Source organism: Idiotropiscis lumnitzeri, chromosome 16, assembly GCF_059441095.1.
Source record: "Idiotropiscis lumnitzeri isolate Australia: NSW breed Sydney's pygmy pipehorse chromosome 16, RoL_Ilum_1.0, whole genome shotgun sequence".
In the NCBI taxonomy this organism is placed as follows: Eukaryota; Metazoa; Chordata; class Actinopteri; order Syngnathiformes; family Syngnathidae; genus Idiotropiscis; species Idiotropiscis lumnitzeri.
In genome coordinates, this window is record NC_142406.1 from 2,809,156 (window position 1) to 2,881,244 (window position 72,089).

General features: G+C 42.6%; 1 long non-coding RNA gene across 2 annotated transcripts; it reads right to left on the minus strand.

Annotated features, from left to right (window-relative positions):
* Positions 1 to 28,860: 28,860 nt before the first annotated feature.
* On the minus strand, positions 28,861 to 36,377 carry LOC148320841 (uncharacterized). Of its 2 annotated transcripts, none has more exons than XR_015847039.1 (7): positions 36,244 to 36,377; positions 35,466 to 35,585; positions 34,702 to 34,865; positions 33,265 to 33,453; positions 30,875 to 30,970; positions 29,762 to 29,914; positions 28,861 to 29,657 (listed from the first exon to the last, which is right to left on the minus strand). It is a non-coding gene; the product is annotated as an uncharacterized LOC148320841 (long non-coding RNA). The 2 variants fall into 2 exon arrangements; XR_015847040.1 differs by having other exon boundaries at positions 29,762 to 29,978.
* Between the last annotated feature and the right edge of the window lie 35,712 nt (positions 36,378 to 72,089).

Consider the following 72,089-nt stretch of genomic DNA (forward strand, 5'->3'; position numbering starts at 1 on the left):
TTCCCATTCCAACCATGAGACACAACCCCCATGCCACTCTCCATAGCAAGCCTAACCTCATGAGAATACCATCTATCGGCACAATGGACAGTTTACCATCACGTCCATGTTTTTATGATTCTGCTATGTGAGGCATTATCTCATAAGGGAAATACTGGACAATCAAATTAATGACTGTCCAGGCTTCAGGATGTCTTTTTCCACGATATAAAGGTGGAATCTTTCATTGGAAACGTTTGGTTTAGCTGTTATAGAAGTTTGGGTTTTTATTGTGCTGCAAATGCATTTTCAGCTTGCGCTGTGCACATTTGCAAAGTGAGGCAATATCTCATAAGGGAAATACTGGACAATCAAATTAATGACTGTCCAGTCTTCAGTATGTCAGTTTACACTATATAAAGGAAGAAATTTACATTGGAAACGTTGAATTAAGCTGTTATAGAAATGTGGTAGTTTAGTACTGCAAATGCATTTTCAGCTCGCGCTGTACACATTTTCTAAGTGAAGCATTATCTCATGAGGGAAAGACTGGACAATCAAATTAATGACTGTCCAGTCTTCAGTATGTCAGTTTACACTATTGTTAGGTTGAAGATATATTTTATCCCATATTTTACTCTATTAGTATTGCAAAAGAATTGTTCCACAGTGTGACCTATGTTTGACCATATGGATGAGAAGACTTCAAGAGAAGCGGATGCCTGAAGACAGGATCAACGTCTACAACATCAAAGGAGGTGTGCCGAGACACACCTCTGAACCAAAAGGACTGAGACTTTAGTGCCAGAGCACTAAAAGGCATATCTGCCTTTTCAATCAGTAAATGACTGCCATTGATGTCTGTCTTTCCTCTTGTGTCTGAAATGTTTACATGTTCCTGCTGGTGCTCCCCCCTTCGTTCCTTAGTGCAAATACATTGTATTGTTTAGGGACTTCCCAAATAAAATAGAGGGCTCGGCGGAGTGTGCTCCAGAACGAAGTTGGAGATGTAACTGAGCACACCTCCGTTCGTTCTCCTCGCGAGTAAAAGATCAACTCTTGTCTTCCTTTCATTCATTTTGCCTTTGTTCAGTGAATGCTTAGGTGATTGAACCTGACATTATTTTGGTCCTTCGAGCGGGAAGCCAAGATACCTGAGGATTCCAGCGGGTGTGGTGAACTCCAGAAAGACCATGGCCATGGCAGGCTCACTAGAGAGAGCCTAAAAATCCTTTTCCAGGACTGGACCTCACCCCACCAGCTGGGATCTGACGGTTGACGGCGATCCAATGGAGGGAAGACAACAGTGGTGAGATATTTTTTTTTAGGGGGGAAGTGACTGACTGGAGGTCATTGCGCGTTAAGAATAAATAAATAAGTGTTCAGAATAAATAAATGAGCATTAAGAATAAATAAATAAAAATAAAACATAAAAAAGAAAAAAAAGCAAAGAAAGACATGAAGTAGAGATGAAATAAGAAAAGAGAAAGAAAGAAAGATAGAGAAAAGAGAAAGAAATTGTGTATAGATAAGAAATCCTGTGCATACTAGTCGATGGCAGGTCCATGAAGGACAGTGGAGTGAGAAATAAAAAAACCCTGTGAATACTAGTCAATGGCAGGTATATGACGGCGGAGTCCGAGAAATTCCGTGGAGAAAGTAGGACGGCGGAGTCTGTGTGTACACTTAAATTCCGTGTGTGAATGTTTGCGCAAACCGTATGTAAAGTGAGTGAACGGTGTGATTGGGGATTACAAATACCACTTGGTATTTTATCCGATGTAATACAGTAGGGTTGTACACAGCAGACTGGTGTGGATGCAAAGGCAATAATTCTCCACCTGAAAAGGTTGAATTGAGAATTACCACAACAGGAAATTTGAGTTGCTGTCCTACTGATGAGAAACCAGTTTTTAGAACACCTTAGGTGTTGACAAACTGGTCCAAATTTTCTAAAATGGGGATATTAGGTAGTAAAATAAAACCCAGGGATATGCTGCAGTGTAGAGATTGGAAGTTCATCGAAAAACAGGATCCTGATAAAACTCAGTATTTAGATACATGGATAACTGAACATGGCTTTAATGGTCAGTTAAATACACAAAAAATAGCCGCATTGCAGGGATCAATCATAGGAAAGACGAAAAAGACCCCAAAAAGATGAAGAAAAATGGCTTTGAGGAAACAGAATATTGGATGAGGGTAGCCTTAAAAAGAGAAGAGGGATACAGGAAACAAAAAGAGAATGAAAACAAAATAAGCAAAGGAAAGGAATGCGAAAAGTCAGATAGAGCAAATTACACTGAAATAGGAAGAGTAAAACAAAAGGATGATGAGACTTTTGAGCAACACAAAGTGAGAATGACAGCTGTGTTTAAAAATCACAGCGGGCTACAGGAAAATGGTAATGTAAATGGGCCATTTCAACAGCAGTTGAAGAATGCTTTACATGCAGGCTCAAGAGAGGTAATTCATAAGTGGGTAAATAAACATTTCATTTGCCTGCCAACAGGTACCCTGGAGGAGTATGTAAATCACGCCCTCCATGCTGAGAAGATAGAAAATAAAAAGAAGCAGAGGTCTATAGACAGGACAGGTCAGGTAGGACAGGTAGGACAGGAGGTCTTTTATCGAGGTGGAAAGGGCCGGTAGCTTTAGAGGACAAAGGGGCAGACGACAGAGAGGAGGAAGAATAGGAAGAGGAGCAAACAGGCAAAATACATCAGGCTGCTGGCGTTGTGGTAAAGAAGGCCATATAGCAAGAGATTGCCCTGAGAAAAAGCAACCTTCAGCATGACTAGGATAGGAAGCATCTAAACAGGATTTAGAGGCTGATCAAGGAACAGATGAGTTTCTAGATGAAGAGGTCCTCCTAAATTTACAAGAGATATTGGCCTTTGATGAAATAACTGAGCTGAAATAACCTTATTGGTAAATGGGTCACCAATTACCTTTTTATGTGACACTGGTGCATGTAGGATTGCTTGTAATAAATTAATTCCAAATGATAGAGCAAGAGAAATGTGTCATAGTCAGATTTGCAAGTGGAAAACTGTCTAGAGTAAAAGAATTAGAACCTGTGTGGTTGAGGGACCCAGAAGGACACTGAGTTGGTTGCATGAATTGAAATTAGGTTTACTTTTACAGAACAATGAGAGCCCAAGTTGTGGGGATGTGATTAATTTACAGAAAAAGATTATTGATGGCACAATTTATACTTACATGATCCGACAGACAAGGTATATCATTCTGATGATGGGTTTTACTTAATTGTATACTTGTGTCTTTTTCAGAAAGAGAGGAGTAGGTGTTGTGAAATCTTAATTGAATGAAGAAGTGAGCATGAGAAACCCTTGTAGGAGCATAGGTGTTTCCTGATTTTGTAGTTTTTGATTTGATACCTTGATAGTTTTGAGTGGCTTTGGTAAGGCTACAGTGAATTTGGAAAATTAAAAAAAAAAAAGGAGTGAGGAAAGTTTGACAGAGGGCAATGGGTATTGGTGTAATCGTAACTCATGAGTGTGCTGTAACAAAGAGTTAACAGCTCTTTGAAGTTAGATGCTCGTTCCCAAGTAGGGGGAGGAAGTCAGAGAGAGAGTTTGGTGATTGAAGAAGGTGTGACTTGAACAAATGAATAAGGATAAGAATTAGGTTCTGCTGTAAGGATGATTTGAAGAAATAAATATGTTATGTTTCATACTTCAGTTGATGATCTTTCTATTAAGGTAACTGTAGTTAGTAACTGGAATGAAATGCACAGATGGAAATGACACGGAAAAAAAAGATGGTAATTTGATAAGAAGGGCTAGTATTTACATTAGAAATAGAAATAGAAATAGAAATAGAAATCCCTTTATTGTCATTGTACTCAAGTGTGCAACGAGATTAGAGGGCTCCCCTCTCCAGTGCAATACAACAATAATACAGACAAATATATAAATTAGATAAATAAATAAGACTGAATAGGGCATATAGAAACACATCACAATGCTGTTTTGCAAGGTTAGGGTGGTCTCGTGTGTGTGTGAGAGTTCAGTATGGAGATGGCTCTCGGAAAGAAACTGTTTCTCAGTCTATTGGTCCTTGATTTGATGCATCTGTAGCGCCTGCCAGAGGGCAACAGGTCGAACAGGTGTGAGTTTGGGTGGGTATTGTCTTTGACGATGTTGAGAGCCCTTCTGAGGCACCGGGCGGTGTAGATGTCCGACAGCGAGGGGAGAGGGCAGCCAATAATCCTTTGCGCTGTTTTGACTGTCCTCTGGAGCCTCACTCTGTCCGCCTCAGTGCAGCCGCTGTACCAGGTGGAGACAGAGTACGTCAGCAGGCTCTCGATGGACGAGTGGTAGAAGGCCAGCAGCAGCTTCCTGTCCAGGTTGAATTTCCTGAGGACTCTCAGGAAGTGCAGACGTTGGCGGACCTTCTTTACCACTGCTGTGGTGTTGTGACTCCAAGAAAGGTCATCGGAGATCTGTACTCCCAGGAACTTGAACGTGTGGACCCTCTCCACACACACGCCTTCGATGCAGAGGGGGGGCGGCAGCGTCTTGTTCCTCCTGAAGTCGACGACAATCTCCTTTGTTTTAGCAGAGTTAAGGTGCAGTCTGTTGTCCTTGCACCAAGTTGTCAGTCTCTTTACCTCCTCTCTGTAGGCTGTCTCGTAACCTTCCGAGATCAGACCGACCACTGTCGTGTCGTCAGCAAACTTGACGATGGTGTTGTTGCCGTGGGCCGGGCTGCAGTCGTAGGTGTAGAGGGCGTACAGGAGAGGGCTCAGCACGCATCCTTGGGGGGAACCGGTGCTCAGCATGAGGGTGGAGGACGTGTAGGGGCCGAGCAACACAGTCTGGGGTCTGTTGGTCAGAAAGTCCTTAATCCAGATGCGTGTGAGGGCAGGGAGGCCGAGAGTGTCCAGTTTGGCGACGAGGATGTCTGGGATGATCGTGTTGAATGCCGAGCTGTAGTCCACAAAGAGCATCCTTGCATAGCTCCGCTGTTGTTCCAGGTGGCCCAGTACAACATGCAGAGCAGTGTCGATGGCGTCCTCAGTGGATCTGTTAGCCCGGTATGCAAACTGGTAGGGGTCCAGAGTGGGAGGAAGGCAGTCCCTGATGTGCTGGAGAACCAGCCTCTCGAAGCACTTCATAATGACTGGTGTGAGAGCAACAGGACGGTAGTCATTCAGGTGGACGGCTGGTGACTTTTTGGGGACAGGAATAATGGTGGAGGTTTTCAAGCAGGAGGGGATGACTGCCTGAGCCAGGGAGCGGTTGAAGATCCTGCAGAAAACATGTGACAGTTGGTGGGCACATGCTCTGAGGACCTTGCCTGGTATTCCGTCGGGTCCAGTAGCTTTTCCTGGGGTTGACCGTGTTCCTCTACGATGAGTGGGGGGGAGTTGGAGCTTGAAGTGCGGGGGTGTGATGGTTGGGGCGAGTCAAAGCGAGCGAAGAAGCAGTTAAGCTCCTCTGCCAGCGATGCACTCGGGTCTGCAGAGGTCGTGCTGCTGCCACGGAAGTTGGTGATGCTCCGTTGACCCTGCCACACCTCCCGTGGTCTGTTACTGGCAAGGTGGGCCTCCAGCCTCCCCTTGTAGGTTGCCTTTGCTAGCTTGATGCCTTTGCTCAGGTCAGCACGAGCCACCCTGTACTGGGCTTTGTCGCCTGACCTGAAGGCAGCGTCACGGGCCTTGAGGAGAGCGCGAACCCTGCTGGACATCCAGGGCTTCGCATTTGGGAAGGTCCGTATAGTCTTTTGTTGGGACACAGTTTCCATGCAGAACTTGATGTAGTCCAGTACACAATGCGTGTAGACATCAAGGTCCTGATGATCAAAGAGGTCCCAGTTTGTGTCATGAAAGCAGTCCTGTAATTCACTCATGGCGTCGTCACGCCAGGTTTTCACAGTCTTTGTGGTAGGCCTGAATCTGCGCCTGAGAGGGGTGTACGCAGGTGCGAGCTGCAAGGACAGGTGGTCTGACTGGCCGAGGGGGGCGAGTGGGAGGGCTCTGTATGCGTGCTTGATGTTCGAGTACACATGGTCGAGAGTGTTGTCTCCCCTCGTCGGGCACTTGACATGCTGGTGAAACTCTGGGAGTACAGTCTTTAAATTGGCCTTATTAAAGTCTCCCGCTACAATGTGACCGCCATCAGGGTGCGCCCGCTGATGTTTATTGATGACGCACGCGAGTAGCGAGAGCGCCGTGCTAGTGCTAGCGTCGGGAGGGATGTAAACAGCTGCGAGAATCACTACCGTTAGCTCCCTCGGGAGAAAATAAGGCCGGCATTTAACGGACATGAACTCGATGTCGGGGGAAGAGTGCTTCTCGACGATCGTGCTATCGCCGCACCAGTTCTCATGCACGTAAACACAGAGCCCCCCGCCCCTCCTCTTACCGGTGTCCCTCGTCCGATCCGCGCGATGTAGCGAGCGCCCGGCCAGCTGGATGCTAGCGTCGGGGACGTCTGCGTGCAGCCAGGTTTCCGTGACGACGATCACACTGCTATCGCGCACATAGCGGTTTCCCAGGATTTGTAATCCCAGGTCGTCGATTTTGTGGACCACGGATCTGGCGTTGGTGAGGTGCAGACTCGGTAGTGGTTGCCTATGGGGCTGCCGTCGCAGCCGTTGCAAGACACCGGACCTGCAGCCTCGCTTCTGCTTCCTCTCTCTGCGTCGCCTGCGCCGCCTCCCGGTCCCGATGACCAGCCACGGTGAGCCGGGCAGCCTCGCCAGTTCGTTCGGAATTTTGCGATCATAGCAAAATTCCTCTGTGATGGTTATTTCGCATCGATATCCAATGTTCACGATGTCCTGGCGGGTATATCGATGTTGTGCCTCAGTTGATGCCAATAAGAGCAAGCAAACACTAATAAAAAGTAATAAGGAGCACTGTGAGGGGGAGCTGTTAGCCGCTGCGTCCATGCGCGCCGCCATCTTAACATCCAAGGAATTAAAGCAGAGAAGAAATTAGAGACTACAAATAACATTGATGTGTACTTGTTCACTTTGAGGTAGAACTGGTTGAAGTAAAATGAGTCATAAAGTTAGAAAAATAGGAAATAAAAATAAAATTAACATGCTTAAGATTAACAAATTATTGTAAAGTCTGAGTTCCAAATTATGCAGAAATTACTGTGCCACTGAGTAAAATGATGAATGAGGAAAACCTCTAAATGACATTGTCCTTACACTGGACTGATAAAGCATATTCAGCTTTTGTGAAAGGAAACAAGTGTTCGTATTAAGTATGGCACTGACCCTTTGTCCAGATGCAAAAGGCCTTAGTTTTAGTGTAGAAACATGGAGATAAGATGAAACCAATCGCATACTTCTATTCCAAACTAGACAACGTAGAATGTGCATTGAAGCACTGCATGAGAACAGTTAATGCAGTATCTATTGCTGTAGATATAAGATTAAGATAAAGATGGTCTTTTATTAGTCCCACAATCTGGAAATTGCAGAAACAAGTGCAACCATAGTTTTGTTCCATCCTCTGGTTTTGAGAGTACCACGTGCGGTTTCTGCATTGCTTTTGCTGATGAACATGACGTTTTTGTCACCGGCGGGACATTTATAGTGTATGAATACATTGTTATCAAAACCACATCTGATTATAGAGAGATGTACAACATTAAACCCGGCTGTCATTATTATGTCAGGAGGATGGTACAAAACTAGATTGTTATGAGTTAGTAGAAAAAAGTAACCAAAAGTAAAGGCATCAAAAAGATTCGCCTTCAGAAAACGGAGAAGTGCTATTTGTAGATGGAAATAAATAAATAAATAAATAAATAAAATACTGTAGTTGTATCAAATGACACTGGGAAAAAGAACTTAGCAGTTACTCCTCAAATTACTCAGCTCATGCAACAGAATTAGTATCTTAAACAAAAGCGTGTAAACTAAAGAGAGTAAATTGTGTTACTATTTACACATATAGTCGTCTTAAAATGTGTAGCGCATACATTGCATAAGTGTTTTCCTTGAATACACATTGCAGACAATACAGCTAAAGAAGCTGTTGCGGACATACACGTTTTAGTGATAGAAGTCCCAAAGTTAAACAAAGGCTTTGGAGGAAAATGGTGTAACATCGCTACGTGATCTCTGTATGACCAAACAATAATCTTTACAAATGGGCTGCTATATTGAGTCATGGGATAACACATGTCTCAACAGGGGAAATGGTGCATCAGATATTACGTTATTATACGGCTTACGGCTTTAATGCTTATTCGAAACATTTTTGTAGGGCATGTTTAACGTGTGCGAAACACAATTCACAAGGTAATTTGAGTCCACGCAGAGGACGCTTTCCTACACCACAATATCCATTTCAAATTATTCATATGGACTTATTTGATAAAAACCAAAGTGAAGAAAAAAAATAAAATAAATGTTTGGTCATCATAGATGTGAATTCGAAATGGTTAGAACTCTTTCTAACCAACAAATCCAGATGCATTGACAGTGGCAAAAGTACTTTGTAAGGATATCATTCCGAGATATGGTATTCCTGAAAATAATAAACAGTGATAATAGTACCCATTTTGTTAACTAACTTGTGAAAGAGATAGGAATGTTTCACGTTGATTTGAAAGATAATTGTGCTTACCACCCTCAAAGCTCTGGATTGGTGAAAAGAATGAACAAAAAAAAAAAAAGTGAAAAGGCTATGCATTGAGGAAACGGGGAGGCAGTGGACACAGTGTATGGAAATTAGTAAAACTGTTTGTAAAAACGACAAGCACTGTGACTTTCCATTGAATGTTATGCGAGTCGCCTCTCTGTCCACTTTTAAACCTCGCTTGAAGATGAATATTCGGGCCTTTGACTCAGCATGAGACTGTTGCTGTTCTGTTGTTTTTCTGGTATCTACTGTAAATGTGTTTATGTGAGTTAATTTGAGTTATATACAGAGAGTTGCACTGTATTGTATTTCATTGTATTTAGGACCGAGACGTTGTAAAACATTGTTTGGAAGGCCTTATAGAATACCTCAAATTTAAGAACAAATGGGAAATAGATGCTGAAGCAACTTTAGCTGACTACATGTGAAAAGTGTTAGAAAAACAAAGACAGGCACAAATTTAGAGTGGTGAGGATCTTTCTGTCTCCTAGCAGGGCACTAAACTAGTGGAGCCAGGAGACTGGATGCTTGAAAGACGTTTGAAGATAAGACATATGTAATTACCCAAGGGGGAATGCCATGTTTAGTTTTATTGACAGCTCTCACAGCTGTAAATATAGTAGAAGAGTCAACATTGGTTCATTTGACACATGTAAAAAGGTCATTTTGGTTGAAATCTCCTACAAAGGAGATGAGCGGAAGTCTGATGATAGGGTGGTCTTATTTCATAAGACACCAGACTAAGTAGAGGGGATATTTCAGACAAAATGACCCTGAAGTGGTTAAAAGCAGCTGTTCTATGTTGGATGTATACAATTTTATTCTGATATTTTTGTTGTTGTGTTATATGTGGGAACAACCCAGAGTTACATAAACAAACTATGATGTGACTATAGTACAATACCAACAGTAAGAATCCCAATTACTAATCAAAATGGATTTGCAAACACCAAGCAGATAATTGAAAAAAAAAAAGTGATGGGACATATTTGTGGAGCTTGGACGACATGTTGATAGATTTGAGTTGGAACCATGAGTAATACTCAAGTGGGCAACTATTGGTCCACAGAACAAAGTTACAGGAGAAAGTCTGTACTTTCGTGAAAAGATAGCAATTGGACAACGAGATATCCAAAATAAGCAAATGAAATTGTATTATTGATATTATATTAATGCTTATCTTGATAATACATGTATGGATTGGGTCAGCGTGTATCCTGTGACTAGAGTTGATGTAGATGAACATGTTTTCTATGATAGTTGCTCTTGAAAATTTAAATAGCATTAATGTTGCTGACAGAGCTAAGCGGTTAGGAATCTTTTCACCACCACTGTGTCTGGTTTTGATAGTGGTTGAAATAAACTTCAATCCACTATCAAGAGGGGAAATCTGGTGGTGGTGTGGATATGATAGATCATTTGATAAATCACCCAAAAATGTAAAAGGTTTTGAGACTTAGTGCATATCTGTATGTGTTTTTCATAACTAGGCCCTGCTTATAGATTATTGGTAGTTTCTGGAGAGTGCCATTTCACAAAATGTAATTGATTGATCGTAAATGGTATGTTTTATATTGTTTGTTAATAAACTGTGTGAACTGTCCAATGTCATGACAGGACATCGGTGACGTTAAAAAAGAGAAAGCAGAGTATCACGGCAAAAAAAAAAAAAAAAATGATTCAACATACATGGAAGCCATCTGTGTTCTCCTTAGTGTAAGTAAGTAAGTAAGTGTAAATTAACAGATCAAGTAACAGGATTTGAGTCCTCGAACGAAGAACAAAGAACGCAGACAGGTCAACTGCATCATCACAACGTGCAAAAATTAGGTAATTGGACGCAAAGTGGGTTTGAAACTGTGCATGAACGGCTATCAACCAATCTCTAATGGCATTCCGAAACAGGATGACTGTTGATGTATTGTTGGATGAGAGAGGTGGTGTTTGTGCTATGTTCGGTGAACAATGTTGCACATTTATTCCCAACAACACAGCGGTGGGTGGTCGTCTAACCAGGGCCATAGAGGTCTCAGGACTCTTCATGGTAAAATGAAAGGACAACTGGTCTGTGTATATATATATATATACACATATATATACACATATATATATATATATATATATATATATATATATATATATATTTGTTACTTTGGAATAAAGACATTAAATTGATGTAATTTTGTTTTAGAAAAATGCTGTAGTTTTTTTCTCTGAATACAACCTACAAACGGTTAAAAAGGACATTCTGAAATGTTTTTTTTTTGGGCTATCAAATATTTAGTTTGACACTCAAACCGCACACTATTCGTGTCAATTTGTTTGGTTCTATCTCCATGAGTATTTTTTTGTGGTGCATCAAAAGCGTGTTTTAACTTACTTAGGTAAGACAGGTTTAGTGGAGAGATGAGGCCAAACAGCATCACACATCTATGTGCAAGAGATGGCAACTGACAAAGAACCTTCACACCTACAATAACTGCCCCGATGTAATGTGGTGGCTGAAGATCCTCTTCCTCCCGGACAACAAACACCACCATGGTGCACTTGGCAGGCTCTTGATCCAATTCATCCTACAGACCACCATGATAAAAGACAAATTCATTAGAGTTATTTAGATTAAATTTTTTTCCACCATGAAAAAAAAACAAACAACATATATATGTGTGTGTGTGTGTGTGTGTGTGTGTGTGTGTTTATATATATATATATATATATATTTTTTTTTTTTTTTTGGAAGCATCTTTCAGGACACTCAAGGCCGCTGTACAGAGTAAAATACGAAAGTAAAAACACAAATACGGGTAGAAACACCAACACGTAAATCAAGCAGGATAAAATACAATAAAGTGGATGAGGGACATATCTGGAATTGGAGAGAGTAATTAAGGCGGAACAGATTGGTTTTGAGTTTAGTTTTAAACACAGGGAGGGTGGTGCAATTACAGAGGTCAGGTGGAGAGAGTTCCAGAGCTGGAGAACCGAATCGCTGAAGGCTCTGTCCCCCATGGTGGCAGGCAAGGGGTGGAGTGAGGAGGATGAAGACCGGAGAGCGCGGGATGGAGTGGGAATATGGATGATGTCTGAAAGGTAGGGAGGGGCGAGGTTGTGAAGAGATTTGAAAGTCATGTGTCATGTCATTATCCACTCCGCTTATCCGGTACAGGGTCACGGGAGGGTGCTGGAGCCTATCCCAGCTGACTACGGGCGAAAGGCGCACTACACCCTGAACTGGTCGCCAGCCATAGATTTGAAAATATATAGAAGAATTTTGAAAATGATTTGTTGATTGACTGGAAGCCAGTGGATCTGCTGAAGGATGGGGGGTTGATGTGATAGGTGGAAGGTGATTGGAATCCATTGCACATCCTTGAGGCACCCTAAAGCTCCCGTATGTCTGTCACTGAGTCTTGAATTTTTACTTAGTAAACTGAATTTGAGCATATGCAGTATTGAATTTTTGGTGAGGAGACCTTTTTTTTGAGGAATTAAAAACGCATTTTAAAGTCCTACATTCAAGTTTATTGGGATATAGTTCTCAACAAAAACATTATGATCGAAAAATTCAGAATCAAATTAAAAATATACAATTTATGTAATTCGAATTCAGTTTTTCAATTCAATAATTCAGTGTTCAATTCAAAACATTCAGGTTTCAATTCAAATATCAAAGTTAAGATATTCACATTCAAATAACCAATATTCAGATTTAGTTTCAAGTGGGACAAATATCAGACCATAGTCCAGCAATTAATCCAAACTCTGTGTCAAATTAAGTGATGATTGTACTGCCTTTATTATTTTAGAGGAGGAGTAATACCTGCTGCTGTATCTTCTAGTGCTGGACGATTAATCAAAATTTAAATCGTGATTTAGATTTCTTAATTTTGAAAATGTTCTAATTGAGGGAAAAATGTTTCAGATTAAGAAAGAGTTCAAACAAATTACATATGTTCAATTTGAGAGAACCTGGCTAACCAAGATGGAACTTTACACCCTGGAATTGAAGGAGATACTTGGAAAAAAAGGCCGAGTTACTGGCACTGAAATAAGACCTATGCTCAGTTCACTCAGTCATGTAAGAGGGTTGTGTTTTATTACTGCAAATAGAATTTGCATCAAACTATTTTGGATAAGTCCATCATAAGCATTAACAGAATAAAACAATAAAAGATCTGTTAGAGCTTATGGATATCTTGCTATTTTTTTTATTTAAAGTTGAGATGCACTTTTTGGGATGTAAGCAATGCATATGTGAGCTTTTATTTATTTAAGACACTTAATCATCTTGTGTCTTTTTAAATAGCAAAACGTTGAAGCTGGAAGGGAGGGCATAATCCATTCCTTGATGAAATTCCTCGGACAGTCTGCAGAGGAACTCATCACGGACTACCAGGTAAATTACAACAGTATTACGTTTTTAAAGCTGCAATTAACTCATAGACTGTGCAGCAAACATTTTTATTTGTCACAATATTCAAATAAATTAATTGCTGCCAGTATGTGACCTGCTCTGGCTAAAGGGTTGGCATTTGGCAAAGGTTACTTTCGGGTAATTGACAAAATAAATCAGAAGGTCCAAAGTTTCGATTTTGAGATTTCTACAAAAATCCTATCCTTGAGGTTGAGGTTTCTATTTTAATTTCCGTTTTCATTGCCCTTTTTATTTATTTTTTGATTCTCATATATGCTGTTATAAACATGTAATGCAGATTGCAAATACTGTCACATATCACTGGTGTCCGGCTGAAACATGTTGTCATAATTTGAGTAATTTCATGTTTTTCTAGATCTAATCTATTGGTCAATCCACACGAGTGGGTGTTACTTGTAAATATTACTGACCAATCTCAAATGTTGAAAATGGTTTGCTCTCTTTGGATGATGCAGTGTTAATGATTGCAAAAACGTGCCATTGGAAGTCTCCTGCAAGGTGAAGATTCTGGAGCTTCTTGGATACTGCCTGAAGACAGCGATATTCAGAACTATAAAAAGCAAACACAAATTTGGGACATTATGCACCTAACCATGGATGTATATGCTCTTTCAGGAAGTCAGCAGAGAACAAGCAAAAGAGGACCAGGCCAAGCAAATACTGAAGGTCTATGTCAGGGGTGTCAAACTCATTTTTATGGACGGGCCACATCGTAGTTGTGGTTTCCCTCAGAGGGACTGTGAACCCATATAAATTGATTGGAAAGCCAGTTTTGAAATCAGAAGCTAGTAAGTAATTGTTCAACAATTTTTCAATTTATTTTAAAAGGGGAGGATTGGTAACAAATAATTGGCAATATCTCATATCTCAGTGTTGTTGTGAAGAAAATATGCTAGAAACAGGAAGTTGATGCAGATGATTTGCCCTTTGCGGGCAACATAAAATTAGGTTGTGGGCCAGATCTGGCCCCGGGCCTTGAGTTTGACACACGTACTCTATGTCTTCCAAGCAAGTGAGGGACAAGAAGACACATCCCATGCCTCTGTTTCCATTGTTGCTTAAGAAAATGAGGTTGTGGAAATGTTGCCAGTCTCCTGCTCATGGGAATTAACTATGCGCTGAACTTACTAAATTTGCAGTACCCGTTTGAGGTGCATCAGAAGCTCTTTCTTGAGATAGATGGCCTGAAACTTGCACTCGGAGTCCATTCCCTGACTCTCCATTGAATGTTAGGCAAGCCCCCTCTCTGTCCACTTTTAAAACGTTTTGAAGACACATTTTTATTCTTTAGCTTTCGACTCAACATGTGACTGTCGTTGTTCTTCTTGTATCTACTGTACGTGTTTTAATTTGTGTTCTAATTTCCTGCTAATTTATACAACACCGTATGAAAAACACTTTGTTACAGCTCCAACTATTATAATTGCAAGTTATTTGTACATGGGTATTTCTTGTTTCGTGGACTAATACTGTGCGCAAATGCAAATGCTCGGCCTTTTATCACAAAAAATGTCCGAAGGGCAAGATCTTAATTCCTCCTCTAATATAAAACCTTCCCGAAGAACAAATCGTATAATTCTAACTTGCTAGATTTAGTCCAATGCACGATACATTTAGGCTAACTCGACGTCGCTCCAGTCAGTAAAGCACGCTTTATAGTTCACCAAAATGCATACCGTGAAATTCTTACCTTGTTTATGCGACGAGGATATTATCCCGTAAGGAGTTACACTGACGCTGTACTGCTTCTTTTTGTATTTCTCTGTTCAGGTCGTCCCTCCCGCATTTCGCCCAAAGTCAGACGGGATAGGCGGCAGCACCTCCCCGCAAGCCAGTACAAGATAGGCGGTGTGGAAGATAAAGATAACACGTCCCTCCGTTTGGATCGGGTATTGTGTTTTCTTTAGAGCTTTTGGTTCGTGTGCACTGTGCAACACAGTCTGAGCGCAAATACAAATGCTCGGCCTTTTATAAATAAAAAAAAAATCCGAAGAACAAGACCATCCTCGTCTAATATAAAACCTTCCCGATGAACGAACCTTATAAAACTTGCCCTCCGTCACAGCAAAACAATTTCTGCAACAATTTCATAATCCATTTGTAAAAAGACAACGGTAAGATTTCGTCCAGTGTACGATCAGTTTAAGCAAACTGGGTTTAGCTAGTCAGTAAAACACTCTTTATAGTGTAGCAACGTTAGTAACGCTAAATTCTTACCTAGTTTATGAGACGAGTGCTGTACTTGACTATTTTTTGTAATTTATTATTTTTTTTTTTTTTTAATGCTTTATAGAGCAAATTGCACCTATGACAGTTGTTATTACCACAGAAGCCATCTCAAATGGTTGCAAACTCTGAGGGTGACTTTGAACCGGAAGTCCCGCCTCAATCGTCATCTGATTGACAGCGGAATCCTGGAGCCAGAGAAGAGAAAAGAATCAGACACGAAGTTGAAGAAGCGGAAAAAAAATAAACATCGAATCTCCAAGTTCTCGCAACGAGGGTGACTGTTGGGGTCTGGAGAAGTGACCGGGAGATGGAGAGCCCCGAATTTTGGTCTTGGTAAGAGGGTAACTCACTTGATGTTGACGAGGGAACCTATGCCGCTATGCTATATACCGGCGTGAGAAAACTACGGCCCGGGGGCCACATGCGGCCCGTTAAACGTTTTAATCCGGCCCGCCGAATTTGAAAAAAAAAAAAAAAAACCTTGTTAATGTTTTATTTTCAAAATAGTGTGGTTTTTCAAAGACAAGCTTTTGTTCACTTTCATTTAAAATTAAATGTATTTTTTTTCTCAGATGAGATGAGGTTACCAAAACACTCCATCCATCTGCTCCTGGTCCAGCCCCTCTGTCAAATTTTAGAACCCATTGTGGCCCGCCAATAAAAAAGTTTTCCCACCCCTGCTATATACTATAAGCTATGTTAATGTCGTCAGGCCATTATAGAGTATTTCTTCTGACATTTTGAAGGAGAAATAATACTCAACGTTTTATTTTTTTATGATGTTTGAGGCATTCTGACTGAAATACAGTTCAATTGAGGTTACCAGTAGTCATTTCCATTACCTGTCAATGTAAATTAGAATGTAACTTACTACAGTGAACCCTCGGTTATCGCGGTTAATGGGGACCGAGACCACCCGCGAAAACTGAAAATCCGCGAAGTAGCGGCGCACCTTCAAAAATGCTTAAAAAAAAAAAAGTGCGAAGTAGCGGCGCACCTTCAAAAATGCTTTAAAAAAAAAGTGCGAAGTAGCGGCGCACCTTCAAAAATGCTTAAAAAAATAAATAAATAAAATAATAATATATATATATATATATATATATATATACGGGTAGAGAGAGAGAGGGTGAAATTCATGTTATAACAAAAAAAAAAAATTATTAAAACATTTTTTTATTCCCCAGCCATTATTTTTGTATTTATTCAATTACTTCTTTTTGTATTTATTTAATTACTTCGACTTTTACCTGCTGGTACGCCGTCCGGTGTGCCCTGGCATTCTTCATTTATTTATTCATTTATTCATTCATAACTGACAGCCTCGCGCTCCGCTCATGCCCGGGCGGAAGGTGTTCCTCTTCGGCTTAACAACCACGCACGCCGGCCGGTCTCCTCCGGAGCTCTCGCACGGTCCCGAACGGAGCGAAATGTCGCCCCGCTAGTGCCCGGGCGGAAGTTGTTCCTCTTCGGCTTAACTGCCACGCACGCTGGCCGGAGCTCTGGTACGGTCCGAACCGCGCGAAACGTCGCCCCAAATCGTGCCCGGGGGAACGTGCTCTTCTTTGTCCACTCTCCTCTTCGCCCACGTTCTTCTTCGGCGGACGCCGGCCGTCTAACCACTCCAGCGCCCCGTCGTGCCGCTCGGCGAAACTACAATGCCCCCGAATATTTTTTAGACCCGCGAAGCACTGAACCCGCGAAAGGTGAACCGCGAAGTAGCGAGGGTTCACTGTATTGCAACCAGATACCTATAAAATGTCATTTAATTTGCACTGTTTTGATCGCCACTGTTTTGCTCATTGAACAACAAATGAAAAGATGAATCATACACAGTGTTTGTAAAGATAATTGTCAATGTTTTATTAAATGAAATTCCAATGTAAAATTGTGTAATATTGTGTTATATAATGGGTCTACAACATACATTTCTCACAGACAAGTAGAGCTTTTTCTCATGAAATGTGTTGAAAAAAAACTAACATTTGAACATTGTTTTGCGTTACAACATCCGTGTTTACTGGTCATAAATTATTAACTTAAGTTTAATATACACTACACGAGCTGGGTAGCCACCACGCCTCAACCACCATAACAAGTTCGCTAACCCTTTAAGTCGAACGAGGTAGCTAACATATCGGGTTCAATTTGTACCAAAAATATGCTGTTGTGCCTTGTGTCTCTGTATATGTCGTCATGACGTGTCATTTGACAAAGCCTTGTGTCGATGTTAGTTGTCGATGTAACAGTCTTATGTTAGATGTCAATGTATGTCTATGTTAGATCTCAATGTGTCGATGTTAGATGTCAATCTATGTGTCTATATTAGATGTGTTTATGTTAGATGTCTATGTAAATGTTTGTTAGATGTCGATGTGTGTAAGATGTCTATGTAGAGGTTGGTTAGATGTCGATGTCTATGTAAATGTTTATGATGGATGTCGATGTGTCTGTTAGATGTCCGTGTTTGTTAGATGTGATTGTAATGGTTTATGTTATAGACGTCAATGTAAGTGTCAATGTTAGATGCCCATGCATGTTTGTTAGATGTCGATATATGTGTCATTGTTACATTTCAACGTAAATGTTGTTCGTGCAAGTTTCCAGTCCTCCAGCCACGTGACATCATGTGCGTCAAAGTGATAACTCGTACATTTCACGGAGGGAAAAAAACCAGACACCATTGGTAGTTTTGACCGGGAAAAAAAAAATCATTTATTTTTTTCGAACACCTCATGTCTCTTTCAGCGTAAGAATAAACATGACACGACCAAAATAAAATATACCAACACAGGCAAATATTTAAGGAGCACTCAAGAGATACACTTCAGCTCATTTAATCCCACCTATTTTTACTAACGCAAACCCTTCAATTCTAGCGGCCACAGAATAGTGTGCTATAATGCTATAAAAATATGGAGCCTTTACCTGACAGCGTTTGAATATAACTGAATTCCCATTGCTCACGAAAAACTGAGAAACTAAGAACAAACATTTCAAGCACAAGCTTGACTTGACTTCAACAGTTCTATTTTTTCTTTCGTGACAGCTCAGACATCAAAATAATGCTTTCCTTCTATAAAATAAAAACAGCATGACAAAAGGTGCTGAAATAAACTATATACGGAAGTGCGTGAGTGACAGTGTGTGCATGTGTTTTTGCAACGCATGTGTACACCCCGCCATACAAATTACACAATTCGTTGGGTATGTGGTATACACTTAAAAACAATTGCCTTGGAGCAAGTGAACACAACACGTCTCACACTGTATACATGCTGTAGAAGGGCTGGGCGATATGACCTCAAATCAATATCGCGAGAAATCGAGCAATTTTACCTCAATAACGATAAATGCACAATAAATTCCCACGTGGACTAAAATCAAAATAAATGCAGGAATTGCATATTGACTGTTTTTTTTATTGACCAACTGGTACACTTTACTTTCAATGAAAAATAAAAGTACAAAAATCATTTGTATGAACATTCCAAATAGCTTGCAGGGTTCGCGGTTAACTTTAAAAACTGCTTGCCCATAGGGCAAGTGCCACTAAAATTTGCCTTGCCCGAGTGGCCAAATTACTTGCCCGACTTGGGCAAGTGACAATTTTTTTTCTCTAAGAATAAAATGTTTATGGTTGTAAAATGTGCGCCACAAATGTAAATAAACATATAATCTGATAAGCATAAATTAATCTTGTTTTCATCATCAACCATGAAACCCTACTCACAAGAGCAAATGTATCATCCTGTGCAGTTATTGAAAATGTTAATTGTAGTTTTAATAATTAACAAATCTGCATGTTAAATTGGGAAAATGATATTACAGCAATCCAGATGATCAATTTTAAGTCCAGGAGAGCGTATTAATTGAGGAATCACATGAGTAAATTATGAGTGTGGCAAATTTGTGTATTCCTTTAAGACCAGTGCCTGTGGTGCTGCCTCCATAAGTTTCATAGCATAAACAGAACACAGTCACTGACACTATGTCAGGTCACATCATGGAGCTAATGAATTAACAGCCAATAATCAAATATTACTCCCTTCCTTACTCACAACTGAATTGTCTACTTAAAAATATTCGAGCTATTTTAGTCATGTCAGAGGAATCCGAAATGTTCGGATTTGAACGAACTCGTCGCCACTCGTAAACATGCGCAGAAGGTAAGAAAACTTCCGGCTGTCAATTTTCGGCCAAAATATCGTAGGTTTTTGTTGTGTTTTTCAAACTTCAAATGAGGATGCTACGACAGCGAGTTCCAATACTGCGGGATTTATTGACGTCCACTTTAACTCGACATTCACTGAACTAACTGATCCCCGTAGCGCCCGCCCATTACCCCCGATAAGGCCAATGGACCATACCAAAACATAAGGGGTTGTCTGGGTTAAACCATCACCATACAGTGCACACAAACAGATCACACCACCGTTTTCGTCAAAATTAAAGATATTTGGCTGCTTTAAAAAATGCTTGCCCGGTCGGGCAAGTTGCCCATAATTTTACCTTGCCCGTGGCCAAATTTCACTTGCCCCGGGCAATCGGGAAGCGGTTAACCGCGAACCCTGAGCTTGCTTTGCATGACTTGAACAATGTCACAAAGAAAAAGTGTACCTCTTGCGAAATCTTTTTCTGCAAATAGATTGCGCCAAGATGCTCTCATGATGTAAATAATGGCAAATAAAAAAACGCGAAATAAAATGAAAGAAAATGTCAATGCAAGCCAAATAAACAAGTGGGTATTATCGGGGAAAATGTGCCGTCTCGAGTACTCTGCTGCGCAGTCGCCACTTGTCATCTATGGAATGCACAGTTAGGCTCAATCAGGGATCCATGTTGCGACCCGACCACAAGTCGGATGTAGATGCAAAATGCTTGACATGTCTAAGCTCCCGGCCCGATGTAGTCCATATCGGGAAATACGGCTTTCATGAAGCGTTTAAATCCTGTGCGCGCCACGTAACTAGACGAGCTTTATCTTTAGCTATGTGCTAGGCTATCGCGTCCACCTCTGAGACGTTCTCTCGTATGGTGTCGCCTCCGTTCATGGGCTGTTGTCACTTGTCGAACCTTGCTTCTCACTTTGAACTTTCAGCACAGCATGGTTGTGTTGTGGGTGGTGAGAAAGCTTCTGGATTTGAATCGCCAGCAACGAGAGCGACAGACGGGTGGAGTCACATGACTAGAGGCGCTGTAGCGGTCTTAAAGGGGCATGAACATTGCCGCAGACAAAAGGCTTTTCTTTTTTTATTCATCGAATTTTCCGACATGGGCAAAATGATTTCGGTCATTGTAATAAATTTCGGTAACGGTAAATTTTCGGTTTATCGCCCAGCCCTATGCTGTAGCATGGCTTTCTTTGCCGTGGGTGTCAAATATTTTACTTTGTTTTCAGAGTGCTTACAGACCTCTTGGTTTTGCCTCAAAATAATTGTCTGCAAAGCAGTCTGTGCCATCCGCATCATTGATGTGCAGGAGTAGCTTGTTGGTAACAAATAGCTGCAAGAAGTCCGCTGTTTGCCGCAGCATCCAGTGGTCCAGCGCTCGCAGTGAAAGTCTTGTCTGGCAGCCCGAACCATCCCCAAACATTTCGAGATGCACGCCCACTAAATTCCAGAAATATAAACATGGACAAACTTGACATTCTTCCAGATTCTGTCTCTTTGCATTGTTTTGAAGTTACTCCTGCAACTTTTCCACTTCTTCGATCCTCCCCATTGTCTGAAAAAGAAGTGTATATTTTGATTTGAAATAATGACCTCAACATACCAATACATTTGTTTATCATCTGAACTGGATTATTTTGAAACAACATTTGGGATGGACATCTGGGATTTGTTGTTGTGTATATTCAGAGTAATCCTTTTCTTGTATATAGCTAAAGCAATAGTCGCTGGCCTTGAAAATGGGTACAAGACTTGACCAAATTAAGATGCCATAAGGTCTAATTTGCCCCTTCTCTACCACAACCGATTTAGAGGCCATTAGTAACAGATTTGAGAAGACCACTTTTAAAGATATGAAGCCAGAGCTCGGCACCGGACCCATTTTTATTATTTATTATAATTTTAATGTATTATTGAGCAAATGACACAATATGTCAGTAGTGATTACCACAGAAGTCATGTCAAAATAGTGCAAATTCTGAGGTCGACTTCAAATCAGACAGGCGGAGACGAGCGCCAGAGAAGAGATGAGAATCAGAAGAGATGTTGAAGAAGCTAATAACAAAAAAAACAAAAAAACACATCAAATCTCCATGTAGTAGCAACGGGGATGGCTCATGGGGTCAGGAGAAGTGAGCGGGAGATGGGGAGTATGAGGTGCCGTTGGGGACAAAAGTCAGGAATCGCTTCACACTTCTGAAATGCACTCTTACACACCAGTGAAATTGTTGTTGCTCATGCATACTTATGAAACGCTATCATACATACGAGTGAAACGCTCTCATACACACTAGTGAAATAGTTGTTGCTCATACACTCGTCAAATGCGCTCATACACATAGGTGAAACATTCTCATACACACCAGTGAAAGGCGCTCAGGCACAATTGTGAAATTATTGTTATTCATAAATACAACTGAAACATGCTCATGCCCATACACGAGTGAAATGCTTTCATACAAACACCCACACTGTTGAAAATGCTGTCATGAACACAAGATCGCTTACAAATACTAAAATGTAAAAATTAATCATTTATTTAGCAGGGATGCATGGTGGGCGACTTGTTAGCACGATGGTCTCACAATGCAGAGGTCGCGGGATTGATTCCGGCTTTCCTGTTTGGAGTTTGCATGTTTCCCACACGCCTGCGTGGGTTCTCCGGTTTCCTCCCACATTCCAAACACATGCATGGCAGGTTGTTTGGACACCCTAAATTGGTGTGAGTGTGAGCGCGGATGGTTGTTTGTCTTTGTGTGACCTGCGATTGGCTGGCAACCAGTTTAGGGTGTACCCCACCTACTGCCCCAAGATAGCTGGGATAGGCTCCAGCACCCCCCGCAACCCTTGTGAGGAGAAGCCGTACAGATAATGGATGGTGGGATGGCATTCATAATGGACGGCCGCCACGGTGGGCGACTTGTGAGCACGATGGTCTCACAATGCAGAGGTTGTGGGATCAATTCCGGCTCCGGCCTTCCTGTGTAGAGTTTGCATGTTCTCCCAAGCCTGCGTAGTTTTCTCTGAGTTCGCCAGTTTCCTCGCACATTGCAAAAACATGCATCCATTTACTCTGATGCCAATGTTTTCTGTACCTTATGGCAGATTTTTCTCTTTGCCGAAGACTATTAGCACTTGTAGAGCGAGGACCTGTGCCACAGTCGTCAACTGCACCCTAAAATCAGATCATTTTGTATTTTAGACATTACACACTACACAGTTAAAGATGGTCCAAAAAAGAAAAATGGATTAATGTATTTCAACTTACATAATACTCTTTAAAGAGCTGACCAGCTCATTCCCAGAGGTACGTATTGGGGCGTATTGGTCGTCTTTACAGAAGACTCCAGGAGGTAACTCAGGTTTGACCTTCAGCCACAACAGAGTGTTGGGTGTGAGTGCTTCCAAGTCGTTGAGGTCGGAAGATGTCCTTGTGATAGGCCTGCTGTTTATAACTGCTTCAGCCTCACCAAGCAAGGTATATTGACTTTCTTCACCCGAAATTTGTTCTTTTACAGTGACATTCAGGATTTTTCTCACAGACCAAATAAGTCGCTCACAGCTTCCTCCGTGGTGGGAACCTGCTGGGGGATTGCTATGCCACTGAATACCTTTTTGCAGCAAGTGTTTCTCGATTTACTTAGTGTTCCATTCTTTGATTGATTTCTTCATTTCACTGTCAGCTGATCTAAAGTTGGTTCCGTTATCAGAATACATCTCTCTCACTTGTCCTCTTCTGACAAGAAATCTTCGGATTGCGTTGAGACAAGCATCTGTGTCACGTGAAGATGCAATTTCCAGATGTACGGCTCGTACAGCGAGACATGTAAAAATCACGCCGTATCTCTTTACTTGTCCTCTAACCCTACTTACTTAGAATGGACCAAAATAATCAACGCCAATTCTCTTGAAAGGCGGATCGTCAGGTAGCACTCTTCTGATGACTCTAGCAGCTCGAGGTATCCAAAACTGTTGATGCAGATTAGCCATCATGTGGTTCCTTCCAGCGTGAGCTGTAATCTCATGAATGTATCTCAGGACTAGCTTTGTGTTATGTGAATCCTTGGCAAGATGGCTTGCTGTTTTGCTGTTTCAGGCATGGCTGCGTGGCTCAACTGTCCACCAACCCTCATGACACCATCTTGAAGTACTATATTGAACTTGTAAAGTGGGCTACTTTTCTTCACCCTTTTTTGTTTTTCAAATATGGCTAAATCTTTTTTGAAACTTCGCCTTTGACAGTATTTCACAAGTTCTCTTTCTGCTTTATCCAAGTCGTCGCAGGTCAAATACTTTCCTTTGACAGTTCTCTTGAATAAATTCATCTTGCCTTCTTCACCTAATGTGATTAACTCCTTTCTATTTTCCTTTACTCTGTCAGTAAGTCTTTCAGCTTTAGAAACCAGGCTACGGCCTGCTTCAATGCTGTCCAAGACGAATAATGGTTCATCCACTGGCCCAGAGAATCTTTGGGCTACAGTGACTGAATTACATGCACTTGAGTCACTCATTTGACCTCCAGGTCATTAATTGGTAATTTGAAGTGGTTTTTGTGTTTAACTAAATTCCTGGACACTGCCTGATTTTTTTCAGAGCTGTACAACCACTAGAAAGGGTGGTTCCCACAATGTGAGTTTTGCTCAGGTGGCCCAACAATGTCACAAAAACAAGTAGGGGTGTGTGTGTGTGTTTGTATAAGCTACATGTTGGGGACCAACATCGGACAGCACACCCACTGTAGGGGACCAAAATTTTTGTGGGGACCAAAAATCTGGGCCCCACAAAAAAGAGCATTGAATTCAGTGATAAGAAGCTCAGGGGGAGGTCCTGTCAAAGTTTCAGGGCTTCCCAGGAAGGTCACAAAAACAAGACGAGTGTGCTAGAAATGTGTGTGCGGAAAAATTACTCAGGATCGCTGTCTAGTGGTCGGTCGGTACTGCACTTACGCACACTTCACACACTCGGCTGGTCTGCGCATGTGCAGGACAGTCTGCTTTATGTCAGGCAGCCACCCTCCCCTCCCCCACAGCCCAACCCGAAAAATTGAGATGTTAGTTAAGTATTTATTCCTATTATTGAGTGAGATTACATATTTTTACTTGGCAGCTGGCACAACAGCTAAGCTTGGAGCACAGTTATTGCAAAATAAAATAAATAAACAGTAACAACAATAACGATTGTTAATATTGTTATACTTTATAGCGTAACCTATTTATACTAATTTTCTGTATGCAATTTCAAGTGCAACTAATATAGTTGTGCATATAGATAGCCACCAAACTCCATACATTAGATAAAAATAAGAGCCACGATTTTAACCAATTAACAGTTCAAGAAAAAAGCAGACATCCAAGAACTTGCTTTGTTACTTTTGCGTGGCCAGAACTACAAACCCCAAAGCAGAGCAAACCCAAAACATCAGAGAAAGTACAATACTTTTGTCAAGGAGTGGTGCTGCTGCTTTGCGATCGCTGCCACCATAGTGAACGCGCTACCACATTCGTGCACACGCACACATGCCACACACCTGTTTTCCACGTCCTGTCAGTCCACTCCGTCGGTCCACATTTATTTCGTTGGTCAGCCATCACGGTTGGGTGCGCACTAGATCGCTGTTAAACCATCTTCTACGCCACAGTCCTCGTGTTCAACAAACATTTCTCCCGAACTCGCCTACCATGCACAACTCTCCACTTTCAAACCGAGCGCCGCTGTTACTTCCGGGTTTTTAGCGCCAAGCACTTGACGCTAGCGTGTGACGTCATGGCGAAATACTAGGTTTTAAAATAAAAATTTTCTTTTTTTTGTACAGTCTAAGTGCATGGGGTTATGATAGATCGAATGAGTATACCTTTATGTACTCACTAACATTTATGTTGATCATAAAATGTTGTTTTGATGAAGAAAACTGTTATTTTTTAGAATCAATTGGCTTAGGGCACTTGGGCAAACTACGGCCCGGGGGCCACTTGTGGCCCGTTAAACGTTTCAACCCAGCCCCCCAAACTTGAAAAAAATTAAATGAATAAGCCTTGTTAATGGTTTATTTTCTAAATACTGTGGTTTTTCAAAGACATATATATTGTTGTAATGCTTTTGTTCACTTTCGTTTAAAATTAAATGTATTTTAGGACTCATTGTGCCCCCCCCCCTCCCAATCAAAAAGTTTGCCCATCCCTGGCATAGTGGATGGGCCGAGGAGTTTAAAAGGCACACATCATGCATTTTTCAGTCAGTTTTAGCCAGGGCTTGGTATGGGGAAGACCAGCTGGTTTACATGTAATCATTAAATTTTCCCAAGTTTTATTTAAGTTAATTGGACAAAACAAAAAAACGCAATATTCTTCTGCCAGAGAGTATGTAATATTCTTCTGCCATTTTATTGTAGAGGGCCATTTTGAGCCCCTAACAATATTATTCAACCAAGAGATCATGAGTCGTCGCCCACTTACTTTCTGAAGTCAGCTGGGATGTCACGGCTGTGACCCTCGTGAGGATAAAGTGGTTCAGATGGAAAAGTAGGACTAAGGGCTTTTTCTCAGGTTTCCATGCGCAAATCCATGTATATTAGGTTAATTGGAGACTCTAAATTCTCTACTCATCAAATGACATTCGTGACCCTGATGGATAGATAAAATAGATTATTAATCTGCCATGGGAAGTCCAAGGTGTCTGGTAGAAAGAAATGCATTCATACACTCATTACACAGTCAACCAAGCAAAGACACAAAGCCTAGGGCAGGGGCGGGCAAACTTTTTGATTGGAGGACCACAATGGGTTCTAAAATATGACAGAGGGGCCGGACCAGGAGCAGATGGATGGAGTGTTTTGGAAACCTCACCTCATCTGAGAAAAAAAATACATTTAATTTTATATGAAAGTGAATAAAAGCATTCCAACAATAATATTTGTCTTTGAAAACCACAGTGTTTAGAAAATAAAACATTAACAAGGTTTATTCATTAAATTTTTTTCAAGTTCGGCGGCCCGGATTAAAACTTTTAACGGGCCGCATGTGGCCCCCGGGCCGTAGTTTGCCCTCGCCTGGCCTAGGGCATAAACACATACATGTAATATCCAATCCGCTTATTCTCACAAGGATAGCGTGCTGGAGCCTACCCAGCTGTCAACGGGCAGTAGGCGGGGCACACCCTGAAGTGGTTGCCAGCCAATCGCAGGGCACGCAAAGACGAACAACCATCTGCGCTCAAACTCACTCACAAATGCAACCTCCACACAGGAAAGCTGGGTCCCGGGATCGAACCCTGCACCTTGGGACTGCGAGCCGGATGTCCTAACCAGTCTTAACTCATTAAATACCAGCCATTTTCACTGGAGCAACCCACTCAATCCCAGAGTTTTCCTGGGTTTTGACTAATATTGCAAGGCCCACAGAATATTGTATTCTAATGCTATATAGACATGGAGCACACCCGAAGAAAGATGAGACTCTCTTCTTTCAACAGAAAAAAAATGTTTGTTCCTATCTTTTTCCATTCTTGAACAATCGGCATTTGAAAATAGCTAAATTTCATGAAAACTCCAATCCCTGGGGAAAAAACTGAGAAAATGAGCTTTTTGTAAACTGATGCATTTTGACCATAATTTGAACTTTGACACTATTATTTATGGCTTTTATGACACCTCTAACATCTAAATAATGCATGCCTTCTATAAAATAACAAAAAAAAGCACAAAAAATATGTTTTTGATAAAATAAATTTATTTGCACATAACACTAAACGACTGAACTGTTGAACTATGTACAAAAATGAAATACATCAGTGTCATACATACTTTTTTTTTGTGTGATATAAAATAAAACAGTTGCCTTGATGCAAGGGCACACAACATAGTTCACACCACATTCTTGTTTCACTCCGTTTGCCTTTGCGCAAACAGACCCGACACTTTCGTTGTGGTCTGGCTTTGCTGGTCCGTGGAAAATAGGCGAGCTTGTGTTTGTCCACTGGGGTTTGTGTGAAAATAATTGTCTGGGAAGTGATTGCTGGCATCCGCGATGTGCTGCAGAAGCTCATCCGTGAGAAACAGCTGCAGGAAATCAGCTGGCTCCTCAGACTCCAAATGGGCAGCGGCATTCAGTGGTCCAGGGGTTGCTGTAAAGTCGATTTTCCTCGGTTGCCATCCAGTGTGACGCCATCCGGAACCACTGCTTCCTGATGCACAACCTGTAAATTACAGAAATATAAACAATTGGAAATATATATTTATTGCTGCATTTTATTGCTGGCGTGTGAAGTTTCATATTATAATTTACCTTTCTTTACACCAACAAGACGAGGAGGAACTTTCTTGCCGCGGGATGCACAATCTGTGAATTTTAGAAAGTATGCATGATTACCACACCATTCAGTATTGTTGTTTCCTCGTCGGGGAGGAGATACGCTCGCGTCTAACTGCACATTTATGCGACATTTTCTGCCCGCAAGATGCATGATATGTACAATAAAAGCATGAGGGGTAAAACCACATGTTCAATGGTAACTTGCGAGCGCTTACCTCCTCGTTCGGGGGGATCTGGTGAGGACTCTCAGCTGCTTTGGCTATTGTCCGAAGGCAGGCGATGCAGGCCGCAAGGCACGCGCACCCTCTTTAGACGCCTGTTTGTTGTGACGACGACGAAGCGTCATCCTCTCAACCAAAGCGTCTCCATCGCCTTGATGCTTTTAGGAAGCTTTTTTTTACAAAAACGCATTCCTCGATCGTCATTTGCTTGGAGGATTTCATTGCTAACGCTACTAATGCGACTGCTGCTAGTGCTGCCGATGCTGCTGCTACCCACGCTGCTCTCCACACTTATAAGTCTACCCCAGGATCCCGCCCCCCATTTGTACCTCTGGCGCAGATTCAAGGCGGATCTTTTGCACCTCTGCCCCCTGCTGGGTGATTTTTACATGATTCACAATGCGGACAAGGCTGATTCTCAGTCAGAGGTTGCATCAGACCCTTATGTACACTATGACGTAAAAAAGACAGGAAACGTACTTATACGTCTTTGGTAGAGGGCGCCATTGCATTAAAAGACGTCTTTGTACGTCTAAGGGAGTAAATGAGTTGAACAAAGTACAGGGTCCTTCACCTGACTACAGATGATCTTCTGGGGACTTTATTTGGTTTTAATCACTTTTGGGGTCTGTATCTATGCACACTCCCTGGTTTTGCTACCTTCCCGGGTACCACATACACACTGCTTAGTTTCTCTGCCTTCGTGGGTACCACATACATATTGCTTGGTTTCTCTGCCTTCCTGGGTACGACATACACACTGCCTGGTTTTGCTACCTTCCTGGGTACCAGTCACACAAACGTCAGACGACTCAGCACATACCGACTGTCTCAGCACTACACACTTTCACTCCAAGGCAGTGCTGTGAACCAACTTACTGACAAGAGGTAGTATTTAGAATTTTAAAAAGTGCTTGAAAGGTTTTGTTCATGTAAAACCAACAGATTATGACATTATTATTATTATTTAAATCAGTATTAAACAGCATCAGCATAGGTTAAAGATATTATACAGACTATATACGATAAAAAAATACTAAACCACCCTTGCTTTTCCGTCATTTCTTGTATAAGTTAACACACAGATGTATAACATTTGTTTATACAAATATAACGATTAAAAAGTAGCTGATTAGAGTTTTAATTTTGTATTCATTAATCTGTAATAAAAATGGACATATTTTGGTTAATAAAATTAACAAGAAATAAAAGTAAAGGGTGTTCTAATACTTTTTTCAAGATTGTCCTAACATACATTTAATGTTTACAGTATATGTCTTCGGAAGAAGCGCAGCATTAGATTTTTTTTTTTGTTCTCTCTCTTTGACTTCTGAATTTGAATTTCTGTCACAGATGTGCTTGAATTCTATTTTGGATGATTTGTGTTAAACTGCACAAATATTTGAAGAGCCATAGAATTCAAGAATCACACCAGTGCTGCTACTCCTCCGAACGGGTGAACGCCCTTGATTAACAACCTGCGTTGAGGTGGCTTTTGAGATTCGTGGTGTGGGAGAAAAATCTCTGAAGGCATTCTTAGACTTCAAGAGAGGGTCCACAATTTTCAAAGATTCACTTCCGTCTGAATCAGAGGCCTCACTTGTATCCGGAATATATTCATCTCCACTGTCATCTGAGTTGGAGTAATAATGCTTATCCATTCCAAAGTCAGCCTGTTTTTTTAATCTAAAAAACAACAACAACGAAATATAAAGGATAGAAGGCAGGAGACCAATAAAATATATGCAATTTGCTTGTAAGATTCCCTGAAATCTATATGGGTTGTTTACCTGTATACTTTTGGTCCTCCTGAGCCTTGGGATAGTAATATGGTCTGGGTCTGAGGCGCAAAGTTCAGGGGCAGGATTTGACAATGATTCGTCAGAATCTGTGTCGTTATTCCAAGGAAGATTCAGCCCATATTTTTTGTCCAAGGGAGGAGACTGGGTTGCATCAGAGTCCAAGAGAAAATTGAGAACCCATTAAATACTTAATCCCCAGAGGAATCTGCACAGAAAAAGGTCTTAATTCTATTTGAAAAAAAAAAAAAACTAAAATATTGATGAATGATATGACAAAATAATGTAATAACAAAATTAATTGACCGTAACAAAAAGCTCCCGGGAGGAAAACTACATTAAATGTTTTTTTAACAGGGCAGTGAAAATATTGGAAAATAAAAACGATAATAAATAAAATAATATAAAAAAAGAATTCAATGTGTATCGATGGACCCATATGAAATACTTATATCGCTATGTACTTATCAGCCATATCGCCCAGCCCAATATGTAACTGCAACTTCAAAACCTCGGGCCATAACAGGATTGTAACATGGGATGCATATCTTCATTCCTAAATTTGTAGATCCCGAGGAGGCTGCTCAATGGTCCTGGTAATCTAAACCTCAACCAATTCGGTCACAGCCAATGTTCTCCATCCTTGTTAAGAAGTTTTGAAATGATTTAATAGATATACTATTGCAAACTATACCAGAATTTTAGACATTTTAAACTTTTGATCACAATTTTACCTATTTTCTAAAAATCTGAAGAATCCACATGCCAAATCACCTGCTGTAGACACATAGGTTCTGTTCTGACAGATAATTCAGTTACAGGTTGTGTACTTAAAGCCAATAAGAGGGCAATGCAGCAGTCGACAACCTGACGAAAGCTTAAGTCTCCCAATGAGAGAACTGTAGTGGCTGGTAGGTTCTTAGATTGTAACATAGTAAAGACATATACTAGGCATAACTGTATATCATATGATGATGAGGGAAAATATTATTAGCTACGATTTATGTCCAGATATATTAGAAAACTTGTCCAACCAGCACAGGTCTATCTAACTGTAATTTTAACATCTCAAGACACGACAGGATGACCACATGATACGCATACCTCCTTTTCAGAGTCTGTCAAAACTTGAGAAGGCTGCTTCGATGTTCTGGTGGCATCAACCTCAGCCGATTCAGTCATTGTCGGTTGTCCTCCATCCTAATGAACAAGTTGAATATTAATTTAATGAATTAAAAAAAGAAAATGGATCAGAATTTTACACATTTTAGGCTTTGGCCACCCAAAACAAAAACTAACAAGTTCACGAATGAAACAAAACCAATTACTTTAGCGCATGACAATTAATCTTCAGTAGAGATATGTTGTGACTGATATTTCAGTCACAGGTTGTCTTTTGAACGCCACCAGGGGCGCAATGGAGCACAGGACAGCCAAAAGTCTTCTTGTCGGACACCTGTAGTGGCTGGTAGGTTCTAAGATTATAACATAGTAAAGGCACATACAACTCCTAACTGTATTTCATATGATAATGAAGGAAAAGATGATTAGCTATGATTTATGTCAACAATAAAAATGGCTCTACGGGGTCCCCACAAACACAAACCTGACAGTTGGGTGTCAGATGGCCAACATACCTGACACGCAATTCAACTCAACTGGACCCCACAACACAAGAAAAAGCTGAGTGAGCCTCAAACCAGACATACACATTCACTGACAAATATCCTGTGACACCAGATATATTAGAAGTCTTGTCTAATCAGCACACGTCTATCTAACTGCAATTTTAACATCTCGAGACACGACAGGATGAGTACACGATACGCATACCTCCATTTCTGAGTCTGTAAAGCCTGGAGGAGGCTGCTTCGATGTTTTAGTAGCATCATAAATTTATTGAATTAATTATATTTGAGGTTGGATAAGATTTTTACACATTTTAAGCCTTAGCCACCCAAAACAAAACATAAGCTCATGAATGAAATAAAACTAATTAATTTCGCCCATGCCAATTAATCTTCTGTAGACGCGTGTTGTGACCAGTGTTGTTTTTGGCAGGCATTTTAGATTTTGTCCAAGTCATTTGGACAAAGTGCTGATTTGTTTACATCACATTTAGTCATCCCAATTCGTTATAGTTTTAGTCCAGTTTTAGTCAACGAAAACTAAAAAAAGGGTTTTAGTCCAGTTTTAATCGACGGAAACGCAAAAAAAGTTTTACCCTAGTTTTCGTCAATTTATTCACAAAGGTTTTAGTCCAAGCGGCACGGTGGCCCAACTGGTTAGCAGGATGGCCTCACAATATTGAGGTCGTAGGTACGATTCTGGCTCCGGCCTTCCTGCGTGGGTTTCCTCTGGGTAATTCGGTTTCCTCCCATATTCTTAAAACATGCATGGCAAGTTGCTTGGACACTCTAATTGCCCCTAGGCATGAGTGTGAGCGTGGATGGTTGTTCGTCTATGTATGCCCTGCGATTGGCTGGACACCAATTCAAGGGTGTACCTCGCCTACTGCCGAAGACAGCTGGGATCGGCTCCAACACCCCCCGCGACCCTAGTGAGGAGAAGCGGTACAGATAACGGATGGATGGATGGATGGGTTTAAGTCCATTTGAGTTAAAACAAGGCATTCAAGGTTTCCACCCAATAACAAAGACTTTTGGATGGACTACAAAGGATTCTTCATTACAAACAGAAAAAAGTGGCAACAGTGGAATCAATGCTCACTGCTCCAAAATAAGCAGAGAAGCAAAACATTTTGTTGGGCAACTGTTGTGGCTTTATTTCACTAAAAGCAACATAAAATAATTTATGAACCACATGCTAACAATTTTGTCTCGTCAACGAAAAAAATTCATGTACATCACGTCATGTTTTCGTCATAAAAGAACCTCGTTTAGCTTGTCATCGTCATTAAAAAAGGGGCGTTAACGAAGTATTTTCGTCATAGTCATCAGTGACGAAAACAACACTGGTTGTGACTGATATTTCAGTCCCAGGTTGTCTCCTGAACACCACCAATTGGGCAAGGGGGCGCAGGAAAGCCTGGGGTCTTCTATTTTTACAGTATAGAAAGGCTAAATATCAAATTGAAACAGTGTTTTATATCATGAATATACAGGGTTGGTGCTGGTTCTGGTAGGGAAACCACAACATAAAGATGTCCTTAATTAGTCCCACAATGGGGATATTTGCAATATGGCATATGATGGCCTAACAGGGCCACCGCCCAGAAAAGAGTAACGCAGAACTTTGTAATACTGTCACTCCCTGACCAGTTCGTTGTTCCTGAAGAGCCAAACTTTGACTCAGACCCACAAATTTGAATTACAGATAGTGGACAATGGAGAACTCCCCCAGTCAGTCAGCATGTTCAACTTCCATAGAAACCTCAACATACATTTATTAGATTGCCAAACTAATTGGAAACTACATCACCAGAACACCACAAGTGGGCTCTGTTATTGTACTTAAAGATGCATCTTACAAACCTGTGTTCTCCAAGGCCAGCTGGTCCATAGTCTTAAGTTATTTCTTCGCCAACATCAATGTCTCGGAGCGCAAACAGACAGAGGTGTGGTCTGTCCTCTGTTGTCTTCTTCTTCATTTTACAGTTGGGGTGCATGTGGTCATCATTAACCAGTCTTCCCAGACTGCCATCTTCTTGAGCGGCATCAACACTTAAAATAGATTTAAAAAAAAAAAAAAACAATTATTCAATCAATGTCAGAAATTAATCTTTGAGACAATCTTGTGTACACAAAACATAAAAATAGGAAATCCACAATTTTTAAATCTTCTAAATCAAATCATACAAGAAATTTCTATTGGAATCAGACCCTATTAACAGCTTGTCTTTGAGACTTCATGGTCTATATTTTCATTTGTACAGATTCAACGCATGAATAAAAGTAATTACCGTATTTTCGCAGTCATAAGCAAACAAAGCTTGTCAGTCGATGCGTCCATTAAATGGACAAAGTACCACTCACGTCCATCAGCCCTTGTCATCAACGAGCTGTTGGAAGTGCATGTTAGCACACCCTGCTGGGCAAAGAGTGAGTTGTCCATGCTTACAATCGACCGTGACAAATACACCATCTGACTATAATGTTTGGGTGATGGTGTTGGAAAAAGCTGGACAAAGGGCAGCTGTCCACAATGTTTTAGTCTGTCTTATCATTTATGTTATTGCAAGCAAGAAACGTCCCAGGTTTAGACAACAGACAAAAAGTCCAAAGCATAACAGCACATCTCTTTAAACAGCCATGCAAATCTCTCTAAACAGCTATGGGATTGTGGGTCTCTGCTCCCAGAATGCATTGCTTGAATTAGCTAAGGCTGAGTGGCTTTTGTATTATTTTCATTTTTTTTGGGTATATTGATGGCATGAGAGATACATGTTTGTGTTAATCTTATTTCTATGTTTCATTGTTTGCTTGTATGATGAGTTTTTTATTTTTTTTTGAAACCGTGACTCTAAGGAGTGTGGTGAGCAGCCAAGTCCCTCCCCTGACGTTGCTTTGTAGGCTATTGCCAATGCACCTAATATTGGCCTGAGCCATTGTCAGCTATTGTCAATAGAGACTTGGCGTCTGCTGCAACAATGGGGTGATTGCTCATGTTATTGGGGCATAGTAGGCTGCTATCGGCTGTGTCAGTGTGGGCAGCTCTGCCAAGTTCATGCTATGCTAACAGCAGCTGTGCTATCGTCTTGTCAGGCGGTGCGTCCAGTATATGTTACAAAGACAGAAATAGCGGCCTCAACAGGTGTTGCGCCCTTTGACACGGCGCGTCTTTTGGGTGCGAAAATACGGTATACATTTTTGCTTAGAGAATGATTTTTCCCCTAACACTTATGGGATGAGTATGTGTTTATTTTTTTAAATAAAAACAAAAATAAGATAACATCTCAATCTTTGCCTCACCTCCAAGTTTTTTCTTGCCGGCGGAAGTCAAACAAAAAGACAGTGCCTCTTCCATCCATCTTCCTGCGTTGAGATTTATCAGAATCTATCAATTTTCCTCTGTACTCCATAATAAAGAATAAAGTCGTCTTTCCTGAAAGGGGCCTTGGTAAATACTCCTCGACCTAGTTAACAGGGAAATCAAGATAGCTTCGTCATATTTTTAAGCACACAAATAAGGAGTCATCATATTCATTTGGGCCACTATACTAATGTAGGGTGGTTTGAAACATTGCTTCTTGTGAGGGATAGAGCAGAGCCCTTCTTTATGATTTTAAAGGAACAGACCAGCCAAAATTCATTTTCCAGCATTGCATTAGCCAGTATGTATTAGGACTGAAAGTACAAATGTCAATGGCACCTGGTTACGTAAAAAAAAAACTTTAAGATTATTTAGTTTCATAACAATGACATACACTGTATACACAGTCATATTGGATCGCGTCACGTGATCTCTGTGACGTATAACGTGCTTTACACTAGACTATCAATATCGGACTTGTTCACTGGTCTATTGTGGTATAAAAATGCCGGAGGGCGTCATCAAGTACAGCCTTAATTTAGGTAGAACTCCTACCATCAGGTTTCACGCTCACTGAAATAACTTGAAACTGACAAAAGAAAAGGTCAAGACACTCTTAATGTAAAATAACCACTTAAAAAACGATGTCAGCTTGGTTATCAGAAAACAATAATATATCTTAGCAAAAGCGTTAACATCATACCTTTAAATGAGTTTATATACTTCGCTTCTAACTCTGCAGTCTTGTCCAGACCCTTGACTGCATGTTCAATAGTATCCTGCTTTGGGGACTTCCTGCATCTCAGGGAAGGCATTGTTTATTCTATAAAGAAAAAAGACAGTTTTGTGTTGAGAATTATTAATACTATAGGCTAAATGGAGTTTTAACAATATCAGTGTAAGAAAAATAAATTGTAAATTAAAAAAATATCAATCCCTCCATCCCAATTAATGATTTCAACCATAATAGTTTATATTGAAGTTTAAACAACAGACAGACAGATTTATGCAGTGTGACTACAAAAATCTTACCAAAATTGCATTCACAGTAACCTTTGCTTTAAGAATCATGTAATTAACCAGTGAACATCGTGTCTTACACAAAAATTAATGACAGAAATTATCATGGTACTTGCATTCTGTTGTTCTATAACAAAAGTGCAAGCTGTTAGCTCCGCAAAGCTAACGCAACAAGCTAGCGTCCCTCGTGCTCACATTCAATGCAAACCTGACCACCGGATGAAAATACGCGTCGGTTTAGTTCTTTAAATGAGTAAAAGCACCATGACGTTTTATAATTATTCAATGCTTAACTGGAGCTCGTCAATTATGTCGATGTAGGAGCACATGTTTGCTAGGCCAGTGTTGTAGGCCCACATCCATGGTGCTACTTTGTATAGTGTTTTCCACACAACTATCTCTAACCATGAACAAATGCACTCGAGGCATGTTTTGAATAAAAACAAACGAAAAACACTTACCTCTCCGTTTCAACAGCAGTTCGAACTTCGAAGTGGTGATATTCTCCAGCGTTAAGCACCTGCTCGAACTGCGAATAGGTCAAATTCAACAGCGTCTTTTTTCTGTCTTAATAAGGACGCGATGAGAGGAGGAGCGCTTGCCTTTTCGTCAGCACGCCCCGCGCGGGTGGTGCTGCTTTATCACTCTCTATCTGTGCCCGCCCGCCGGCATGTCGATAGAAAAATAATATTCCTTCAAACATTACTTTCATCTTCTTAACGTTTTGTAGTGAATTTAACAGGTTCACCACTTTTTTCAAATACACCAATGGAAAACAGGTCTTAATTGAGGAAACATACAAAGAGCGTCTCACAAACACCTTATGATGAGCAATGTAATTTGATCACGTTTTTTGTCACTGCCTGGACGTCGGTTCACTGGCCTGGTGGCAGTGGCTTGTAGACACTGTCACTGAGTGGGAACGGATCTCAAGGTGGGTCAAACTAACCCAAGCAGTGGATCGGTCCGTTTTTTAAATTTATTAATTTTTTTATTTTATGTATTTATTTATTATTTAATACAAGGGCTTCGGCTCACTACCAGTGGGCGGGACCAAAGAATTTGGGTTTCCTTTGAGCTAGGAGGCAGTCAAAGGCAGTCCAATCCCCGGCAACATAAAGCGCCTAGCTCTGGGGACATGGAATGTCATTTCTCTGGTAGGGAATGAACCCGAGCTGGTGTGTGACTAGACCAGTGGTTCTCAATTATTTCCTGTCATGCCCCCCCTACCAAGAAGAAAACAATTCGCACCCCCCCCACCACAATTTTTTTTTACATTTCGTACTAATGTACATGTTCTTTGCATATTAATGTTAGATTGTCAATAAAATATCTTACCTTAACAAAGCTAAATTGATAAAAAAATATATCATTTTGAGAACGACTATTGTGAGGATCTCGAAACTCAGTACTCTGTGGTGCTAATATTGATGAGATGATAAATATGTTGAAGCCACAGAACAAAAAGATTAGATATTGTTTGGAAATTAATGACGTACATAACAAAGGAATATCAGCCTTGATTGGAGTACATTACTGCATTTAAATTTTTAATAAAAATGAAACAATTATTGATGTTATGACCACTATGAAGAATTTAAAAAAACAATATATAGGGATAATTATAGTTTTCATTTTGTTATGTTTAGTCTGTTCATGTTGCATTATTTTTATGACAAAGATGATGGTTAATCGTAGGTTTGTTGCCCAAATGTACCGTTACAACCTGATTAATGTTGAGAATGACGAACTCAAACTGGACACTAAAACGTAAAAACACATGGACTTCTTGCCCCTGTCCACACACGTGCACACACACACACACCATACACGAAGATCCGGGAGGTAAGGACGGCTGTCCTCTCCTACAACGAGGCAAGGGCCTCCACCAAGTCACCCCAGGGACAAGTTTTATTCCCTGATGGTCATCAAATTATGAGGATCTCATTCTACGCCGGAAGGGAGGAGGGGAATTTTTCCCTAATGTGAGGTTTTCGCTCCTCCACTGATGATCACACTGTTGTATGATTTCATTATGATGATCTGTCTTAAAGCCGTAAGGACATGATTTTTAAATCCACAACAGGGGGGAAATGTAAGATGGGCTGAGGATAGGTAATCAGTTTGTGTATTCATAATCATGTTTTTATACACTCATTAATGTTTAACACACACAGAGACACTTACTTGTTATTTTAACACACACACACACAGACACCGTATCCTGAAGATGTGTTTAGTTAAACTGACCTTGGGTTATGATTTTCTGCCTGCTGGAGTCCCTGGTGATTAGTTATTGATGCTTTAGTTAAACTGACCTTTATACCGTGAGTTATTGATGTTTTCTGTCTCTTGGTGATTAGTTGTTGATGCTTTTCTGTCTTCTGGTGATTAGTTATTGATGAGTTAGTTTCAATAAAAAGGCAGAACGGAGGGTGAGAGTCAGAGGGTGTGCGGGATTGAACTGGCAAGACGGCTGTTTCGCCTCCTGGCTCCCTCTCCCATTCTGAATGGCACAAAACGAAAACTTTAGTAAGTTATTTCAGTCTAAAAAAAGGCGTCAGGGCATTTTTAAACCGGACAGTAAGTCGTCACTGTCTTGGTTCCTTTTTGTGCCTTGACCCATCCCGGAATTATTGAAAGGATGCAGTCCTATTTACAGGCCCCAGTGACACCCCAGGTTTCTGTTGTTTGTACGAGGGCGCTTAATAGGTACTGCTATTCACAATCGTCTTAGGCTGTTTCTTTGCAGAAGTTTATGGACAATGTGTAGTGCTGTAGGATGCAGTCTAGAGCATTCTTGACATTGAAGCTTTTGTTTCCAGCAACTGCTAATGCGACCGTGCATCAAACATGCAAAACACAGACCCTTGCTCCTCAAGAAGTGAATCTTATCCTTGTGATGCTTTCTCCTAAATTCCTTACAAATTGTGAGACTGTTGCTCTCCATTACAATTAGCACATGGTTTGGCAATAGCATCCACTGAAACAGGTTCTGCCTTTGGCGTGGTGGTTTTGTTGTTTTCCATCTTGGCGGGCACAATGACTGTTGTGAAGACTTTCTTTGATTTTGGTGTTTCTGTGTGTTGTGATTTTGTTTTCTGTTTTATAGAATCTTTCGTGCTTGTCAACAAAGTCAACAAAATCCTTAAACTTCACTCTTCTATTTGTTCTTTCTTGGAGATTGCAGGCAAATTTTCTCCAAGATTCTATAAGTCTGTATGGAAGTTTGTTTGCCAATGCCTTTATATTAGCCATGTTGTCCAAGTCCTCCATGTAATTAACATCTGCCATTATGTTCAAACAGCCCATAAGGAATAATGTGAAAGACTGAAGTGCAACACCATCTTCAGACTTGATTGTTGGCCAATCCATGGCTTCCTTTAAATATGCTTCTGCTATCATGAAGTCATCACCATAAAACTCCTTCAAGATTTGTTTTGCTTTGGTATATCCTGTCAGAGGTTCCATATGGATGCAGCTCTTCACCAACTCATGTGGTTGTTCACTAGTATACTGCAGCTAAAATTGAAGATGATCACGGTTATCACTTGCACGGCCTTCAATCCCATGTTCAATGGCACCTATACAGGTTTTATAATGCAGAGGGTCGCCTTTAAACGTAGGAATGGAAAGTTCGGGAAGTAGCGATGCTTTTTGACTCTTTGCTAAGTATTCTGCGACACTGGCTTGCTGTGAGATTGCTTGGCAAAGGCCATCAAGCACATGTCCCTGTTGTTCTCTACTTTCTGTCTGATGTGGAAATCTAGCCATTGGAATAGTCGAAGTGGGAGCATTTCAGGTCAACACTGCTTGTTGCTCTGATAGGCTGTGATGGTAATTGAATGTTTTTCCTTGTTTAAATTGTAACACACTCATCAGGAATGTGGATACCATCCTCCTGGGTATTTTCATATCTTCTCAAGACATCCAATTTAGCATCAGACTCAGGGAGTGCCGTTTGCATTGCATGCATTTGCTTCTTTGCCTTAATTGCAGCTTCTTCTTGCTCAAGTGCCAACCTTTGTTGTAAATCAGCAGCCTTTGCCTTTAAACATGCTCGTTCCATTTGAGCCTTTAATTTAATTGAAGACGTTGACAGAAGTGAGCTTCTGTCTGTTAGATTCTTTACTTCTACTTCTATGGGTGTAGTTAGTTGATGCAGATCTACTATCATCAGGTGATATTTGTTTATTGCATCCTTCCTCTGCACGTTTCAAAACGTCCTTCTTCCATTGCTCACATTTCCATTAATTACATTTTTTGGATCAAACCAGTTATTTTGGTCATCGGCAAAATCCTCTTCAGTCTTTAAATTTTGCACACCGGAATTGAGGTCCACAAATTCTTGCTCCATGCCGCTAAAGCAAACACGAAGCTCAGTTTTTTACAGCGTCAACATTTGCATCATCCTCCATCAATTGTTCAATTTGACGTTGCATGGAGGTCAATTGAGCAAATTTGCACCTGCGTGCCTGCATCCGTTTAGGCTTGTGATCTTCTACAGCTTTTCTCCGTCATTTTTAATGTCCGCTTTCCACTGTCTTGTTCCTCCATGTCAATCCACAATCAAGCAAACAAAAACGTCAAACTGACTGTAGCGTCTCAATTTGTAGGTCAGCTGAATGACGATCAAAGTTTTAAGCAGTTTACTCACGCACCTGTTACGTGCACGTCCTTGTTAACTCGCGACGCTTGTCAAGTATGGACGCATGCTAACAGCTAGCAGCTCATTGTCCCGACTGGAAAGTTGCTCCTTAGCTGTGATGTGCCTAGGGTTACACTATCTATCATTAACAAACACAGCCAGCCCTCCTCTTTCCTCTTACCGCTTTCCAGTGTCCTGTCCGCAAGTAGTATTTGGAAGCCGTCAAATTCCACGACGGTGTCCGGCGTTAGGTCTGTTAGCCATGAATCCGTGAACATCAGCAAGCTAGCTCATTGGAAGTTCCTCTCGTGCCGCGTCCATTTTCTTGGGAAGGTATCTAACATTTCCCATAAAAACGGACAGGAGGACGGGGTGGTCACGCCTCCTCTTTGCCTGGCGTTTCGCCCCCGCGCGACATCCCCCGTCTCTTCCTCCTCAACTCGTGGGGGATATCGGGTCTCGCTCCGGGAGTCGGCACGGGGTTAGCACGAAGTGCTAACAGCTGATCTCTTGTGTAAACGATTGATCCGTAGCTCCCAGTGACATCTCCGGACACGATCACGCAAAAAACAGCCCCCAGCAGCAATAAAACCACCGCAATTTGGATGTCCATTGCTGCGATGAGGTAAAATAAATAAAACTGGGTAAAGGAAAAAACACGCGAAAAAGGCTCAAATAGTGAGCCGTGCTGCTTTAGCAGGTAGCCACTCGCGTGGTGACGGAACCGTAAAAACAAATGTGGTCCCATCAAAATCTGATGGGATATTTAAAAATAAAAGCGTGAAAATTTGCTTATTTGTCTGTCGTCACCAATGATTAAAAAAATTAAAATCATTACAAAATCCTCAAGCTATCGTGATACCAGACAAGTTCTGCGGGACACCAGACCACCCCAGTTGTCCACAAAAAGTGGTCACTTCAAAATTTGATGTGGCATTTAAAAATAAAAAAATCACCTGAAATATGCACTGTGATCAACACTGATTTAAAAGAAAAATCTTTAAAAAATATCCTCAAACTATCGTGATACCAAACCAGGATTGGGGATACTAGACCACACCAGCTGTCCACCAAAAGTGGTCACATCAAAATGTGATGTGGCACTTCAAAATAAAAGTAGCCTGAAATTCGCTTATTTCACGGTCATCACCACTGAGTTAAAAAAAAAATAGCTCGAGCTATCGTGATACCAGACCAGTTTTGTGGGACACGAGACTACCCCAGGTGTCCATAAAAAGTGGTCCCATCGAAATCTAATTTGTAATTTCAAACTAAAAGTTGCCTGAAATCTGCACATTTCACTGTCATCATGCCTGACTTTAAAATTTCATTAAAAAATATCCTCTAGCTATGGTAATACCAAACCAGGTTTGGAGGACACAAGACAACACAGCTTTCCACCAAAAGTAGTCCCATCAAAATGTAAGGAGGCATTTTAAAATAAAAGAGCTGGAGCTGTCGTAATACCAGACTAGTTTTGTTGGACACTAGACGACCCCAGCTGTTCATCAAAAATGGTCCCATCAAAATCTGATGTGTAATTTCACAATAAAAAAAAAACCCACCTGAAATATGCACATTTCATTGTCATCAACACTGATTTTAAAATAATCATTTCAAAATACCCTCGAGCTATCGTGATATCAGAACCATTTTGGGGGACACAAGACAACCCCAGTTGTCCATCAAATGCGGTCCCACCAAAATGTGATACGGCATTTCAAAATAAAAGTAGCCTTAAATCAGCATACATCACTGTTATCAGGCCTGACTAAAATATCATGACAAAATATCCTCCAGCTATCATGATACCAGACAAGACATATTTCACTGACATCACCATTGATTTAAAAAAATTAATTAAAAACTAGAGCTGCGAGCAGCTATAAAGAGCCCTCGCCACCCGGACAACGTTGGGGTACTGGCACGTTGGAAATGTGAAATATTTCCGAGAAATAACGTGAGGAATCTTCAAGAGGAATTTGCTTGTAGTTAAAGTTAGAGCAGCTTTTGTTTTCAAAGCCTCGTCAATGTTTGAAGTAAATTTGTTGGCAGGCACTACAGGTGCATCAAATCAAAGACTAATAGACTGAAAAACATTTTCTTTCCGAGAGCCATCACCATTCTGAACTCTCACACACATGCACACACACACGACCACCCTTACCTTGCTGAACAGCGACGTATTGTGTTGTATTTCTCCAATTTCATACTATTTTCCATCACAATATTTATTCTCTTATTTATCTAATTTATATATTTGATTAAATTATTGTTGTATTGCACTGGAGAGGGGAGCTCCCTAATCTTGTTGCACACTGTACAATGACAATAAAATGATTTCGGATTCTGATAAATTTAGAATGGCCGACTTCCTGTTCAATTTAGCATACGGCTCCATGAGACTTTTTATTAGGTCTTGGCTTTGTACACACTTCATCAAATTTTCAGTTTGGTGAAACAGAGATATGGGGCTGTTTTTTTTTGTTGTTTTTTTTTTTCTAGGGGGCGATAGCGAGCCATTTTTAAACAACTGTACGACAAAATAATAAAATATTGTGAATATTGAATCAACTCCCGGTTGAGTGGACGCTGGCACGTTTGGCTGCCACTGCTCACCGGTAACTCTCAGAAATTTTTTGGATCCGCTTGTTGTACCTGCTTTAGCAGTTTACAATCCCTCCAGTTACAGTGATTTTATTTATTATTATCTGTATGTTGAGCGATCCCGATTCTCATGAATGCCACCCACCGATTGCATAGTCGCTGACGCGTCTACTGTGGCTAAAGTTTAGCTTACCTATCAAAGTTAGCACCTGTCTGCCATGTGGACCCGCAGGCCAGTCTGCTTCTCGCACTTCTGCCTGTTCCTGTCATGTCATCAACCTGTGTCAGGACAACTTCAATCCACTGCCGCTGAACTCCGCTGGATTTACCGACACATGCCCGAGGGAAACGCACCACCACCACTGCTCCTCCTCCCGAACATCGCTCGTCGACCCTTGAAGGATTGTATGGCAATTACCGGCATTTTAAACATTTATGGGACAGAATGTCAATTATTTAATTTAGCAGGTTTATATTTACTGAATATGCTATGATCGCAAAATTCCGGACGAACTGGCGAGGCTGCCCGGCTCACCGTGGCTTGTCATCGGGACCGGGAGGCGGCGCAGGCGACGCAGAGAGAGGAAGCAGAAGCGGGGCTGCAGGTCCGGTGTCTTGCAACGGCTGCGACGGCAGCCCCATAGGCAACCACTGCCGAGTCTGTACCTCACCAACGCCAGATCCGTGGTCCACAAAATCGACGACCTGGGATTACAAATCCTGGGAAACCGCTATGTGCGAGACAGCAGTGTGATCGTCGTCACGGAATCCTGGCTGCACGCAGACGTCCCCGATGCTAGCATCCAGCTGGCCGGGCGCTCGCTACATCGCGCGGATCGGACAAGGGACACCGGTAAGAGACGGGGCGGGGTGGCTCTGTGTTTACGTGCATGAGAACTGGTGCGGCGATAGCACGATCGTCGAGAAGCACTCTTCCCCCGACATCGAGTTCATGTCCGTTAAATGCCGGCCTTATTTTCTCCCGAGGGAGCTAACGGTCGTGATTGTCACAGCTGTTTACATCCCTCCCGACGCTAGCACTAGCACGGCGCTCTCGCTACTCGCGTGCGTCATCAATAAACATCAGTGGGCTCACCCTGATGGCGTTCACGTAGTAGCGGGAGACTTTAATAAGGCCAATTTAAAGACTGTACTCCCAGAGTTTCACCAGCATGTCAAGTGCCCAACGAGGGGAGACAACACTCTCGACCATGTGTACTCGAACATCAAGCACGCATACAGGGCCCTCCCACTCGCCCCCCTCGGCCAGTCAGACCACCTGTCCTTGCAGCTCGCACCTGCATACATCCCTCTCAGGCGCAGATTCAGGCCCACCACAAAGACTGTGAAAACCTGGCGTGACGGCGCCATGAGTGAATTACAGGACTGCTTTCAAGACACAAACTGGGGCCTCTTTGATCATCAGGACCTTGATGTCTACACACATTGTGTAGTGGACTACATCAAGTTCTGCATGGAAACTGTGTCCCTACACAGGACTATACGGACCTTCCCAAATGCGAAGCCCTGGATGTCCAGCAGGGTTCGCTCTCTCCTCAAGGCCCGTGACGCTGCCTTCAGGTCAGGCGACAAAGCCCAGTACAGGGTGGCTCGTGCTGACCTGAGCAAAGGCATCAAGCTAGCCAAGGCAACCTACAAGGGGAGGCTGGAGGCCCACCTTGCCAGTAACAGACCACGGGAGGTGTGGCAGGGTCTACGGAGCATCACCAACTTCCGTGGCAGCAGCACGACCTCTGCAGACCCGAGTGCATCGCTGGCAGAGGAGCTTAACTGCTTCTTTGCTCGCTTTGACTCGCCCCAACCGTCACACCCCCGCACTTCATGCTCCAACTCCCCCCCACTCACCGTAGAGGAACACGATGTGAGGCGCGCGCTCCTGGCTGTTAACCCCAGGAAAGCTACTGGACCCGACGGAATACCAGGCAAGGTCCTCAAAACATGTGCCCACCAACTGTCACATGTATTCTGCAGGATCTTCAACCGCTCCCTGGCTCAAGCAGTCATCCCCTCCTGCTTGAAAACTTCCATCATTATTCCTGTCCCCAAAAAGTCACCAGCCGTCCACCTGAATGACTACCGTCCTGTTGCTCTCACACCAGTCATCATGAAGTGCTTCGAGAGGCTGGTTCTCCAGCACATCAGGGACTGCCTTCCTCCCACTCTGGACCCCTACCAGTTTGCATACTGGGCTAACAGATCCACTGAGGACGCCATCAACACTGCTCTGCATGTTGTGCTGGGCCACCTGGAACAACAGCAGAGCTATGCAAGGATGCTCTTTGTGGACTACAGCTTGGCATTCAACACAATCATCCCAGACATCCACGTCGCCAAACTTGACATTCTCGGCCTCCCTGCCCTCACACGCATCTGGATTAAGGACTTTCTGACCAACAGACCCCAGACTGTGTTGCTCGGCCCCTACACGTCCTCCACCTGCATGCTGAGCACCGGTTCCCCTCAAGGATGCGTGCTGAGCCCTCTCCTATACGCCCTCTACACCTACGACTGCAGCCCGGCCCATGGCAACAACACCATCGTCAAGTTTGCTGACGACGCGACAGTGGTCGGTCTGATCTCGGAAGGTGACGAGACAGCCTACAGAGAGGAGGTAAAGAGACTGACAGCTTGGTGCAAGGACAACAGACTGCACCTTAACACTGCAAAAACAAAGGAGATTGTCGTCGACTTCAGGAGGAACAAGACGGTGCCGCCCCCCCTCTGCATCGAAGGCGTGTGTGTGGAGAGGGTCCACACGTTCAAGTTCCTGGGAGTACAGATCTCCGACGACCTTTCTTGGACTCACAACACCACAGCAGTGGTAAAGAAGGTCCACCAGCGTCTGCACTTCCTGAGAGTCCTCAGGAAATTCAACCTGGACAGGAAGCTGCTGCTAGCCTTCTACCACTCGTCCATTGAGAGCCTGTTGACGTACTGTGTCTCCACCTGGTACAGCGGCTGCACTGAGGCCGACAGAGTGAGGCTCCAGAGGACAGTCAAAACAGCGCAAAGGATTATTGGCTGCCCTCTCCCCTCACTGTCGGACATCTACACCGCCCGGTGCCTCAGAAGGGCTCTCAACATCGTCAAAGACAATACCCACCCAAACTCACACCTGTTCGACCTGTTGCCCTCTGGCAGGCGCTACAGATGCATCAAATCGAGGACCAATAGACTGAGAAACAGTTGCTTTCCGAGAGCCATCTCCATTCTGAACTCTCACACACACACGAGAACACCCTTACCTTGCAGAACAGCATCGTGATGTGTTTTTATATACCCTATTCTGTACTAAATTCCATTGCACTCTCTTATTTATTAATCTAATTTATATATTTGTCTGTCTTATTGTTGTATTGCACTGGAGAGGGGAGCCTTCTAATCTCGTTGCACACTTGAGTACAATGACAATAAAGGGATTTCTAATTCTAATTCTAATTCTACTACGCATAGGAATGACTGATTGTAGTCATGGTCTTTACTGATTTATGATATTATTTTCACATGCTAAAGTTATATTACTTAGTTTATAAATGTGTGAACATAGTATTTTCATGACCTACACTCACATTCACATCATACATATTCAGTCTGCACATTACAAACTGATGACAAGCCAGACAGCACTTCATGGACAAATATGACAAAGCACATTCTCCACATAGGACATAGAGATGCAAACATACCAAATTGGGCACTGGATTTAGTTTTAAAATCGCTGCATTGGCTCCCCGTGTGTTTCAGGATTGATTTTAAGGTTCTTCAATTAGTTTTTAAATGCCTTAACGGTCTTGGGCCATCCTCGCGGACCCTGAGGTCCTCTGGCACCGGCCTGTTAATTATTCCTCGGGTGAGGACTGGAACACATGGCGAGGCTGCATTCAGCCATTCTGGTCCTCGTCGATGGAATAGCCTGCCGGAGGACATCAGGTCCGCAGAGACTGTTGATATTTTTAAAAGGAGGCTCAAGACCAGACCTGGGCATTGCACGGCCCGCGGGCCACATCCGGCCCGCCGGGTGGCACTGACTGGCCCGTATGACAGACCTGGGCATTGTATGGCCCGGGCCACATACCTTTGGTTGACTCTGACCGCGAGTGGAAGGTTAATTGGAAATTTCAAAATAAACATACTTTTTAATTTCACCTCATTCATGGGCGAAAGCTGCACTGCTTTTATTCTGAAATTGTTTTTTTTTTTTATTCCCGCACAATGTGCGTCGCACATAATGACGTAATGCGTTTATCAAGACATGCGCGCGATTGAATCACAACAAGACAACGTTCGTCCTCAAAAATGTCCGCTCAGGCTACAAAAAGAAAGGTAGATGCCGAATGTAGAATTTTCAACAAAAATTGGACAGCGAAGTATTTATTTACTGAAGTTAGAGGTAAAGCTGTGTGTTTAGTTTGCGGGGAGCAGATCGCCGTGTTGAAGGACTACAATTTGAGTCGGCATTACCAGACGAAACATGCAGAGAAATATAAAAACGGCACCAGATAACAATGAACTGGGACACTTTTTCTCAAAATCACAGTTCAGTGACAGTCAATATGTTGTATCTTGCTTAATGTTTGGTGCAAAAAGACAATATTGTGATGTCTTTAAAATGCTCAGAACCTTTACACAACTATCCAACAGTATATGGAACTCAAAATGTGTTTTGAAGTGAATGTGACAGAATATGTTTACTAATATGAGTCACAAATAGTAAAAAATGTTAATATTATGTCTACCATTGTGTTGAGAAATTTGAATGAATACATTTTTGTAAGGCAACCTCATTTTTTCAGTTTATTTGGTATTTAGTTTCATTGCTTAACTTTAATGCCAGCTTGTCAAAACAGTGCTATTTACTGCTTTTTAAAAAAGAAATACAATTAATATTATGCAGAATTGAGTTCAGCCTTTTGGCCCGGCCCTCCACAATATTTAATGTTTCTTATGTGGCCCCATGGAAAAAATAATTGCCCACCCCTGCTCAAGACTCACCTTTTTTGTTTGGCTTTTAAATAATTTATCTTAGTCTTTTAATTCAGGATTGTCATTTTATATATTATCATTGTCTTTAATTTTTTTTAGCTTCTTTGTCTTTTAGTATCATCATTTTTCTTATATATTTTAGCTGCGTCGTTTTATATTATTGTCTTTTAATTTTTAGCTTCTTCTCTGTCTTTTAGTATCATAATTTTTCTTATATATTTTAGCTTCGTCTTTTTATATTATTGTCCTTTAATTTTTAGCTTCTTTTTTGTTTAGCATTATCATTTTCTTTTATATATTTTAGCTCCAGTGTTTCCTCAAGGGGGGCCTCCGCGCTGGGAGGTGTGGCTGGCCTTCTCACAGGGGGCTTCATCCCGGAGGCTCCTTAGGCCCGGCGGACCGGGGCCCTCTGCACTATGTGTAGGGTCTACCCCGGTCAGTCTGGGCTAGGGGTCTGTGTGTTGGCGCAGCTCCCTGTGGGCGTGAGCCGTCATCCCTCTCAGCGCGGATGACCTACCCTGGGTACATTTTCTCATATGGTTTCTCTGTGCCTTACCCTGTCTTTCTACTAAGATGGTTTATTAAGTTGTGTGAATGCGAGTGTTCTGTGTGTGTGCGAGTTCAGGCGTGTATGTGGATGTGTCTTGTGTTTATGTTGAGTGGGTGGAATGGGTTTTAGTTTTTCGTTGTAATTTGGATGTTTTTATTGTACAGCACTTTGAGCCGCATTTTATGTATGAAAAGTGCTCTTATAAATAAAATTTGATTGATTGATTGGAGGGTTCAAGGGGACGCCATTGCAAAAACACATTCTGAAAGACATAATTTGATTTTGGAGCACACATACATGCACACTGACAAGATTACAGGGGAATACCAGCAGAAGAGACGGAGAGACTGCCCGCCGGAGAAGGCCAGCCGTGGAATACCAGTCTTGGGGACCAGCTGGGAATCAACCATCCAGACAATGATTAATCTGGAGAGGACCTTCCCTTGGACGTAGACCCGTGCCGGGGGAAGAATGTGAGGCTGGGCTGAGATAACGCACGACTCTTTTCGACTGTGCTTGCCCAAGTACATTTTCTCATGAGATTAAGAAAAAGCCGCTCAGTACTATTTCCTGAACCTCCGCCCTATTTCCTACCTACCATTCATTTCAAAAGTCCTAGATAATGTAGTCGCCACTCAACTCCACTCTCATCTCACCTGCAATAACCCTTTCAGTCCGGTTTCCGTGCACTTCACAGCACTGAATCAACTCTACTCAAGGTCACCTCTGCTCTCCTCATTGCAGCTGACTCAGATTCATTCTCCATTGTCATCCTTCTTAACCTGACTGCGGCCTTTGACACCATCTCACACACCATCCTTCTCAAAAGACTTTCTTCCATCGGCATCACCCACACCGCCCTCAACTGGTTCCATTCATACTTCAAAGACCGCACTCAGTTCATCCAGCTTAAATATTTCTCATCAAAGTCCCTCCCAGTCACCTCAGGTTTGCCCCAAGGCTCGGTCCTGGCCCCCCTATTATTTATCATATACCTCCTTCCCCTTGGCAGCATTTTCCGAAAATTCAATATCGCTTTCCATTGCTTCGCGGATGACACCCAGCTCTAGTTCTCCTGCAAACCCAGCATATCACTCCCTCCCACCTCCGTCACCTCCTGTCTATCTGAAATCAATGACTGGTTTTCTAATAATTTCATGAGGCTTAACAGCGACAAAACAGAAGTTATTCTTTTCAGTACAAAATCAATACAATCCAAAGTTGGCAGTTTTCCCATTCCTGTTGGCCCCTCCATTGTTTTCCCATCCCCTCAGGTCAAGAGTCTGGGTGTCATCCTTGACAGCACTCTATCTTTCCATAAGCATAATAACACAACCCGGTCAGCCTACTTCCATCTGCACAATATCAGTCAACACCGCCCCTCCCTTTTTCCCTCATCCACTTCTATTCTGGTCCAAGTCGAGTCAAGTCAATTTTATGTGTATAGCCCTTAATCACAGACAGTCTCAAAGGGCTTTACATAACCACAATCAACATCCACTGATCTTAACCCCCAGGAGGGCAAGGAAAAACTCAAAACCCCATTGGGGGAAAAGGGAGAAAACTTGAGAAGGGACCACAGATGGGGGGGAAACCCCCTTCCAGGATGACCAGGCTGCTTTGGATGCCAAGTGGGCAACATTTGACACATACAATGATGCTATACAATGTTAGATGAGATAATGTGAGAGTCAATTAAATGAAGTGCTGCAGGAAGATGACTTTAGTGGAGTGGGTCCTCATCCAGGACCGTAATCGCCATGGCAGCATATCCGAGGTTGAGCCTTTGATCTTGAAATAGTCAGTTTGGGGTAAATTCAGAACAGCCACTTCCAAGTGAATCACCATCACCTAATTCCCAAGCCGTGGAATTGGGAACAGAAAAAAAAGAACAGAAATAGTAAACAGGCCAACAAGTAGTTCAACGAAGTGCTGAAATATAGGGAAATCAGAAGAGGTGCTGCATGAAGACGACTTCGGCAGAGAAGGTCCCTCCCCGGTTGGTCAGTGCCGTAATCTTCATAGCAGGTCACCATCACCTAATTCCCAAGCAGGGGAAGAGGGGGCAGAAAAGAGGAGAAGCCGCAGTAAACAGGCCAACAAATAATTAAATTAGATGCTAAAGTATATAAATAAATGTCGCGCTGCAGGAAGACGACATCACTGGAACAGGTGCATGCCCAGTTTGTCAATGCCTTAAACTTCCTAGTGGGTGACCGTCACCTAATCCCCCAGCCGGGGAAAAGGGGGCAGAAAAGAGAAGATAAGAGAAAAAGCGGCAGTAAACAGGCCAACAAATAGTTCAACTAAATGCACAAGAGTATAAATGCGTCTTTAATAGTGTTTTGAACATTTCTACTGAGGTGGCGCCTCTAATACCTGAGGGTAGTACATTCCAAAGCATTGGTGCCCGAATAGAGAACGCTCTAGAACCTGTGGACTTCTTTTTGGCTCGCGGGATCACTAAAAGACCAGCATTTTGTGAGCGAAGGTTTCGGGACGGAACATATGGTACCACGAGGTCAACGAGATAGGAAGGTGCTAAGCCATGCAATATTTTATAGGCAAGTAGCAGAACTTTAAAATCACATCTCAAGTGGACCGGAAGCCAATTCAAATTGGCAAGTATCGGGGTAATATGATCAAACTTTCTCGTTCTAGTCAAGAGTCTAGCTGCTGCATTTTGAACTAACTTTTAATACTAGACATGGGGAGACCCGAGAGCAAAACGTTACAATAGTCGAGGCGAGACGTAACAAACGCATGGATTAAGATTTTTGCATCACAGGTTGATAGAATTGGGCGAATTTTAGCAATGTTACGCAGATGAACAAATGCAGTTCTAGTACCGTATTTTTGGACTCAAAAGACGCGCCGTGTCAAAGGGCGCAACACCTGTTGGGGGCGCTATTTCTGTATTTGTTACATAGATAGAACGCGCCGACTCATCGGGCGCTAACACAACCGACCAATCGAGCAGTCTCGCTGGCTGCTCAGTCGCGCTAGCGTGTTTTTAAAATGGCAGCGGGAGTTCAGTGGTACTTTATTTTAGCTTTTAACAACGTGCTGAAGTTGTCCTCATCCAAAAATGCACCAAGTCCTTGTCTTCTGTATCCAAGATAAACAACACGAGTCATTATCAGTCTGCCTCGCCATCTCGCTGCTTCGCCGTCTCGCTGCGGCGCAGCCCCTCAGGTGGGATGCCGACACAATGCCGGTGTGAGCAAGTCACTTGTCAACAAACGATGTGCGGTCACGGTGTTACATCAAAACTAAAACTATCATCCCAAATCAACTGAAAAGCATAAAAGTGTAGGCCCAGCAAAATTCTGCCTCCCAGCCTACCATACATTACCTTAGTTTACATGCATGCACACTAAAACAGACGATAGCATGGCTAGCTGTTTTGAAAAAACGGCAACAGGAGCAAAACTGCGTTTGGTTGTATTTTATTTAACAAGGTACTCACATTAAGAGTTATCAGTCATCCACAAATCCTTCAAAATCATCGTCTTCCGTATCAGACAGAAATAGTTGGGCAAATTCTCCCTCAAACACGCCAGGTTCCCTCTCGTCATTGTCCGAGTCTGTGTCGCTGCTGAGCGTCTCCCCGGATGTAATGCCGGCTTTCGCGAAAGCTCTTGCAATAGAGCTAGCAGACACGTTCGTCCAAGCAGCTACAATCCACTCGCAAATTGTGGCATAACTTGCTCTTCGCTGTCTCCCAGCCTTTGTGAAGCTGTGTTCGCCCTCCGCCATCCATCGCTCCCACGCAGCACGCAACTTCACTTTGAACGCTCTGTTTATACTTAAGTCGAGTGGTTGGAGTTCCTTTGTCAAGCCTCCCGGGATGATGGCAAGCTCTGAGTTCATATGCGTGACTTGACTTTTCACAGCGGCTGTCAGATGGGCACGCATGGAGTCACAGACCAACAGCGACGATAGGGGCATCGCGCTGCTTTGCACTGGGGGCGTGCCTTTGTGTTGTTTTGTCTCCCCTCTCCCGCCTGTTGTCATTCACACCCATCTCCCCTCTCACGTCCGCCTGTTGTCCACACCCATCGATCCCCTCTCACGCCCCCCTGCTTGTCGTAAGCCACACCCGCCTTCTCTCTATATAAGCGGTGTGCAGGCAGTTGATGTTCGCCGTCAGCCCAGCGGCGCACTTGGTCGACGCAATGGGCGCTCCACCTCAAAGGGCGCCCTGGCTTTTTTGGACGGCTTTCCGGACTTTAAAGTGCGCCTTATGGGTCCAAAAATACGGTAATATTTTTAATGTGCATTTGAAACGACATAGTTGTGTCAAATATAAGACCGAGATTTTTTGTTGAATCCTTTTGGGCAATTTATCGATACTCATAGTGGTGTCTTTGAAAAAGGTACAGATGACGCGCTGGTCCAATGATCAGCATCTCGGTTTTATCTGAGTTAAGACGCAAAATATTGAAAGACATTCATAGTTTAATTTCGGCAAGGCATGCCTCTAATTTATAGCAATCACACGGATTCGTTATATCCAACGGCATGTATAATTGCGTATCATCAGCATAACAATGAAAACTAATGTGATATTTCCGTATAATATCACCAAGCGGTAGCATCTAGTACCAATCCCTGCGGAACTCCGCGTGTGATCTTACAAAGATCAGAAGACGCATTGCCATGAATTACACGGTGCGTCGTCTCCGACAGATACGAATTAATCCAAGAAAGCGCTGAACCTGAAATGCCAACACAAGTTTCAAGGCGTTTTAATAATATGTTATGATCAAGTGTCAAAAGCGGCGCCAAGATCGAGTAAGAGTAATACAGTGAACCCTCGGTTATCGCGGTTAATGGGGACCTCGTAGCGGTCGCTGCTCGGGCCCTAATAATAATTTCTACAAAAACAATAGGGACCTCGCCGCCGTCGCAGCTCGGGCCCTAATAACAATTTCTAGAAAAACAATAGGGACATCGCAGCGGCCACTGCTCGGGCCCTAATAATAATAATAAAAATAATAATGATTTCGACAAAAACAATGGGGACCTCGTAGCAGTCGCTGCTCGGGCCCCAATAATAATTTCTACACAAAGTCCATTGTGGTGACCCGCCCCCTTTTAAGTAAATTCAAAGTGGCCGACTTCCTGTAAAACCTAGCTCATTGCTCCAAGAGACTTTTTTGTAGGTCTTGGTCTTATACATACAGTGAACCCTCGCTACTTCGCGGTTCACCTTTCGTGGGTTCAGTGCTTCGCGGGTCTAAAAAATATTCGGGGGCATTGTAGTTTCGCCGAGCGGCACGACAGGGCGCTGGAGCGGTTAGACGGCCGGCGTGCGCCGAAGAAGAGCGTGGGCGAAGAGGAGAGTGGACGAAGAAGAGCACGTTCCCCCGGACACGATCGGTGGCGACGTTTCGCGCGGTTCGGACCGTACCAGAGCTCCGGCCGGCGTGCGTGGCAGTTAAGCCGTAGAGGAGCACCTTCCTGTTAAGGATGTTTCTATCAAAACAAGCCTGAACAAATGAATCAACCAGCCAAGATTGTCTGTCATTTACGCGCGGGGCAGCCCTCGAACTCCGAGGCGAAGCCAGCGTGTTCGACTGCACACATGGTTTTTATTTGCATCAGCATAAGCAATTTGAATATGCAATACATACAGAATGGAAAACTTGACATTTGACTCCATCCCACTTGCCCACCCTCTTCCTGCCTATTCTAACGGTTTCAGCTTACAAGACACCTTTTGTTCATACTTCTGCTTATTCTAACAGCAAAAGTTCACTCTGAACTTCATTTGACCTGTGTAGTGTATTTTCACAAGGCTTAACGTGTTGAACTTATTTTATGGCCATGACGATATTGTTGCTTTAGAAATACCAAGCCTTGTGTTGGACCTCCCTAAATGCAGAAGTTACAGCCTTAAGAGGCCTCGGGCCCCAACATTATCTACGAAGGGTTAAAGAGGTCATCAACACCCCAAGGGAGGTGTTTACAGAAAAGGGTTCTGGCGTTGGGGAGTCACATTCGCGAGGAGGCCGTACCTGGCACCCGTAGCTGTCGAAAGTTTAATTAGAGGCCAGAAAGATACGAATGCATGTGCAACAAAGGGGGCCTGTAAGATTAGTTATAGTTTGAAACTTGCTAAGATGACAAACTAAACAACAAAACTAACAGATGAACATACAAACTTAAATTTCTTTAACATATCCCTCCTGTTTATCAAGTTTCAAATCTCATCATCAAAGGCTGTCGCTTGAGGGGGGAGAAAAACTACCCAAAAACTCAAAAATTCTTGGAGAAAAGGGTAGAAACCCATGCCCCGAACGAGAAGCCCAAAAAAATAATAACAATTAAAAGATAATAAAGCAAAGCTAATGCAGTTTTTGGTCCAATACATGTATGTACAAAATAAACCCGGAACATCAAACATTCACAACTGCAACTCTTTTCTGTGATGCAAGTTACATGAATCAGTGACCTTGAGCGTTTTTTCAGAGGCTGCAGGTTTTATTTGATGTGCGTGTAGTCAGCAGTCTGCGCCTGTGCAACTGGTCTGCGTTTGACGTTGTCCTGGTCTCGAGGTTGTGCGCTGACCAGGCACAGCCCTGCAAGGAAGTAGATGATGCATCTGGTCGACAGGGCAGTGCCCAGTTGCTGTTCGGCGGCTTGCTCCATCCTTCCGAGAGGGGTGTGTTTGCCACGGAAAACCCTCTTTCCAACTGTGGTCTTTTGTTGGTACATTGGAGTGTACGTGGTGGAGATCCTCTCCAAGGGACTTGCGTCGCTCAGCCTTCAGCAGGGACCGGAGAAGCTTGCACTGCGACTGATGGTTCCAGCCGCCACGCCCCTCGACCTTTGCTGCCGTCGGGGTCACTGCAATCACCTGATGAGGGCCGTCCCAGCGTTCACTGTCCCAACGAGGTCGTTTCAGCACCTTGAGGAAGAGTTGGTCTCCCACATGGACGTGGTTTATCTGTGGATCAAAACACACTGGCCAGTAATTGTGGTCAAACATGTCTTTCATGTGGACTGGGACAGATGTGCCAGTCGCTGGTGGTTCTGATGAACCTGAGAGTCTATGTGTGAGGCCATATAGGATAAAAAGGGGATAGTGTCCTTCCTTCGGCTGGCACTATCCTCATTGCTGTGATTGAAACACAGTCTGGCCATTGTCTCTTTTTTTTTTCTTTGTCTTGATAAGTCAGTTCCATTCGTGCGTTCCACAAGTCCTGCAGACTGTATGCAAAATGACGCTTTGAGTCAATTTTGCAACAACTGTCCCACTTGTTACAAACATTATTCACAAAATGCATCATTTTCACTTTAAATCACTCTTGAAATTCCAAATGTCAGGATAATTCGATTACACAAGACTTTTTCCAACTGTTTTAACATCATCATGTGTTATTGGAAACAACGTAATCCATTTTGAAAACACATTAATTATAACCAAACAATATTGCAACCCAAACAACTAACACTTTGTCTAAAAAAAAGTTTTTTGTTGAAAAGTCTATATGTGGGAACAATTTCATATCATACTTCCCCCTGTTGACACACATGTGTCACTCATGTTACTCCTCAGCCTACTTCCATCTGCACAATATCAGTCAACACCGCCCCTCCCTTTTTCCCTCATCCACTTCTATTCTGGTCCAAGTCGAGTCAAGTCAATTTTATGTGTATAGCCCTTAATCACAGACAGTCTCAAAGGGCTTTACATAACCACAATCAACATCCACTGATCTTAACCCCCAGGAGGGCAAGGAAAAACTCAAAACCCCATTGGGGGAAAAGTGAGAAAACTTGAGAAGGGACCACAGATGGGGGGGAAACCCCCTTCCAGGATGACCAGGCTGCTTTGGATGCCAAGTGGGCAACATTTGACACATACAATGATGCTATACAATGTTAGATGAGATAATGTGAGAGTCAATTAAATGAAGTGCTGCAGGAAGATGACTTTAGTGGAGTGGGTCCTCATCCAGGACCGTAATCGCCATGGCAGCATATCCGAGGTTGAGCCTTTGATCTTGAAATAGTCAGTTTGGGGTAAATTCAGAACAGCCACTTCCAAGTGAATCACCATCACCTAATTCCCAAGCTGTGGAATTGGGAACAGAAAAAAAAGAACAGAAATAGTAAACAGGCCAACAAGTAGTTCAACGAAGTGCTGAAATATAGGGAAATCAGAAGAGGTGCTGCATGAAGACGACTTCGGCAGAGCAGGTCCCTCCCCGGTTGGTCAGTGCCGTAATCTTCATAGCAGGTCACCATCACCTAATTCCCAAGCAGGGGAAGAGGGGGCAGAAAAGAGGAGAAGCGGCAGTAAACAGGCCAACAAATAATTAAATTAGATGCTAAAGTATATAAATAAATGTCGCGCTGCAGGAAGACGACATCACTGGAACAGGTGCATGCCCAGTTTGTCAATGCCTTAAACTTCCTAGTGGGTCACCGTCACCTAATCCCCCAGCTGGGGAAAAGGGGGCAGAAAAGAGAAGATAAGAGAAAAAGCGGCAGTAAACAGGCCAACAAATAGTTCAACTAAATGCACAAGAGTATAAATGCGTCTTTAATAGTGTTTTGAACATTTCTACTGAGGTGGCGCCTCTAATACCTGAGGGTAGTACATTCCAAAGCATTGGTGCCCGAATAGAGAACGCTCTAGAACCTGTGGACTTCTTTTTGGCTCGCGGGATCACTAAAAGACCAGCATTTTGTGAGCGAAGGTTTCGGGACGGAACATATGGTACCACGAGGTCAACGAGATAGGAAGGTGCTAAGCCATGCAATATTTTATAGGCAAGTAGCAGAACTTTAAAATCACATCTCAAGTGGACCGGAAGCCAATTCAAATTGGCAAGTATCGGGGTAATATGATCAAACTTTCTCGTTCTAGTCAAGAGTCTAGCTGCTGCATTTTGAACTAACTTTTAATACTAGACATGGGGAGACCCGAGAGCAAAACGTTACAATAGTCGAGGCGAGATGTAACAAACGCATGGATTAAGATTTTTGCATCACAAGTTGATAGAATTGGGCGAATTTTAGCAATGTTACGCAGATGAACAAATGCAGTTCTAGTAATATTTTTAATGTGCATTTGAAACGACATAGTTGTGTCAAATATAAGACCGAGATTTTTTGTTGAATCCTTTTGGGCAATTTATCGATACTCATAGTGGTGTCTTTGAAAAAGGTACAGATGACGCGCTGGTCCAATGATCAGCATCTCGGTTTTATCTGAGTTAAGACGCAAAATATTGAAAGACATTCATAGTTTAATTTCGGCAAGGCATGCCTCTAATTTATAGCAATCACACGGATTCGTTATATCCAACGGCATGTATAATTGCGTATCATCAGCATAACAATGAAAACTAATGTGATATTTCCGTATAATATCACCAAGCGGTAGCATCTAGTACCAATCCCTGCTGAACTCCGCGTGTGATCTTACAAAGATCAGAAGACGCATTGCCATAAATTACACGGTGCGTCGTCTCCGACAGATACGAATTAATCCAAGAAAGCGCTGAACCTGAAATGCCAACACAAGTTTCAAGGCGTTTTAATAATATGTTATGATCAAGTGTCAAAAGCGGCGCCAAGATCGAGTAAGAGTAATACAGTGAACCCTCGGTTATCGCGGTTAATGGGGACCTCGTAGCGGTCGCTGCTCGGGCCCTAATAATAATTTCTACAAAAACAATAGGGACCTCGCCGCCGTCGCAGCTCGGGCCCTAATAACAATTTCTAGAAAAACAATAGGGACATCGCAGCGGCCACTGCTCGGGCCCTAATAATAATAATAAAAATAATAATGATTTCGACAAAAACAATTGGGACCTCGTAGCGGTCGCTGCTCGGGCCCTAATAATAATTTCTACAAAAACAATAGGGACCTTGCCGCGGTCGCTGCTCGGGCCCCAATAATAATTTCTACACAAAGTCCATTGTGGTGACCCGCCCCCTTTTAAGTAAATTCAAAGTGGCCGACTTCCTGTAAAACCTAGCTCATTGCTCCAAGAGACTTTTTTGTAGGTCTTGGTCTTATACATACAGTGAACCCTCGCTACTTCGCGGTTCACCTTTCGTGGGTTCAGTGCTTCGCGGGTCTAAAAAATATTCGGGGGCATTGTAGTTTCGCCGAGCGGCACGACAGGGCGCTGGAGCGGTTAGACGGCCGGCGTGCGCCGAAGAAGAGCGTGGGCGAAGAGGAGAGTGGACGAAGAAGAGCACGTTCCCCCGGACACGATCGGTGGCGACGTTTCGCGCGGTTCGGACCGTACCAGAGCTCCGGCCGGCGTGCGTGGCAGTTAAGCCGTAGAGGAGCACCTTCCTGTTAAGGATGTTTCTATCAAAACAAGCCTGAACAAATGAATCAACCAGCCAAGATTGTCTGTCATTTACGCGCGGGGCAGCCCTCGAACTCCGAGGCGAAGCCAGCGTGTTCGACTGCACACATGGTTTTTATTTGCATCAGCATAAGCAATTTGAATATGCAATACATACAGAATGGAAAACTTGACATTTGACTCCATCCCACTTGCCCACCCTCTTCCTGCCTATTCTAACGGTTTCAGCTTACAAGACACCTTTTGTTCATACTTCTGCTTATTCTAACAGCAAAAGTTCACTCTGAACTTCATTTGACCTGTGTAGTGTATTTTCACAAGGCTTAACGTGTTGAACTTATTTTATGGCCATGACGATATTGTTGCTTTAGAAATACCAAGCCTTGTGTTGGACCTCCCTAAATGCAGAAGTTACAGCCTTAAGAGGCCTCGGGCCCCAACATTATCTACGAAGGGTTAAAGAGGTCATCAACACCCCAAGGGAGGTGTTTACAGAAAAGGGTTCTGGCGTTGGGGAGTCACATTCGCGAGGAGGCCGTACCTGGCACCCGTAGCTGTCGAAAGTTTAATTAGAGGCCAGAAAGATACGAATGCATGTGCAACAAAGGGGGCCTGTAAGATTAGTTATAGTTTGAAACTTGCTAAGATGACAAACTAAACAACAAAACTAACAGATGAACATACAAACTTAAATTTCTTTAACATATCCCTCCTGTTTATCAAGTTTCAAATCTCATCATCAAAGGCTGTCGCTTGAGGGGGGAGAAAAACTACCCAAAAACTCAAAAATTCTTGGAGAAAAGGGTAGAAACCCATGCCCCGAACGAGAAGCCCAAAAAAATAATAACAATTAAAAGATAATAAAGCAAAGCTAATGCAGTTTTTGGTCCAATACATGTATGTACAAAATAAACCCGGAACATCAAACATTCACAACTGCAACTCTTTTCTGTGATGCAAGTTACATGAATCAGTGACCTTGAGCGTTTTTTCAGAGGCTGCAGGTTTTATTTGATGTGCGTGTAGTCAGCAGTCTGCGCCTGTGCAACTCGTCTGCGTTTGACGTTGTCCTGGTCTCGAGGTTGTGCGCTGACCAGGCACAGCCCTGCAAGGAAGTAGATGATGCATCTGGTCGACAGGGCAGTGCCCAGTTGCTGTTCGGCGGCTTGCTCCATCCTTCCGAGAGGGGTGTGTTTGCCACGGAAAACCCTCTTTCCAACTGTGGTCTTTTGTTGGTACATTGGAGTGTACGTGGTGGAGATCCTCTCCAAGGGACTTGCGTCGCTCAGCCTTCAGCAGGGACCGGAGAAGCTTGCACTGCGACTGATGGTTCCAGCCGCCACGCCCCTCGACCTTTGCTGCCGTCGGGGTCACTGCAATCACCTGATGAGGGCCGTCCCAGCGTTCACTGTCCCAACGAGGTCGTTTCAGCACCTTGAGGAAGAGTTGGTCTCCCACATGGACGTGGTTTATCTGTGGATCAAAACACACTGGCCAGTAATTGTGGTCAAACATGTCTTTCATGTGGACTGGGACAGATGTGCCAGTCGCTGGTGGTTCTGATGAACCTGAGAGTCTATGTGTGAGGCCATATAGGATAAAAAGGGGATAGTGTCCTTCCTTCGGCTGGCACTATCCTCATTGCTGTGATTGAAACACAGTCTGGCCATTGTCTCTTTTTTTTTTCTTTGTCTTGATAAGTCAGTTCCATTCGTGCGTTCCACAAGTCCTGCAGACTGTATGCAAAATGACGCTTTGAGTCAATTTTGCAACAACTGTCCCACTTGTTACAAACATTATTCACAAAATGCATCATTTTCACTTTAAATCACTCTTGAAATTCCAAATGTCAGGATAATTCGATTACACAACACTTTTTCCAACTGTTTTAACATCATCATGTGTTGTTGGAAACAACGTAATCCATTTTGAAAACACATTAATTATAACCAAACAATATTGCAACCCAAACAACTAACACTTTGTCTAAAAAAAAGTTTTTTGTTGAAAAGTCTATATGTGGGAACAATTTCATATCATACTTCCCCCTGTTGACACACATGTGTCACTCATGTTACTCCTCTACTCCTCAGCAATGTTTGCACCTTTTTTCTCCCAATGTGTGCATTCAATTAGTGGTGTATTTTTCCCTGGCGTGAGATCAAATTGTCAAGTTGATTTGCTGCGCGTGTGTGTGTGTGTGTGTGTGCATTACCCCTTGCTGCATTGTCTGCGAGGCAGTATTCAATTGTAATCGTTTCATTTTCTGTTCAGAAAATTTTGCATTTACAAATACTTATTTAGACGTGCTTTATGCACAACTTTTCTTTCATCTTTTGTGATTTTTTAAAACGCCGTTTGCCCAATGTCGACAGAACACATAAACATATATCTTGGCAGTCAGTCCAAATTGTAAAATGTTTTTTAGAAAACATCTTACAATTCTGGATCAGCACAGAAGTTTCTGCTGCTTGTCCTGCACATACAGATTTTAATATCCCTTGAAACAAAATGCTTTGTTAAAAAAAAAATTCCCACCCCTTTGCGGCCGTCAAAAAACTGACTCTCCAGTCGGGAGAAAGGTGTCCAAGAGGTCAGGTCGCTGTTTGGTGGTAATTTGGACTCGGCTTCCACAGTCGTGTGGTGTGCCTTCTACTGGTGCGGGAAAAAGTGACGCTGGGCTGAGCGCACCTTATCAGTGTAATGTGACAATTAGGTCGCCGTGCAATGTGAATGTGGTGGGTGAAGGCTGCTTGATCCAATTGTTGTGACTAATATGCAAGTGATTTCATGAGCCCTGCGCGTCTGCAGCCACACAAGGTCATGAAACCATTTTTTGCAGTCACTGTTTGCTCAAATGGCTCATAGTAATTTGGTAGTGCTAATACATCTTAATCAATGAGTTCACACTTGACAAGTTCAAAAGCTTGTCAACCTCAAGTGTTCAAACATTTTTTTTTTCCTCAAATGTCATTGGCTTGTCATAAATGATGTCCAGCAATAGTCGTGTGATTTCTAAGTACTTTGCAATCCATGCCTGGCAATAATTGCGTACACCTATAAGGGACATCATTTACTTCTTTGTTATTGGTTTTAGGGCTCGGGCAACGCCTTCTTTTTGCTTGTCACCAAAAATGCGCCCCTTTTCAGTCAAAATGCGGCCTAAATATGTGACTTCCTTTTTTAACAGCTGCATCTCATCGGTTCAGTTTGATGACGCATTAAGTAATTCTCGAGGTCAAACATATGTTTAATATCTTCCTCAATGTCCTCACTGTTGTCACTGTCAGAGGGGGAATCCAGAGGTTTGGACATCAACTCGCAGTCCGAAGCCCCACTGGGGTCCCGGCCTAGTCATTCATTTTCCCAATCGTACACTTCCTTAAAACAAGTTCTCAAACCCTTCATTCATTATGTAAATTACTCGTCTTCTCCTTGGCCGCCCTCGTGTGCAAGCCTATCCTAGACGCTCACAGCAGAAAAAGAAGGGAGGGGGGGGGCCTCACTGTTCATACGCCAATCACGCGGTCCCCAGGCAACCAAGCTGCCAGGGGTTACGCCCCCTACCAAAGGCTCCAGTTTATTGGCCACTCCTCCCTGCCAATTTACGAGCAGGCAATCTCAAGCCAATGGCAACAGCTCCTTCCCCCTAAACTTTCCGCTCGTTCCAATTCACTTACGCTTTCCTTCTGGCATCTGCCCAACCTACTTTACCTCTCAGTCATCTCCAACCCCCTCTTAACTTTCCGCTCATCCTATTTCACTTACGCTTTCCCTTCTCAACCTACCTTGCCTCTCAGTTAGAGAACCAAATTCTGCCCCCGCACCTCAGGTTTGACACCACTTAAAATTCAAAATCAGGAAACACCTATGCTTTTGCAAAGATTCCTCATGTTCACTTTCAAAACCTTCATTCCATCTTTCATAACACCTACTTCTCTCTTTCAATTCATGCAACCAACTCAGTGTCTTACATCCCTCAACCACATAGGTTCTAATTCTGTTACTCTATACAGTTTTCCACTTGCAAATCTGCCTATGACACCTTTCTCACTTGCCCTATCATTTGGACTTCATCAATCCTTTCTATGGAACATTAATTGTTCCTTTCCCTTTTCTACACATTCTTTTTCTTTCTTTACACATTCCTTTTCTTTTCTTATTAACTTCCAATCTCTACACTGCAAAGTTTCCCTGGACTTTACTATACTACCCAATACCCCAATTTTAGAAAATTGGACCAGTTTGTCAACACCTAGGGTGTTCTAAAAACTGGTTTCTCATCAGTAGGACAGCAACTCAATTTTCCTGTTGTGGCAATTCTCACTTCAACTTTTTCAGGTGGAGATTTCTTGTCTATTACATCCACAACAGTCTGCTGTTTATAATCCTACTGTATTACATGGGATAAAATACCAAGTGGTATTAGTAATCCCCAATCGCACACACTCCAGCTCACTGACTCAACCCCCACCCTTTCTCTTCTTTGTTCTCACACACACACATAGTCAGACTCAGACATATACACGGGCCCACAAAACAACACACACAGTTCTCAACATTGAACAGCTACAAACGAGAAGCTAATCAATATTTTTCAATTTCAACTAACCTACATTTTTCCTTTATTTCAAATTCGGAAAGTTGACAGTTAACTTCCTTCATCAATTCTGCCGCCATTTCTGACAGTCTTAATTGTTATGGTGTCTAGTTATGGTTCCTCAGTGTTGAGAAAAATTCAAATTGCCTGACTTTGGGTTGAATACCAAGCTTCTACTCCCAATTTGGAGCGGGTATTCCTGGGTGTTTTTACTCACAACCCTCGGTCAGTTTTAGATTTCTCAAACGTTGGACATTCATACAATACACATACACACTCACAGATTGATCAGTTCTGTGTCTGTGAAAATAGATAAACTATTTTCGTCTTCTATAAATAACAAACGTTGTACTATCACTTCCAAATATAGTAATAATTACATCTGTACTCTACCAGAAATAAGGACCCCTAAATCTGTCTTCCAGAAAAAACAACAGTTAATTCTGTACTATCCGAGCAGATATAATCAACTACACTTGTACTCTCTACCAGACAAGGAATGCCTTAATCTGCCTTCCAGAATAAACAACAGTTAATTCTGTACGGTCCGAGTCTTCCAACAAGTCTTCCAAAATAGCAAAGTTAAATCTGTATTTCTTCCAGAAAATAGCTAAGCTAAGATGTACTATCTCTTCGGGTAAAGGAACTCCCTGAAACCCTACTATCCTTCAAAAACCCCAAAAAGTTTTTTACTATCTGTTGTATACAACCACTGACCTGTGACAATCTCTCCGCTGGTCGAGACACTCGCGGTTCATGGATGAAGTCTGTGTTCTCTCCGGTGGAGGATGGCCGAGGACCGGCCTCCTGGAAGAGAGGACTTTTCACGATGGCGCCGTTTTCAGTCGTCGTCAATCGTCCACCGCAGATCACACGTTTTCATCCGGCATTCGAAGGACCAAGTAATGTTAAGGATGTTTCTATCAAAACAAGCCTGAACAAATGAATCAACCAGCCAAGATTGTCTGTCATTTCCGCGCTGGGCAGCCCTCGAACTCCGAGGCGAAGCCAGCGTGTTCGACTGCACACATGGTTTTTATTTGCATCAGCATAAGCAATTTGAATATGCAATACATACAGAATGGAAAACTTGACATTTGACTCCATCCCACTTGCCCACCCTCTTCCTGCCTATTCTAACGGTTTCAGCTTACAAGACACCTTTTGTTCATACTTCTGCTTATTCTAACAGCAAAAGGGAGCATGTTCACTCTGAACTTCATTTGACCTGTGTAGTGTATTTTCACAAGGCTTAACATGTTGAACTTATTTTATGGCCATGACGATATTGTTGCTTTAGAAATACCAAGCCTTGTGTTGGACCTCCCTAAATGCATAAGTTACAGCCTTAAGAGGCCTCGGGCCCCAACATTATCTACGAAGGGTTAAAGGGGTCATCAACACCCCAAGGGAGGTGTTTACAGAAAAGGGTTCTGGCGTTGGGGAGTCACATTCGCGATGAGGCCGTACCTGGCACCCGTAGCTGTCGAAAGTTTAATTAGAGGCCAGAAAGATACGAATGCATGTGCAACAAAGGGGGCCTGTAAGATTAGTTATAGTTTGAAACTTGCTAAGATGACAAACTAAACAACAAAACTAACAGATGAACATACAAACTTAAATTTCTTTAACACTTCCCCGGGCACGGGCGGTGCCAAGCGACCCCTAAGTTTAACCAAATGGAAGCTCCGGAGGAGGAGGGCATGCTCGCGTCACAGTAAGCCGAAGAGGAGCACCTTCCCCGGGCACGGGCGGTTCCAAGCGGCCCCTAAGTTTAACCGAATGGAAGCTCCGGAGGAGGAGGGCATGCTCGCGTCACAGTAAGCCGAAGAGGAGCACCTTCCCCGGGCACGGGCGGTTCCAAGCGGCCCCTACGTTTAACTGAATGGAAGCTCCGGAGGAGGAGGGCATGCTCGCGTCACAGTAAGCCGAAGAGGAGCACCTTCCCCGGGCACGGGCGGTGCCAAGCGGCCCCTAAGTTTAACCGAATGGAAGTTCCGGGGGAGGAGGTCGGGCGTGTGTCACAGTTAAGCCGAATTGGAGCACCTCTTCCGCCCGGGCACGAGCGGAGCGCGAGGCTGTCCGTTATGAAAGAATAAATAAATAAAGAATGCCACCTTTTTTTCACAGGGCACACCGGACGGCGTACCATCAGGTTAAAGTCGGAGTAATTAAATAAATACAAAAAGAATGGCTGGGGAATAAAAAAAAAATACGTTTTAATAATAATTTGGTTTTTTTGTTATAACATGAATTTCACTCTCTCTCTCTCTCTCTCTCCCCGTATATATATATATATATATATATAAATATAAATATTTATATATTTATTATATATATTGTATATTTTTTTAAGCATTTTTGAAGGTGCGCCGCTACTTCGCGGATTTTCAGTTTTTGCGGGTGGTCTCGGTCCCCATTAACCGCGATAACCGAGGGTTCACTGTACTCCATAAAATTTACAAAAAGCGAGGTGAAACACTCAACCAGGGCTGCTTTTTTGAACATTTCTCGAGGGCCATGGCGAGCCATTTCAAAAAAGCTGCACAACTAACGTATAAAATATTGATAAATTTGCTCTGCCTGATGTGTGTGTCAAGTTTCACGAGTTGTCGTTCATATTTAGAACCTCATAATCAGCGTTGTTTTATTGCCGAACCGTGCAATGCCACTCCCACAACTTTTCACGAAAAAGGATGAATTTCGTATTGTGACATCCTCATGGCCGAAACAGTCCTCCGAGCATATATGAGGGCGACCTTGTTGAGTTGCACGGAGAAAAACATCCAAGAAAATAACTTGTATTAGCTTTTACCAGTTGGTGGCGCTACTACTACGATGAAAAATAAGTTGGTAGATGTCTTCAGGGCTGAAGTATCCTCAAATGTGTACAACTTCGAGAAGATAGGATCATCTGAGTCATGTTGCCGGAGCTTTTGTTGCCACAAAGTACAATCTGACTTTTCAGCACCGTAATAGCCACGCCTTTTGCCAAAACGTCACAAATTCGGCAGAGAGTAAGATCATTGTCTTGAGTCTTTTCTGACTAATTTTCAGTCGGATTCGTCAAAAGGGCACCGTGCAGTACGTGAAAATTAAAATAAAAACAAATTTTTGATTCCACTTGGCGGCGCTGTGTGTATAACAAAATAATAACATTAAGATGTCTTCAGGTCGGGACATTTTATTTACAGGTGAAGGTTTGGATTTTTAGGAGCATGTGCAGGGGAGTTATTAAGCATTCATTTATTTGTATTAGGTTCATTTTGTCTTCTTATTATTGATATTTGACTGATTCATTAAAAGCAGACAATTATGTTTTAGGTAAATTTTTTACCTGACATGTTTCGGCGAGTCTTTCGCCTTCTTCAGAGTGTCGCATGATGGTGTCTTGAGACCCGTCTTTATCAGCTGATGTTCCATGAGGGTGTGACTTACCTGTCAAAAAAATTAAAAATCAGAGCAGTAAAAGAATAAGCACAACATGAACATTACAAATCAGCAATCACTGACCACTGCAAAAGGGAAAACCACATCATGGACCGGGAGAAGGGCAGGGTCATCCGCACCGAAGAGAACAAACAACAGCGCTGGATCAGAGAGGCCATTGAGATCTGCAAGCGAGGCATAAAAACCATGAACAGAGACAAGGGAGCCTTTATCCTCTCGACCACCTGGAGCAGCATCTTGGCGGAGTGAACGGACAGCGGGGGGTGTGACTTGCCTTCATTCTTGTGACAGGTAAGTCACGCCCTCATTGAACATCAGCTGATAAAGACGGGTCACAATACACCATCATGTGACACTCTGAAGAAGGCGAAAGACTTTCGTATTGTGACATCCTCAAGGCCTAAACACTCATCCGAGCAAATATAAGGTAGATTTTGTGAACCTGCCCGGAGAAAAACATCAACGAAAATAATTTGTATTTGTTTTAACCAGTTGGTGGCGCTACCACTGCGATCAAAAATAAGTTGGCAGCCGTCTTCAGGGCCTGAATATCCTCAAATGTGAAAAATTTCGAGAAGATGGATCATCTGAATCATTTTGCAGGAACTTTTGTTGCCACGGAGAATAATCAGACTCTGCGGCACCGCAATAGCCACGCCCTTCGAAGGAAAGTCACAAAAATAGGGATAGCGTAAGATCAATGTCTTGAGTCTTTTCTAGCCAATTTTCAATCGGATTCGTTAAAAGGGCACCGTGCAGTACGTCAAAATGTAAAAAATGATATTGATTGGCGCAAGGTGTATAACAGAATATAAACATATAGATGTCTTCAGGTACCGACTCTTTATGTACATGTGAAGTTTTGGATTTTTAGCAGCATGTGCATGAGAGTTATTAAGCATTTTGTCCATTGCGGCGAAGGAAATCTTAAGTGAAAACTTTGAAGCCCCGCCCCCGTCATATAGTATTTCGGAAACAAAAGATTTTAGCCCCAGTGTTTGTCCCAGGTCTTAAGATGCTACAGACAGAATTTTAAGGCAATCAGATGAAGCCTTTAGGATCAGGGTGCAAAAGAATGACCCCTGTAAACATGCAAAAAAGGGCAAAAGTCGGACTTTCAAAAATTCATAACTCACTTCCTGTTCATATTAGACGTTAAAATATCAAATTTTTCGCCATGCCCGATGAGACTGCCAAGTTTGGTGAGTTTTTGTGCATGTTTCGGGGGTCAAAAATGCGATCGAACAATCGGAAAAATAATAATAATAATAATTTCAACAAAAACAATAGCGACTTCGCAGCGGTCGCTGCTCAGGCCCTAATAATAATAATAATAATAATAATAAAAGTAATAATATTTTCTACAAAAACATTAGGGACTTCGCAGCCGTCGCAGCTCGGGCCCTAATAACAATTTCTAGAAAAACGATAGGGACCTCGCAGCGGTCACTGCTCGGGCCCTAATAATAATAATAATAATAATTTCCACAAAAACAATGGGGACCTCGTAGCGGTTGCTGCTCGGGCCCTAATAATAATTTCTACATAAACAATAGGGACCTCGCCGCGGTCGCTGCTCGGGCCCCAATAATAATTTCTACACAAAGTCCATTGTGGTGACCCGCCCCTTTTAAGTAAATTCAAAATGGCCGACTTCCTGTAAAACCTAGCTCATTGCTCCAAGAGACTTTTTTGTAGGTCTTGGTCTTATACATACAGTGAACCCTCGCTACTTCGCGGTTCACCTTTCGCGGGTTCAGTTCTTCGCGGGTCTAAAAAATATTCGGGGGCATTGTAGTTTCGCCGAGCGGCACGACGGGCGCTGGAGCGGTTAGACGGCCGGCGTGCGCCGAAGAAGAGCGTGGGCGAAGAGGAGAGTGGACGAAGAAGAGCACGTTCCCCCGGACACGATCGGTGGCGACGTTTCGCGCGGTTCGGACCGTACCAGGGCTCCGGCCGGCGTGCGTGGCAGTTAAGCCGTAGAGGAGCACCGTCCCCGGGCACGGGCGGTGCCAAGCGGCCCCTAAGTTTAACCGAATGGAAGCTCTGGAGGAGGAGGGCATGCTCGCGTCACAGTAAGCCGAAGAGGAGCACCTTCGCCGGGCACGGGCGGTTCCAAGCGGCCCCTAAGTTTAACCGAATTGAAGCTCCGGAGGAGGCGGGCATGCTCGCGTCACAGTAAGCCGAAGAGGAGCACCTTCCCCGGGCACGGGCGGTGCCAAGCGGCCCCTAAGTTTAACCGAATGGAAGCTCCGGGGGAGGAGGGCGGGCGTGTGTCACAGTTAAGCCGAATTGGAACACCTCTTCCGCCCGGGCACGAACGGAGCGCGAAGCTGTCAGTTATGAATGAATAAATGAATAAATAAATAAATAAATAAAGAATGCCACCTTTCATTTCACAGGGAACACCGGACGGCGTACCAGCAGGTAAAAGTCGGAGTAATTAAATAAATACAAAAAGAATGGCTGGGGAATAAAAAAATAATACGTTTTAATAATAATTTGTTTTTTTTGTTATAACATGAATTTCACTCTCTCTCTCTCTCTCTCTCCCCGTATATATATATACATATATATATATATATATATATACATATATATATAAATATATATACATATATATATATATATATATATATATATATATATTATATATATATTGTATTTTCTTTTAAGCATTTTTGAAGGTGCGCCGCTACTTCGCGGATTTTCAGTTTCCGCGGGTGGTCTCGGTCCCCATTAACCGCGATAACCGAGGGTTCACTGTACTCCATAAAATTTACAAAAAGCGAGGTGAAACACTCAACCAGGGCTGCTTTTTTGAACATTTCTCGAGGGCCATGGCGAGCCATTTCAAAAAAGCTGCACAACTAACGTATAAAATATTGATAAATTTGCTCTGCCTGATGTGTGTGTCAAGTTTCACGAGTTGTCGTTCATATTTAGAACCTCATAATCAGCGTTGTTTTATTGCCAAAAAGTGCAATGCCACTCCCACAACTTTTCACGAAAAAGGATGAATTTCGTATTGTGACATCCTCATGGCCGAAACAGTCCTCCGAGCATATATGAGGGCGACCTTGTTGAGTTGCACGGAGAAAAACATCCAAGAAAATAACTTGTATTAGCTTTTACCAGTTGGTGGCGCTACTACTACGATGAAAAATAAGTTGGTAGATGTCTTCAGGGCTGAAGTATCCTCAAATGTGTACAACTTCGAGAAGATAGGATCATCTGAGTCATGTTGCCGGAGCTTTTGTTGCCACAAAGTACAATCGGACTTTTCAGCACCGTAATTGCCACGCCTTTTGCCAAAACGTCACAAAATTCGGCAGAGAGTAAGATCATTGTCTTGAGTCTTTTCTGACTAATTTTCAGTCGGATTTGTCAAAAGGGCACCGTGCAGGATGTGAAAATTAAAATAAAAACACATTTTTGATTCCACTTGGCGGCGCTGTGTGTATAACAAAATAATAACATTAAGATGTCTTCAGGTCGGGACATTTTATTTACAGGTGAATGTTTGGATTTTTAGGAGCATGTGCAGGGGAGTTATTAAGCATTCATTTATTTGTATTAGGTTCATTTTGTCTTCTTATTATTGATATTTGACAGATTCATTAAAAGCAGACAATTATGTTTTCGGTAAAATTTTTTACCTGACATGTTTCGGCGAGTCTTTCGCCTTCTTCAGAGTGTCGCATGATGGTGTCTTGAGACCCGTCTTTATCAGCTGATGTTCCATGAGGGTGTGACTTACCTGTCAAAAAAATGAAAAATCGGAGCAGTAAAAGAACAAGCACAACATGAACATTACAAATCAGCAATCACTGACCACTGCAAAAGGGAAAACCACATCATGGACCGGGAGAAGGGCAGGGTCATCGGCACCGAAGAGAACAAACAACAGCGCTGGATCAGAGAGGCCATTGAGATCTGCAAGCGAGGCATAAAAACCATGAACAGAGACAAGGGAGCCTTCATCCTCTCTACCACCTGGAGCAGCATCTTGGCGGAGTTAACGGACAGCGGGGGGCGTGACTTGCCTTCATTCTTGTGACAGGTAAGTCACGCCCTCATGGAACATCAGCTGATAAAGACGGGCCACAAGACACCATCATGTGACACTCTGAAGAAGGCGAAAGACTTTCGTATTGTGACATCCTCAAGGCCTAAACACTCATCCGAGCAAATATAAGGTAGATTTTGTTAACCTGCCCGGAGAAAAACATCAACGAAAATAATTTGTATTTGTTTTAACCAGTTGGTGGCGCTACCACTGCGATCAAAAATAAGTTGGCAGCCGTCTTCAGGGCCTGAATATCCTCAAATGTGAAAAATTTTGAGAAGATGGATCATCTGAATCATTTTGCAGGAACTTTTGTTGCCACGGAGAATAATCAGACTCTGCGGCACCGTAATAGCCACGCCCTTCGAAGGAAAGTCACAAAAATAGGGATAGAGTAAGATCAATGTCTTGAGTCTTTTCTAGCCAATTTTCAATCGGATTCGTTAAAAGGGCACCGTGCAGTACGTCAAAATGTAAAAAATGATATTGATTGGCGCAAGGTGTATAACTGAATATAAACATATAGATGTCTTCAGGTACCGACTCTTTATGTACATGTGAAGTTTTGGATTTTTAGCAGCATGTGCAAGAGAGTTATTAAGCATTTTGTCCATTGCGGCGAAGGAAATCTTAAGTGAAAACTTCGAAGCCCCGCCCCCGTCATATAGTATTTCGGAAACAAAAAATTTTAGCCCCAGTGTTTGTCCCAGGTCTTAAGATGCTACAGACAGAATTTTAAGGCAATCAGATGAAGCCTTTAGGATCAGGGTGCAAAAGAATGACCCCTGTAAACATGCAAAAAAGGGCAAAAGTCGGACTTTCAAAAATTCATAACTCACTTCCTGTTCATATTAGACGTTAAAATATCAAATTTTTCGCCATGCCCGATGAGACTGCCAAGTTTGGTGAATTTTTGTGCATGTTTCGGGGTCAAAAATGCAATCGAACAATCGGAAAAATAATAATAATAATAATTTCTACAAAAACAATAGGGACTTCGCAGCGGTCGCTGCTCAGGCCCTAATAATAATAATAA